Source organism: Aplidium turbinatum, chromosome 13, assembly GCF_918807975.1.
Source record: "Aplidium turbinatum chromosome 13, kaAplTurb1.1, whole genome shotgun sequence".
NCBI classification, from domain to species: Eukaryota; Metazoa; Chordata; class Ascidiacea; order Aplousobranchia; family Polyclinidae; genus Aplidium; species Aplidium turbinatum.
Genome location: NC_137484.1, coordinates 2120860 through 2192948, shown reverse-complemented (window position 1 = coordinate 2192948; position 72089 = coordinate 2120860). Strand labels below are relative to the sequence as shown.

General features: G+C 37.6%; 1 protein-coding gene and 1 long non-coding RNA gene across 2 annotated transcripts; one reads left to right on the top strand and one right to left on the bottom strand.

Annotated features, from left to right (window-relative positions):
• Positions 1-12685: 12685 nt before the first annotated feature.
• LOC145782182 (protein MAK16 homolog B-like) lies at positions 12686-39538 on the bottom strand. The gene is made up of 8 exons (XM_082593951.1): positions 39417-39538; positions 37581-37630; positions 24953-25071; positions 14782-14998; positions 13857-13911; positions 13595-13762; positions 13288-13347; positions 12686-13157 (listed from the first exon to the last, which is right to left on the bottom strand). The coding sequence occupies exons 1-8, from the start codon at positions 39429-39431 to the stop codon at positions 13026-13028; spliced, it is 816 nt and encodes a 271-aa protein (XP_082450077.1). The 5' UTR covers positions 39432-39538; the 3' UTR covers positions 12686-13025.
• A 3620-nt stretch (positions 39539-43158) lies between these two features.
• Positions 43159-47679, top strand: LOC145782184 (uncharacterized). The gene is made up of 3 exons (XR_014290819.1): positions 43159-44677; positions 44871-45064; positions 45798-47679. It is a non-coding gene; the product is annotated as an uncharacterized LOC145782184 (long non-coding RNA).
• Positions 47680-72089: the final 24410 nt, after the last annotated feature.

Sequence of the window (72089 nt, the reverse complement as noted above, 5' to 3'; positions counted from 1 at the left end):
ATTAAGTAGCCTATATATTGTAGAACAAATACATAATATGGCAGCTCATTATCAAGATAAAATAGTTAAAAAAGCTTTGTTTTTTAAATTAATTTCCTGCGCATGTAAGAGCATAACAAGCATGATGATATAGCAGCGTGTTTTTGGTATTTCTAATAAGAGTTGAATCATCTTTGATAGCGTCAGTGAGGGATGGAGTGTTTTTAGTATCGCTAATGAGAGGTGGAGACTCTTTGGTAGCGCCGATGAAGGATGTAGTGTCTGAGTTGTTTCATGCATCTTTTCCAAACCAACCTAAATAATAATCTTACGAAAAGTCAAGCGATCCTCTGAACGAACATAATAGCTTATAATAATCAGGGGAGTAGTTAGATGCAAGCTGGTAGTAACTTAGTGATATATTCTTATCTGGCAAATATTAAATTATGCAATACGGTATAGTAGCTTATTCATGGAAGAGTAAAGATAGTAATCATCATCCTTATCCGGTCGGGTGTAATATATAAGATATACGTATAGTAAGATATGTTAATGTATAATATAGTAATATATGATATGTAGGATAAATTTACAAAAGTGGCATTTGGAAAGGCATGCTATACCAGGATATGGTGCAACAATCAATAATACAGTCAGATAATTAAAGAGTTACAGCATAGGTTGTTAGAGGTTAATTTTCAAAACGCAAGTGCTTTTTCAGGTTACTGCAAAATATTGAAAAGGTTTCAATTTCAGTGATGGTTTTCGGGAGATGGTTCCACACTTTAACTCCACTAAACTGAATGGATTGTTGAGTCAAGCTTTTGGAGAAGTAGGGGAGGAAAAAGTGATTGTTGCTTCTGGTTGATATTGAGTGCAAATTGTTATTAAGTTGAAATAGAGAATTAAAGCATTGGGGTAAGTGATTGTGTTTGAGTTTGAACATAAATTTTGCAGTTTCTATTGTGTATAGTTCGTCAATTGTGAAGAAATTATGGGATTCAGAGTGATTTGATTCATGTTTTGCAATCATTTTTATAAATTTGTCGCAAATCTTTTGAAGCTTTTTTAAAACAGTTACATGACCAATTGACCATGCTTCCATACACTTATGCAATACCGGAGATTGCTTTCAATTAAGGAATGGTAAAGGCAAATCAAATTGTTGGTGTTTAGGTAGGGCTTAACCTTGCAGATAACTCCAAAGTTTTTGCGAAGTTTTTGCAGTAAAGATAGCATGTGGGGTTTCCATGACAAGTCTTCGCTCAGCAAAATGCCCAGAAAACTAATAGTGTTGACACGTTCAATGGGTTGATTGCATATAGATAGTGTGTAAGAGAGGTTTGAAAGTTTATTTGTATTATTGAATAACATGTATTTTGTTTTTTTTACATTTAGTGATAACTTATTTGCTGCTAACCAATTTGTTACTCCTGTCATTTCCTCATTCGCCATTTCGAAAAGTTTATCATAATTTTTACTGCAAAAGAATAAATTGGTATCGTCAGCAAACATTATAGATTCAGAGTGTACTAAACATCTCGAAAAATCATTAACATAGATTAAAAATAATAGTGGTCCAAGGATCGATCCTTGTGGTACTCCATAACATATTTCTCTTTTAGCAGACATTGAGTGAGATACTTCTACAACTTGAAATCTGTTTTGTAAGTAACTTCTGAACCAGTCATGGGCTATACCCCTAATACCAAAATAGTAAAGTTTGTTTAGCAGAATGTGGTGATCGATAGTATCAAATGCTTTGGACAGGTCCAAAAATATACCTAGTGTTGTTTCTTTTCTTTCAATTGCATTTGAAATTTTATCAACAAGATGTAATGCTGCATGACTTGTTGAGTGATTTTGTCTGAAACCAAACTGCTGACCATAGAAGAAGTTATTGCCTTCTAGAAAATTGTATATTCTATTGTACATTATTTTCTCAAGTACTTTTGAAATTGATGGTAATAAACTGATAGGTCGATAATTACTGCAGTCTTCTGCTTTCCCTTTTTTAAATACAGGTATTACTTTAGATGTTTTGAATGATGATATGAATTTGCCATTGGTTAAGGATAGGTTAAATATATGTGCAAGTGCAGTAAGTATATTGTCTGGGGAAGCTTTTATAATTTTTGTTGGTATTTCATCAATGCCACAACTTAGTTTGGATTGAAAGGAAGAGAGAATTTGCTTAATTTCAAGAGTGGTGGTGGGCTGTAAAAAAATTGATTTACTAATAGGATTGGAAAGGTATTCTGAAAATTGTGAAGTTTTGTTTGGGATTTTATCAACTAGCTTTGAGGCAATTGAAGAAAAATATTCATTAAAGTAGTCAGCTTTATCTTTGTTGTGAGTTAAGATTTTATCTCCAGCAGCCAGACGGGACCATTTGTTGCACTTGCTTCTCCCTAATAGCTGATTTAAAACACTCCAGGTGCTTTTAAGATCATTTTTGTGTTTTAACAGAGCAATTTTGAAATGATTTTTCTTTTTGAGTTTCAGTGATCTAACATAAAAGTTTCTCAGAGCATTGTACCGGGATTTATTTATTTCAGATGATTTTCTAATGTACTTTTTATATGCAAGTTGTTTTTTTCTATGAAGTTCACAGAGTTCAGCATCATACCAACATTGGGTTTTCGTGTGTTTTACTGATTTGACAGGAAAACTATTTTTAAATAATTCGGAGTAATTGTTAAAAAACCTATTGTAAGCTGCATCAGTGTTAGTTTCTTCCATTATATTTTTAGTGTTAAACTCTGATAGTCTTTTAACAAAATTACAGATGTTTGTGTTACTAAAGCACCTTTTCTCTTTGAGGTGGGAAAATTCTTGAATTAAACCTAATTGAGAGCATTGTATTACAGGCAGATGGTCAGCAATGCAGTCAACTATTATACCAGCATTTGTTTTGGCATTATAGACATTTGTCCATATGTGATCAATAGCTGTGGAACTGGATGAAGTAATTCTAGTTGGTTTAGTTATCAATGGATGGAAGCTGTATTCAAACATTGCATCAACATAGTTACTAGTGTGACAGTTGTTATGGTCTAATAGATTGTAATTAAAATCGCCCATAATAAAACATTGTGCATTTGATTTTGATATTGTTTTTATAGTTAGAAGGAGTGTCTGTAGAAAATCAGAGTTTACAGCACAAAGTGATTGAGGGGATCTATAAATAGTACCACAAGTTAACTTTTTTTTGTTCACGAATAAATCAACAAAAAGAGATTCAAACTTTTTTTCTTTCATAATAGTTAAGTCATTTCTTACAGAGAACATAAGATTATCTTTAATGTACAGTGCTACTCCTCCGCCCTTCTGTTTGCATCTGCTGTTTGCAAGAAAAACATACCCTGCTAGGGAGGTAAATTCACCAATCTGATTTATTTTTAGCCATGTTTCATTGATGGATATAATATGTGGTTTAATTTTCATGGAGGTTAAAAGTGCTTGAAGTTTAGAGAAATTGTTTGGGTTGGATAGAGATCTAATGTTTAGATGCATAGTTATCAGGGATTCATTTATTTGCATATTTGCTAATAATGAGCTTGCTTCAGTTGAACTGATATACACATCATTGACTTCAAAATATAGATCTGATTCATCATTACTGGCAATTTCATTTGCATTTTTAGATGAAAAAAGCTTGTTAAGTACTGAAGGTTCATTGCTGAGGGGTTGAGGGGCTGTGTGTATGAACAGTTCTGAGAAATTAGTATCATCACAGTTTAAAAAGGGTAAAGAGTTTTGCAGACAATTTCTGCATAAGTAAGAATGATCAAGTTTTTTACATGTACCAGTGGGTATTCTTATATTACTGGTAGTGCATTTAAAGTGATAAGAAAAGCCACACATGCTGCAAAATGGGATTTCTGGTTGCTGCGAACAACCTTATTACATATGTTACATTTAGGTTTAAGCATAACAAATAAGGAATAAGGACTTACCTGTATAGCTGTGAAAAAACATACCAAACTAAATGCAGAAAATGTAGCCTACTGGTTTAGTGCTGAAAGCACTATAATTGTGTTATTGTTATTTTGGGAATAAATGGATCAAAAGGACAATAATAAAATATACTAATGTCAGTTGAAAGAAAACATATTTTTCTAATTGTCAGACTTGTAGTCCATGTACTAATTTGCGACCGTTTATCTTCAGGGACCTTTAGACATTTTATTTGTTAACTTAAACAGCTCCAAATTTTTTCTGTCAAATTATTTTTAGTTGCAAAATCTTTGCAAATTTTGAAGTGGACACCATTGCAGCGATGGTAGCAAATTCATACATGGACCCCAATATAAAGTTAATTTTAGTAGTTTATTTATTAATATGTCATTATCTGAGAAAGAACAAGTTTCTATTTACAATTTAAGCTGATAAAAAGTAGGTTATTATATGGATGTAGCTAAAATCAAGTAGTTTATCTATTTACTTAACTCTTCAATGTCCTTTGTTGAGTGAACTTGGTGCTTTTTTTCCTTGACATAAGCGAAAATGTTGCCATTGAAGGTGTAGACATTACTTTTTCCGAGTTTCTCTTTTGCCTGATTAAGTAATAAAAGCCTTTTTTTAGTTAGAGATTCAGTGATTGCCATTCCTGTACCTTTCAATTTTGTTTTCGACTTAAATATCATGTCACGAATAGACCGCCTGGTAAATTTTACAACCATAGGTTGTTTTTTAGACCTTTGGGACAGTGGATGGCAAATACTGATGTCCCAAGCAGTTACCTCAGTACCAGTACTCATTTTCCTATTAAATATATTTAAAACATAATCAACAAATGAGGCATGGCTGCTTGATCTATCAGGCATGTCTGAGCAGCCATGAATGATCAAGCAGTCACGCCGAGAATACTGTTCCTGCTTGTCCAGCTGTTCTTCAAAGTTTTGTATAGCAGAAGATATGCCACTAATCTTCTTGGCAAGGTCATCTATTCGTTTGTCTAATCGTTCAACAGCATTTTTTTTAGGACCTGAAACAAAAGGGACAGGATTAGTATCAGTTTTAGATTCAGAATTTATGTCACCACACTGACCTTTGAGAACCTTTTGTTCTTCCTTGATTTGAGCCAAGCTGTTCAACACATCTGTCATCATAACTCTCAAGTCTTCTTTACCTCCCATTGCAGTACCGTAATTAATAGTAGACTAGTTAAATAAAGATTTAATGGTAGTTTTAACACAGACGTCCTAGGCACTCATTTACCTGAAACTTCAATTCACATCAAAACAAAGAAGAGAAATTGTCTTCAGCCTGAAGATGATGTGAGATTGGCACTGAGAGCAAAACAGTTCCAAATTTTGACAAACTTGTTGAAATAATAGAAAGTTAATAGTGCAAGCCCTTTGGGGTAAAAATGAGCATCTTTAGGCTAAACGTGTTACACGTTGGTTTTTTGCATTTTTTTGTAGTTGATGAATATAACTTCAATTTTAGTGGGTGCCGCAACTTTTTGGGCCACGTGATCATCCCCAAATCGGGGATTCCCCCAAAATCAATTTTGAGCTCTTTTCACGGCATTTCTATGCAATTAGATACGTTTTTTTTTATTTGGACTGACTGCCGCTACAAAATACACAAGATAAAAATCATTCAAAATTATGTTATTAATGACGTCATAGCATTAATTGTTTGCTTGTTTTTTCTTATTGTAGTCGCTTGTTTGTTGTTGGTGTTACTTTTTTGGTTACAATAAGTTACCAATGCTAAAATAATTCCCTCTTCAAATATGACGTCAGCATCGCATCATGAATGACGTCACAATTTTGTTTTGTGATTTTTTTTTATATGTTTTTCGTACAGGTTAGTATGGTGGGTAGGCAATAACCAGTATTTTATACAGGTTGATTTGTGATAGGCCTATCATGAATGTAACTACCAAACAACTACTCATCATCGGCGTATGAGCAGATCTTTCCAGGCTAGATTGGAGGGCAGGAAATCATCAGCCACTCGACAGTCTCGTCGTCCTGGACCCTCAGACCATGCGCACCGTGTGGAGGCCGGTGGGTTAGGCAGTGGTGGATGACATGATCTGCGGTCTGTTCAGTGGCACCACACTCGCATTCTGGTGAAGGAGCCAGGCTCCACTTGTGCATGTCCGGACAAAAACGGCCGACGCCAGTTCGCAGGTGGTTAAGCCTGACCCACGCAAGCCTTGCGAGGGACATCCCTGGTGGATGGGGATCGGCGTCGGGTAGGAAGTCACGGAGCGTGAAGTCACGGAGCGTGACTTTGTTCAGCTCCCATCTTATGGAGATGCCTCAACGTGGTGTAGCGTAGAGGTGGACCCAGGCTGAAAACTAGGCTCATTCCTAGCCACTCCTGGGGCTAATAGACACACGTAAAAGTCCCCAACGGCAATCTCTCTTTGGCAGAAGAGGGCAGTGTCTGACGGGCAGGCATCCGGTAAGTCGGGCCTCAATGAACAGACCACCCGGCAGCCGTTGCAACCGGTTTCCCTGAATCTGCGCGTTCCGATCTTATTGGACCGCAGTGGACATGGAGCTGGCCAAGAGTGTGTGCGTAGCCCTCGCGTAGTCACGACCACCTTAAACAACCACACAAGCGAATGGCCTTCGTCTCAATTTGGACCAGGACCGAACAAAGCCCAATGGCGACGACGTTCCACATGTGGTTCGTCCAGTGTTCCACACTTAAACCAAGTTCTTCTGTGTTCTTAAGTGGTTGTTGTGTGGCAGGCACAAAGGGGCGCCTTGATTTCAGCCGCTGCTTTGAAGGTGGTGGTTGCTTGAATGTTGCATGGAGGGAATGGTCGGGGTCCAGAGCGCGGCGAGCGAGAGAAATCGTGGCTCCTTTACGGTGCAGCTCAGCGGGTTGGATGCCTGCTAGGATGGGTAGGTAGTCTGTGGGAGTGGGACGCAGGCATCCAGTCACAGTATGCAATGCATCGTTGATGGCGGTATCAACGTGGTTGGTGTGAGAACTACGGCACTAGTCTGGTGCGCAGTACTCAGAGGTGGAATGAACAAGGGCTAGGGTAGCTATACGAAGAGTTTTGGCATCAGCTCCCCAGCCGGAACCCGCCAATCGCCTCAAAAGTGCGACGCGTGTAGATAGTTTTTTGCGCAGTGAATCCAAGTGTCGGCGGTACGTGAGTGACCTATCCAGAGTTATCCCGAAATAAGTAGGTTCGGCACAGTAGGGCAGGCGCTCCCCAACAATGTTGATGTTTATCTCACGCTGTGCCTCCCGGTTGTTAATGTGGAAGGCCGCCGACACTGTCTTTGCCTTGCTGAGCTGTAGCTTCCATTTCTGGAGGTATGCTGATAGTGTTTGCATGTCTTGGCTGAGATACCTCTCCAATGACTGCCAATTTCCCGCTGAGTTCAGGAGTGCCAGGTCGTCTGCGTAAGCATATTTCCTTGAGATGGTGGGGGGCAAGTCATAGGTGTATATGTTGAACAGAAGAGGAGCGAAGACTGAGCCCTGTGGGACGCCGTTTTTAAGTCGGCGAAGTCTGCTTTGACGAACGCTACTGGTTGTGAAGGTAAAACTGCGGTTTTGCACAAGTTCCATCATCATGTGGACCATGTGTCTGTCAGGAAGCAGACGAAGTAACTTGCAGGTAAGGCCGCTATGCCATTCGGTATCATAGGCAGCCGTGAGATCAACAAACACGGCGCCAGCCTTCTTCTTAGCTGAAAAACTGTCCTCAATGTCTTGGGTCGTAAGTGTGACCTGATCTACGGTTGATCGTCCGTGTCGGAAGCCAGCTTGCTCACGGGGGAGCTGCGGATCTAGTATTGGTTCGACACGGGCGTAGATGAGTCTCTCGAGGATGTTGAAAGGTATGCAGAGCAGTGAGTTTGGGGGGTAGCTCTTCGGATTCTCTGGGGGCTTCGGCTTAGGAACTGCAACCACAAGGGCTCTTCTCCAGATTCTGGGAATTCTCAGGTGGCGCAAACAGCAGGAAAGGAAGTCTTTTAACCAGGACTTTAAAGAGGCAGCAGCATGGAGTATTAACTCCGGGCATAGGTGGTCAGGACCCGGGGCTTTAGCTGGTTTTATGTGCTGGAGGGCGGCGGAAAATTCCTCAGGGGTGAACTCACCCGAGATGTTGTTCCCGTCTGGGGTTTACCCTCCAGAGGTCCTTTATTTCCTGTAAGACGGATCTGTCTGATTCATGGTCTCTCGATTTGTATTAGGGATGGTAGAAGTAGGGGATTGCTCACTCAAAAGCAAGATGGACAACTGGAGGGTCATAATGTTTTGACAAAATTTGATGCAACTACAGCTTGAGGTCTACTGCCATATGTCGCATACTCAGGTGCAGTTTATATGACCTGCCCACGTTTGTACAAAGTGTGTATCGCCAAAATAAACGTAAGAAATATGTGATATCATGTTCGTTTAATAGTATTCAAGTCATGATAATGCAGCGGTATACTTCACGCAACAGTGGTAACGGTAAGTAGCCTCAAACTGCTGTAGTGAGGTTTTGCAAATTTTTTAGCACCCAAAATTTTAACCAAATATAACAATTCATTTGATGAGAATAAATTTAGCTAAAAGCAAAGAAAACGTTGTGCAGTTCTGTTAATTTTTGAACTTCTTAGTAACCCTCCAGCTGTCCTTTTCGTAGGAAAAATCATTAAAGTGAGTCGTCCCGGTATTCTACTGTCCCTAGATTTGTATTTACCATTCTCCACGAGTTGTGAGGCGATGGAATTTGCTGAAACTGGACATTGTTGCCGAGAGGCACGTGATCTACCAGTTAGGTTGTTCAATTTACACCATGCTATGCGGCTGGAGTGCGTGAATTTGATTGGTTCAACAGCTTCTGTACAGCAATCCTTCCTCTTTGAGTCCAGCCTTGCCAACAGGGTTGTGGCTGAGCGGTTGGTATCGTTGCCCTGGGGGGCGTGGAGGAAGTCGGAGTAGAGGCTTTCGCACTCCTTATCCCAGCACGGCATGTCGTTCTTTTGTCGGCCGCCGGGATGGATTGTTTTTCCGCTGATGTTATTGCATCACAAAAGTCCTGGTAGGCTTCTTCCACGTTGTTGTTGTGTGGAGATGGGATATACTGTGTGGCTTCGTTGCTGAGGAGGCTATAGTACTCTCAGTTAGCCATTCTGAAGTTCCATTGCTTAACAGGCTTGCTCGAGACAGGCATTGTGAGCGTTGGAGCCGTGATGAGCGAGGGTCAATGTTGGAACTGGGGGAACCTGTCTAGCACACGTCTGTCCGGTTAGCAACTATTGGGGTCATCACTTGCAAAATTGGAAAATGTACTGCAAGTATCTGAAAAGCATTTGCCCTAGGTTTTTTGCATTAAATCATCACCTTTATGCTCGTTGGACATCAGTTCACATTCGTGATATTGAAGCATTTGAGCAAACTGATTCCACTTTGAAGACACATTTTGCTGAAGGGAAGTTTGTGGTTTCAAAATCCGGTAAGAGGTTTTCTGCAATGGCACTTGACCGGAATCATGAGCAGTGCAATGCCGTTGTTAAAGGTAATGGAGCCTGGAGGTAATATACGGTAGATTTGTTTCAAAACGAAGAAGCTTTAAAACGATGAATGATTTCTCAACCAATGATTGTGGAAATGGTGACAAAATTTCATGATGAAATTGTCTTTAGTGACAAAACTCCAATGGCTACATCACGAAGAAAGTAAAGGTTATCACGAGAGGTTTCGTGAAGAATTGATTTGTTTGGTACAAACGTTTGAAGAGCTTGGCAACCCTTTCACCGACTCGTCTGGAAAACTTGTGACAATGTGGTCAAGGCAAGCCTCCAATGATGAAGGTGTGCAACAGCTTCTAAACCTTCATAACTTTGGGAAAACAAAATTTGAATCGTTTGGATCTTCCAGTTTTCTTGAAGATGAAAATTTTGGAGAACCAATTACTAAAGTATCGTTAGACTTGTTCGGCAAAACGCGAATACCAAAGAAGAACACACAATCCATAGTCAAATATAAATCATCCCTTCTTCATGGAGTGTTTGTTTCAAGCTATGTTTGTGGCAAAGATGCTTGCTGTCCTGTTCTTCAAAGCTGTTCTTCAAGCACGAAGTATCATTGTACCCTATAGCATTATCTACGAACGGTTCTTTGAGATCTACAACAAAATCCTCACAGTTTTAGAACGTTTTGGATGTCCACAATGTACTGTACCAAGTTGCAACGTCTATGTTATAAATAGACGGTTCAGCACTCATGCAAATAATAAAACCCAGAGGTAATGTGAAAACATTTGAAGAATACATTTTTTAAATCGTTATCCCTTGCGTTACTGGCAAGGCAGCAAAGTACAATAGTGTTGACATTGTCTACGATGTATATCTGAAAAATAACATCAAATCTTCTGCAAAAAACAAGCAACGATCTGGATGTTACGTGGTTGTCACAAGTTATACTCGTCTTCCTCTCAAATGGTCTAAGTTTTTGAAAAATGACAGCAACAAAAATGCGTTATATCAACTGGTTCAACAAGCTGTGATAACTTCAGTCGATCCAAACTTGTCTACGATTGTTGTTACCTACATCGTTAGATACAGCTCTTAGCAATCAAACATTGGACATGTCTGAGATTTCTTTGTGTGATCACGAAAGAGGAAGAAAACCGCTAATTTTTTCATCTTGAATTGACAGTGTTAAGATTCAGACATTGCATAATCTGGTGTCGTGTAGGCCTATTCATTTGATTTGTAGATCATAATTACATATTATTTTAAATTTTGAAGTGGCATGTCTAAAAGGGAAATTCACCCCTGGTAGTTGCTTTTCTGGTTATACTTTCGATGACGTCATTATTGCATCATACTGTACTGGTATTATTGTTATTGCTTGCAATTTCAAAATTTTAAGCATTTGCAAAACTTATAATGATAGTAGTTGATCGCTTTTTTCGGAATAAACGTACATTTGGTTCCTGAATTTCAAGTTGTCTAGTCTTAATAATGTAATGATGACGCCATAAAAGATGCAATCATGACGAAACTACTTTTGGGAATTGTGAAATGGTTCTAGTAACCGGTACTCCAACTAAAACCAACAGCAAATGACCAAAATCGGGTAAAAAAAATGATGACGTCATAATGACGTCATCAGTCAAATTATTTTGTGTTTGTTTTGTCTCATTTATTTGTGTGTGCTTTTTAAGTAAAAATATGCAAAAATCAAATATGTAATTGCACAAAAATGCCATAAAAAGAGCTGAAACGTGATTTCTGGGGAAATCCCCGATTTGGGGGTGATCACGTGACCCAAAAAGTTGCGGCACCCACTAAAATCAAAGTTGGGTTGACCAACTGCAAAAAAACAACGTGTAACCTAAGATTAGCCTAAAGATTTCCCTAAGGGCCTGAACTATAAGGCTCACATTAATTAAATTCGACCTTTTGTTGTTATGTTTCGTGTTATAGCCTATATGAGTGTGGCTCATTTTTTCATGCTTACAAAACGTAGTTTTGAAAAAAGGGTCGGCAAATCTTCGCTATTAATTTAACCTTAATATTTGGGTCGCCACAAATAAAGGTTAAGAAGCACTGCTCTACAAGTAGGCTATGCGAGACTACCAGGAATAACCAATTCTCGACCGCTAATTAACCAAGTTTCATGGAGAAAGCACGCGTTGGATGGAAAAGTTATAGGCCTACCCGGAGTTATAACTTACGTGGGTCACAACAGGGCAGCCCACACTCATCCTATAGGCTATGAGTCCCAGTCTCACATACTTATTTTAATTGAGTAGAGGAAATAAAAGTTTTTTTTGATGCTGTGTCAATTCATATGGCATTTGTGGTAAAAGAACAATCATCTTCATGTGGTCCCCATGTTGCCTGTTGATGTGGTCGAGCAGCTTACTCATAAGAACCAATTTCTTGTCCTCCTCCAGGATATCCACTGCAGTTCTGCAGACAAGCCAGTAGCCTAAATCCACATTACTCACTAACTGGGTTTACCCAAAGCTGGAAGTATAACCTTGTCACGTTGTTTCACGAAAGCTTAAACTCGAAAACTCAACTTTGATGATTATGGCCAAATGCAAACAATAGCAGATGTAAACAAAAAAATGTTATTGGGTCACAGAATAACCTACGCAAACAGGGCAAACAAATTTTCAATTTTTTTTGGAACAAGACTTAAATTCAGATTTTTGCTGCCTTGAACCTAACATTTGAGTCGTCTATTCGCTTTTAGAATTGTTTTACTTTGTTAGAACTTGGGTGCCACCCATATTTTTTTTTCTAGTCTGGTAGGCTACCCAACCATGTAGCTTTTGTGGCAGTATGTTTTCCAATTAGTGCCAGCCAAAAACATTAAAGTAAAATGAGTGAACCCATAAGCTCCCTCTTGCCGAGAACACTTCTTATATTTTACCAAACTCTAGAATAGGAATATCTGACCTAGTCGGTTTCAATAGACTTGACTAGCAGCGTTTGAAAGTCTAGCGCATCCGAACACTTGGTGTTGCCATTGCCTGGCAGTCATTTCCGCGCGTTGGGTATAAGGCTGGTGCAATTCTATACCTAGTGTATCATAACTGCAAGTTCAAAAGTCTCGTTTCTGAATCTTGTTCTCTGGAATGTAGCAGACACAATGCGTTTATGTTGTTACGCACCACAAGTGAGATGCATATCTAACAACATAGACAGAATTAAACAACTCCAGTTGCAGCATTTATACTTTATGTCTAGAACTAACAAAACTCTGGTGAAAGACAACCCGCCAGATGTATTTAGGACCACAGCTGCAACCCGATAGAAACTTGTCTTGGTTTCCTTCTCAACAGAATTGCACGGCATAAAGTTCATTCCACTTGGTTTTGTTGTTTTAACAACAAAGCGTGATGAAAGTGGTCATCGCTGTAGCAAGTATTTTACACCCAAGCTCCCAAACCACACTTACGAGCAAGTTACACGCTGATGATTGCCGATAGGTTTCTGTGAGAATAGCGGTACATTGGGTACAAAAATATTTCCTCAGAAAAAGTGAAATTGCCTGGCAGCACTGCGCTGAACTAAAGACGTACGAGGTTTTGAGAAAAAAAAGTTTTAGTTCTTCATTTTCCTCTTAGCTTCAGTCTCAAATTCATATTCGATTTCAACTTTAGGTCTTCTTCGTTTGATAGGCACGACCTTCTCCTCTTCTTCATCGGAGCTTTCTTCAGCTTGGTCGTGAATATCCTAAAAATGACAACGTTGTAAACTTAGTACCGAGGTCATACCAAAGAGGATCACTCATCACGAAATGTCAACAACAGGTTGCCAAGCAGCTGATACTTTCTTTCAAAGCGTTGACGTCATGGACACTCACCTCAATGTCACTGGCATCCGACTCCTCGATGTCGCTCGCATCCACGAATTCTCGCTCCTCCTGTTCACAAATAAGTAAAAACCTTAAACGTCACTTATGACGTCAGCATCATGTCGGCTCGACAACTTTTAACTCAACCACATCTTATAGATGGACAATAGACATACAATCATACGACTGCGGCATTCAACATCGCGCATGGAAGGTAACCACATTGCTTGGTTCCCTCCAACGACCACATGGCGCTTGTGGGTGCGATCAAGCAGGCAGGATGCATCATTTGCAAGAGGTAACCTCAAAAACAAACCTCTGACTCTTCTTCGGATTCCTCGTCAGACTCTTCATCTTGACCCATAGCTCTGTCAAATGCAGCCACGGGGAAATTGTAGATGTCTCCATAAGTTCCTTTCTTTAACCGCTCTAACAATTCCTTCTCTATCGCAGTGTCCAACTGAGCGGCGATCAACGCCTTTTGCTGCAAGATACAAATATTGGTTTGAAGCAACAAAATATGTGGAATGTGGATACTCGGGACAGCAATCGCTACTATCTTGGGAACTTTAACAAACCTCTCGTCTAGCTTCCCGTCGCTCAACCTTACGACTGAGTGGAACCAACTCCTTCCTGAAAAACAATGACATTTCATCATTTCAATATTTATCTCGAACCCCGTCTGGGCATCCAGCCAATTAGAGAGGAGAATGAGAGGCGGATTAGAGGATGTGAAAAGAATGAGAGTAGGATGAGAGAAAGATGTGAAGTGGATGAGAGCAAAAACATCAGCGTTCGATGGTGCGACTAAGGTCAGTGGCAGATTAAAACAACATTCGCTCTTCTGTTGAAGAAACATTTTATTCATTGAATGTTGGTTAGGCGACCGACATTTTAATCACTTCCACCAACTCCGATGTCTGGATTATCATCTGTAGAGATTCCAGAAAGAATGAAAGCAGAAAGTAGCCAGCGACTTGGAGCTACGAGAATCACTAAACTTACCTCTGATAAAGGGCAGAAACCAGGCGTGTTTACTCTATTACTAATTAAGTACAGTATTTATACTCTAATAAGTGACTGTTTACTTAAGAAAAGATTGGCATCACCTGGATGAGAACAGCAAAAGACAGAATAGTGTGGAAACATACGCGGAGTCCATCTGCCAGCAGTGGCATGACTGGTTGATAATGATTACAATAAATAAAATATGTTTGGTGAAAATGGGCGCGTTTGCTTTAATAGCATTGGAATTAATCCCGAGGTCTAGAACTGACAGGAAGTCGCAAAACCCCGACCCTGGTTGTGAGGATCATGATTCACAAACCTCTTGATGTGGTCATGATTTAAGGAAACCTTTTTTGAGTATTAAAGAACTCGGGCCAGTCGAACCTGGTGGCTGTGACCAGGAAAGCATCCGTAGAGGAAATTATCACCAAGCGCAAGTTAAATCTTATCAGGTTGATGCAAAAGAAAAACATTCTCCTTGTACAAGGCACTCACTGCTTTTTCAAGGTCAATCTTCGAATTCGGATCAGGTATTGATATATTTTGGTAAATCTCTGCTTGCATTTGTGGCGAAGAAAATATGGCCAATATATTAAATTTTCATCGATTTGTTCCAGTGCTTTTTCATAGCTTCGTGACAACTTGACTCTTTCCCAGAGCTTACCCGGGAAGGCAGCTCTCTCTATCGTCTTCATGTACAAATAGCACACCCCTAAAAAAACGTTAAATACCAGTCAACTTGCCAACATAACCTATCAACAGGCGCGGATCTAGGAGTTTTTTTCGGGGGGGGGGGGGGGGGGGGGGGCAGAAAATTTGAAAATCAATTAAAAAGAAAAAAAAAGATAACACAGTTACGAACAATGATACTACGACACACGATACAGACTTGGACAGCTAAAATTTTTGTAGTCTTTCAAAATCAGATTAGAATTATAATAAGAGTAATTTAAGCTTTTACAAATTAGACTAGGATTAGAATTAGAGTTACCCAAGTTCACATATTCAAGATCTGAAATGTAATAAAGCTGCAGGAAAGGATAACATTTATCCAGAAATGCTAAACGCACTCAATGACGTAAGTGTCAAACGCATACACAATTTATGTAATGAAATTTGTATGACTGGATTTATACCTGAAGAAATGAATGAAACTGTTTTTGTCAGACTACCAAAGAAATCCAAAGTAAAGAACTGCAGTGACTTTAGAACATTAGGTTTGATCAGTCATGTACTAAAAATTTTGTTGAAAATAATTTTGTTAAGAAATCGTAAATCTATTGAGAATGAGGTTAGCATGACTCAAAGTGGATTTATGACTGGTAAAGGAACACGAGAGGGTATACTTAATTTCAGAGCAATTTGTGAGAGTTACAATGCAGTAAATAAAGATGTATATGCTGCATGTTTCATTGATTATGAGAAAGCATTTGATAGAGTTAACCATGAGAAACTGATTCATTGCTTGTCCAATATTGGTATGAATGGCAAAGACTTACGTTTTATTATCAATTTATACTGGAATCAAAAAGCATTTATTCGCTAAAGGAATTGATATCAAGCGTGGAGTACGCCAAGGATGTGTATTGTGTACTCTCTCCATAGACACCTTAAATAGAAGGACTAGTATCTGCTGGGTCATTCCATATCAACTCAGCCACTCATGTATATGGCACCTCTCAGATTTTGCTGAAAAGTTGTCATACTATACCTTAGGCTACCAAACGAAAGAATCCTAAGTTTTAGATCAATATCTCAAATGGTTTTCACATGGCGGCCATTTGAATTTCGGGCGCTACCCTCGTTTTTGACTTGGGGGGGTAGCAAATAGCAATTTCAGCCATTTTCAGAGCCCCATAACTTTTATTGTAATTGTGGTAGAAGACTAAAAATTGCTGTGCTAGTTCATCATAAACTATACTACACAATTCAATAGTAACAAACAACATCTCTTGATGCATAAGTGTTAGGTGGGTCATCAAAATCCTGTTTTTTTGCCCCGTATAAGTGATTTTTTCAATTTTCAAATGCTTCTACCACCCAAACCAATCAAAATATTTCTCTAAAACCTAATTATTTGTAATATTTGGAAACTTTTCTTCTGCCAACTTGAATTTGGGAGTTGTGGTGCCATTAACAGAGATCTTATGGGGGTCTGAAAACCCTATCAGGCAGAAATGGCCCTTTTTTACCCCTATGTTTAGAGCCCCAAATGACCGCGTGGGCATTTTATGGTCATGCTGAAATTTATACCAGACAAACACATACATTTATTCTTTCATTTCATGAAATAAAATGTTTGAGTATCAAACTCCTTCACTATAAATTTTATGTTTTTAAAATGTAACATTTTGGTCATTTTTGGCAAATAATCTCAAGTCCTTAATGTAGGTTAGAGAAAATTCAACAATGATTTATCATGAAAACAGTGAAAATAAGTAGTTACTATGCTTAGTGATCATAAACATTGGAATGCTGACACTGTTGACCATTAATTTATGTTCAAAATGATGCTTTCACCTCTTCTCACCCATGAAAAAGTACCCACCTGCAATCAATAAGCTATTATATAGAGATAAAATTGTAGGAAAATGATCTATCCGTTTTCAAAAAATAAATTGTTTTCAGTTTGCACTATAATTCTGCATTATGTAAAATGCTTAGCTCAAATCAGTATTCCAATTGTGCGGTTGTTGGAACACCACTCTCACCAAGCAGTGAACAATGCTTAGGGTCCTGTAGATGGGTCCATTTAGGAGTATTTTATTGGGTAGATTTCCAATTTGGCAAAATTTTCTATTCACCTGATTTTGTTTTTAAGATATTTATGATTTTTGATTTGTCATACTTGATCCAATGTTACAGGCTACAGCACAAAATAAAAGGGGATGCATGATCCATCTTTGTGACTCACTCTTGTTACCTCATCTAAAACAGTTTATCCCGAATCTGCACAAAGTGATCTATTTTAGCGATGGTGCAGCTTCACAATATAAAAATTATAAGAACTTCACCAACCTGTGCTATCACATTCACAAACATGACTTTGGTATCTCTGCTGAATGGCACTTTTTTGCCACTTCGCATGGGAAAAGCCCATGTGACGGAATTGGAGGCACTGTCAAGCGTTTTACAGCATGTGCAAGTCTTCCGGCCCCCAATGCAAACCATATTTTGACACCATTACAGATGCTTGAATGGGCAACAACAAACATCAAAAACATTCAGTTCTTCTTCATTAGTGCAGACGGTGTTAAAAAAAATAAAGAAGAGTATATTGTCTTCGTGTGCAGAACAAATCTGTGATGCAAAACATTTGGATGAAGAACGCTTGCTTTCAGATCAATCAAAAATCTCAAGTCTGTTCCAACCAGGAATATACATTGCCTGTATCTATAATTAGTTAATTGGAAATATTATTGAACGTTCAGATAAACATGGTGGATGTTTTCGTAAAATTCATGAAGCGTGTAAACAACATTTTGATGTGGCTGCCAGACCAAAGACAAATGCCTTGTTTGGTGCCATTCCAACATATAATTTGTTGTGTATGTGTACCAGAAACCTACGGACACAGTGCTCGAAAATACAAACTTAACCAAAAAGATTATGAAAATGTTGTGACACCACTTCCACAGTTTCTTGGACAATAGATGATATTCAAACTCAACTGAGCTGATTTGAGCTAGGCCTATGCATTTTACATAATGCAGAATTATAGTGCAAACTGAAAACAGTTTAATTTTTGAACACGACTTAATCATTTTCCTACAATTTTATCTCCACATCATAGCTTAATAGGGTGTGCCACTTTGTAACTTTTTTTTCATAACCAAGGTCTCAACCCATTTTGGGGTTCCTTTTAGGACCAAAAACTATCCCAAAAATAGATCAGAAAGAAAGAGAAGAGATCTATGTTTGTTTGCTTCTTCCTCGGTAATTATATTGAGTTGAACAAACTGCAGAGAATACATCATATCCCTATGACATGATAGCCCCTGTGATCAAAAGCATTGGTGCAGTGAGCCATGCACGATGGATGGCCAAATTACTGTGTGAGTTAAAGCTTGCTCTGTATTCTCTTCAGTTTGTTCAACTCAATACAATTACCGAGAAAGAAGCAAACGAACATAGATCTCTTTCCTTGTTTTTGATATTATTTTATGTTCCTGCATGGATAACAGCACCTGATCCATTTGATGCTCCATATAACGATATCCATCTGCTTAAAACTCTTCTTCAATTTAAGAAAAAGAATAATCTTCCAGAATCATTTTCAAAGTTCATTGCAGCAATGATAAACCGCCTTATGCAACATCTGTGGTATCTTAGTGAACCATTTGTATTTTTGGTATTGTTTTCTGCATTATCGTCTGTGCAAGAAGAAAAATGTCATAAAGCATTGCTAAATTATAAACCGGCTTCTGAATCATCGTTGAAAAACTTGGGAAAATTAGTCACACCTGCAGAAATGACAATGTCAACCAACATGAATAACTTGTTTGGACCAGATTCTTGGCTTCCCAAAAATTTTTTGGGATAGTTTTAGGTCCTAAAAGGAACCCCAAAATGGGTTGAGACCTTGGTTATAAAAAAAAAGTTACAAAGTGGCACACCCTATAGCTTATTGATTGCAGGTGGGTACTTTTTCATGGGTGAGAAGAGGTGAAAGCATCATTTTGAACATAAATTAATGGTCAACAGTGTCAGCATTCCAATGTTTATGATCACTAAGCATAGAACCTACTTATTTTCACTGTTTTCATGATAAATCATTGTTGAATTTTCTCTAACCTACATTAAGGACTTGAGATTATTTGCCAAAAATGACCAAAATGTTACATTTTAAAAACATAAAATTTATAGTGAAGGAGTTTGATACTCAAACATTTTATTTCATGAAATGAAAGAATAAATGTATGTGTTTGTCTGGTATAAATTTCAGCATGACCATAAAATGCCCACGCGGTCATTTGGGGCTCTAAACATAGGGGTAAAAAAGGGCCATTTCTGCCTGATAGGGTTTTTAGACCCCCATAAGATCTCTGTTAATGGCACCACAACTCCCAAATTCAAGTTGGCAGAAGAAAAGTTTCCAAATATTATAAATAATTAGGTTTTAGAGAAATATTTTGATTGGTTTGGGTGGTAGAAGCATTTGAAAATTGAAAAAATCACTTATACGGGGCAAAAAAACAGGATTTTGATGACCCACCTAACACTTATGCATCAAGAGATGTTGTTTGTTACTATTGAATTGTGTAGTATAGTTTATGATGAACTAGCACAGCAATTTTTAGTCTTCTACCACAATTACAATAAAAGTTATGGGGCTCTGAAAATGGCTGAAATTGCTATTCGCTACTCCCCCAAGTCAAAAACGAGGGTAGCGCCTGAAATTCAAATGGCCGCCCTAGGAAAACCGTTTGAGATATTGATCTAAAACTTAGGATTCTTTCGTTTGGTAGCCTAAGGCATAGTATGACAACTTTTCAGCAAAATCTGAGAGGTACCATATACAAGATATCTTCATATTGGCTGTTTTGATATGGAATGACCCTGCTATGCTCGGTATTTGGAACTTGGGTCCCAAATCCTAACTTGGGTCCATCTAAAATGTGGTACAAATTATTCATAAAACTTTGCTTTTGATGTCTTTTACAGGGTTTTGGGGGGCAAGGATTCCATTTTTCACACTTGTTTTGTTCTAAAATATCAATAAAAGGTCTTTTAAAGCTTACTAGTCGCAAAAATATTATAATTTTGGCAAAAATGGGTGTTTTTTTTACTTAAGTCACTGGAACAAGAATTAAATTAAATTTTACACACCTTTTCACTATCTTATATGATGAACACCTGCAAAATTTGAGTGAAATTTATTGAGAAACACGAGAGTTATAAAGCATTTAGTTTGGGGGGGTCTGCCGAGGGGGCACACTTTTTTTACTTTTGGCCATGTTTGAGGTCCTATTACTGCTTAAGTAAATTAGGTAAGAACCTAATTTTTTTACAGGTGATAGTACTTCTGCCAAATGTTGAAAAAATAACATTGTTCACATTGTCACTCTAAAAGGTCAAAGACATCCAAATGTGGCCGTTTCCAGCTCTCGGTTAAAATTTTCCAAATTTAACCTTGCCAAGACCCTATTTTTGATTGGTTTTGGCTGACATTTAGTAGAAATGTTGTTTACAGGATTCTCTATGAACTGAAAAAATTTCAGTACAAAATATTAAAGGGGTTGGGAGGTATTTAATGTGAAACATGGGTGGAAATGACAAAAAGCAAAAAAGAGGTCCTTTTAATATCCCGGTTACCCATGACCCCAGTAAAAACTTACACTGAAATGTCATAGATCATAGCATGCAGGCCCTCGACTGCGAGCCCAACACGCTAACCACTCGGCCACTGCTGTCTTCAAGAAATAACTCAATTGGAAAAAAAATTAATATGAAAATTAACGCTAAAAAGACTAAATCAATGATAATCTCAAAATCACTAGACCAGTGGTTCCCAACCTTTTTGACCTTGCGGCACCCTATCAAAGAGATAAATAGTTTGCAGCACCCTGGCAAAACTGGATCAATTTTATGAGGTTTCTGTATTTCAAATAACTGTATGAAATGACACAGAATGAGTTGTACAGTAGCCTATAGTGTGCATAAATAAATGTATTTATTTAAAAGTCAGTGTGAAATTTGGGCTTGACTTCTTGCACAAAGCCCCTTAATATCTGGGGGCACATTCGATAAAGCCACCCGCATTTCTTCCTCGACTATAAGCAGTCGTTCTCGTTTTTTTAGTTTTTATGTTCGTTAATACGGAAAATCCACTTTCACGTAGGTATGACGTGGAAAACTGCAGCAAGCAAAATTAGCTTTCTTTCCAAAGCAAGGATATTCATTTTGAATTTTTATCCAGAACTCGTCGAGAGGCATCTGCTTATGCATCAGCTTAAAATTTTCATTGTTACGAATGTCAATTAATTCTTCTTCTTCTTTAAGATTCAAAACAATATGAGAGTCCAATAAAAATGGATTTCTTGATTTCTTCGCAAAATAAAATCATGAAACCTGGCAATAATGATGAGTTTCAAACCTTTTTATGGGAAGAACAGCAACGAGTCAAAATATCCTTCACGCTGTTTTTCCTGGGCGAGAAAACAAAGCCATACCACAGATTATGGGCCGCAGTATTGCAATATCTCAATTATCTCGCGGCACCCTTGAGCATGGAAATTGGCACCCCAGGGTGCCGCGGCACCCCGGTTGGGAACCACTGCACTAGACACTCCAGTACGGTACTCCAAATTATAATTCTAATTGACAATGAAAATATACAAAAAGTTAAATATTTTTCTTATCTTGGACATTTAATAACTGAAGATGGGAGGTGTGAACATGAAATTCTAAGACGGATAGAAATTGGAAATTGCAAGAACTATATTTGGAAAAATGAAAAATGTTTTAATCAATCGAAGTTTAAATTTATCAATTCGTCAAAAAATATTAAAATGCTATGTCTGGTCAACCCTTCTACACAACTCTGAAACTTGGACAGTGTCACAAAAAAATGGAAAAACGGATCGATACCTTCGAGCTCTGGACATACAGGCAAATGTTAAAAATTTTATGGAAACAAAGGATCACTAACGATGAAGTATTATCCAAATTTAATTCAAGCAAAATTCTCTTACAAACAGTCAAAAGAAGAAAATTCAGTTCAGTTCAGTTGTTTTTTTATTTCTGACCATCATATCAAAACAATACACATCAACATAGCAAAGGTCAAGAAAAAGGTAGAAGCGACAAAACGCGAACGTTAAAACGTGCTTGTGATCGAAGTAAGTTATTGAGTTGAAAAAAAATTTGGCACGGTCGCAACACCTTCAGAAAAATTTAAGATATAAAGGGAAAATAAAAAATGTTACAAAACAAATAAACATATATAGGCTATAACTTTATTAGCCTACATAACTTTAGCTGATATATTGAAGATTTGTATGGACAGTTGCTATGAAGATCGGCCATGGTGCGTTATCAAGAGTGCTGATGGTCGTAAGGCTATCAATCGGTAAGGCTATCAAGAGTGCTGATGGTCGTAGCAAAGAGCAAAATTAAAGTATTTTGGACACACAATAAGGCAAAACTCGTTACAAAGATCTTTAATAGAAGGGAAGATAAACGTTAAAAGAAGCAAAGGCAGACCAAGAATGATTTGGACATCAAACATCACTGAATGGACAAAATTAGGTTATGAAAATGCAGTACGAACAGCTCATGGTCGAGAACAATGCGCCATTGTATCCAACCCTCAATACGAGGAAGGAACGTAATGATGATGATGGCACATATACTTTTTTAGTTGGATAAAAACGCCAATGTGGCAACTCGGGATCAAAGTGTCATTCCACCATCACAGCGCCAAAACTACTTACGTCATAATATACATTGTAATGTCAGAGAATTGATGAATTAATCGAATTTTTCACGACTTTGCTGCTCAAGAAATGAAATGACACTTTGATCTTGATCGTTTTATTGCATTTTCTTTGTATAACGTCGATAAGAGTGCAGTATCCTTCCATTTTCCAAAAAATACTGTTGGACAAACTAAAGTTTTCAGCAAAACTGGAGATTGGATAAGAATTACAACTGGAGCAAACAAGTTTTTACCGAATTAGATTAGAATTACCGACATTTCGCTCTAATTTATCAAATTAGACAATTAAAATTATCCAGTTGTCCAAGCCAGTACGATATGATACAAAATAGCCATTAAAACAGCCATTTTCATCAATTGTTAATGTTTAAAAATAGATTTAGCTTGAACAAAAATTGCTAAGCATGCAAAGTAAACTTGAAATCTGGTTTAAAAGACCAATTGGATATTTGTATGTTTACAGGCATAATATAGCCTAGATGGCAATTGATTGAAATTATAATGAAGACTAAAAACTATAAAACAGCCATTCAAGGTTTCAGATTGTTTTAACTGACGTCATTTGGTTCAGCGTTGGTTTCAGCTGAATCAGCTCCAACAAATGTTGCTATTAAAATGTATTTGAAGTTGTATGAAAGAAAATAAGGGAGTCTGATCAATGAATAATTTCAACCATAATAATAACAAAAAATTATTCCCCCCCCCCCGGGATAAGTTAAGTCCACTGTGGGACTAATATCAGCTGTTTAGAAGCATATCAAACCATTTGATGCAGAAACATACAATTTCAACAATTGCTCAAAAAATTGCCCCCCCCCCCCCCATAAATCCGCGCCTGCCTATCAACATACTGTATCATGACAGGAAAGGCGAATATTTTACTAGACATATTGAACAAGTAGATGATACATCAACGAAGAACATTCTACGGCACGCGTAATCCTGAAATTGGTGCACGACTTCGACGCAATCAACCCACATGACGCCACTCGTACCGGTATGTCATCAACCCGAATGACACCATCGGTATGCCACCAACCCGAATGCACTGATGTACCGACTTCTTACCTGAGGAGAGTGACTGTTCGATGTTTTGTCATGATGCTTGATGTTGATTTGGTGACATCTAGAGATGTTCAAAAACGCTCTTTTAATCTTCGATGTTTTACTAATAGTTTCCAGTTTTTCACCAGACCATCTTCTCCACCACAAGATCTCTGCCTTCCCAAACGGGCACCCCCGCCGACTGAAATCAAGACACCCATTCGTGCCAGCCGCTCGGCTTCTGATCAACGAAGCTGATGAACAAGACATCTCTGCGGCTACTTGGGCGGACCATAAATGGAATTCTGAATGGAGGTCAAGCACCACCAGACTCCATTCATTTATCCCCGACGCAGACACACGCCCCATCGGCCTGACACTACAGAGACAGGCATGGGTGCGCCTCAATCGTCTCCGTATGGGCGTCGGGCTTTTCCGCTCAACCATGCACCAATTGGGAATGGCTTCTTCCTCCTCCTGTGAATGTGGTGCAGAGGAACAGACCGCAGACCACATCATCAATGACTGTACCATCTTCAAGCCACCTAACGGAGTGGAAGGTCTGCGCGTCATGGATGATGAAACTAAAGACTGGCTGCTCTCTAGCAGCCTTCCAGTGTAGTACGGGAACATCGTGAATCTGGGGTGGTAAAAGGATAGACCTTCGGCCCCAGAAGCTCAGACGACGACGACCAGACCTCATTTTGTCCAAATAAAGTGAAGACCTCGCCCAGAAACAGCTCTTTTTTTCGGGAACTACCAGCTATTTGCAAATCTTTCATTTTTTGATTTCATATTTTCTGATGAAGCGGAACCATCAAGCACGCATGTCTCTACAATCATACATGTCCAATTGTCCATGCACGTTTGCTGAATTTAGTGGAGAAAAGTCCTTTTGTACCTGTTGTAGTCCAGTATCCTGCTGCTGTTGATAAGGTATCAAAGTGCAAGGTTAATCGCGGGAAGAGAGATTAGGAACCACAACCCGCGCCATTCAGGTAACGAGGCAATACACACCGTGTCATTAGGATAAGAAGTCATTAGATCACGGTGCGTGATAGCACAGTGCACACTGATGATACGGTTCAAAAGCCGAGGTTACAGAAACAACAATTGATTTTTGATAGTCTGTTGGCGGTAAAAAATAGTGTCTGCTAAGAACTGGACAAACAATAAATGTACCTTTATCTTCTCGGACGGTAGCATACTGACTGTTGATAAGCGGGCAGGCTCTCTTTGTGCACAAGCCGGTCACATTATATTCGTTCCGGCAGAACCTTTGTGTCTCAGAGATCCGTGCTCTGCAAAATTAACAATGCATAAAGTGACGTCAACTTGTTGCCGGGAAGGAACGACCTCTGTCTCCGGCGGGAGTATGCTAGCCATGTGTAGCTGCTGAGGTGTACCCCAAGCAAATGTACCACTGTGAAAGAGATTAATCACATAAAGTCTCAGGGAAAAAGCCTCAACAAGTAAAAACAGTTCTTAATTGAGCATTTCATATGTAATATGTCGGAATGGCCCGTTTCGGTGAGTCCGATCCCTTAACAGGGGATTTTTTCAATTTTTTTTTTAATTATCGGGTACCGTAGCCTAATTATCACTGCCGTTTTAGGGTTAGGGGTTAGAGGTTACGAACTCACCAAATTGGACTCACCGAATAGTCGGTACACGACAACTGGGCGAGACAAAGTGGGCGATGCCACCTTGGGCGAGACCAGGTGGGCGACGAGTCAAGTGGGCGACGAGCCAAGTGGGCGACAGTCAAACTGGGCGACAGCCAAAGTGGGCGACGTGTCAAGTGGACGACGGCCAAAGTGGGCGACGGCAGCGAAAGTTTAGCCCGTCGGAACGGTGGTGACATATATAATTTATGTAGTTACTTTGTGGCGTCACGGTTTATCGTGAAGCTTAAGAAAATAAAGTCATATTTTCTGTTTTAGATCATAAAATATGACTTTTTATTTTTACTTTAAAATGCAATGATTGAACCCTAGTAAGTTCCTAAATGCAGTTCAAACAGCTCCTGTAGACATTGAAACTTGATAATTTGTGGAAGAGAGGCGATGGGAGTTTCACGATGTAAATTTGCATTGTGACATCATCTTGACACATTATTTTGCAACACACAAACCAGTCTCTGAATATTATAAACACTTGCGTTAGGTCACTAGGTCAGCCAGTGCTGAGATCTTAACTACTAAGTAGCTGGTTACGTGCATTAGACATTTGAATTTTGGCAGTGATTTTCAAGCGAAACCGAAGTTTTTTGTTAGTTGTTGGAGTGTGTTATTGTTCAAAATAGGCCTACATGTAAAAACTTACATACGAATCATCAACTACGGAGATTAGCATAAATTTGATGCTCTAAAAATAAAGTCATATTTTTCAATTTTTAGGTCATAAAAAAATTGCCCTAGTGAATAGTAATGACTTATTAACGTAACAATGACTGTTGACTTAACAAAGCAGACCAACAAACAATTTTTTAAAAGTTGTTTAGATTTTTCATTGCATTATTTTATATTGATTCAACGTCTTTGTTTGCGTCTTTACAACGTCTTTACAACGTCTTTACAACGTTTAAACATAAGATTATGGTCTGGGATTACAGACATTTGTCTTTGTTTTGATCGCATGTGTCTGTCCCACAATCATTCGATTGGTGACCTATATATATGTAGGCCACGACATTCTGGAGAAGCGTGCTCACAAATTGAAATGACCTGAATACTTCGTATAAAACATGCAAGGCAAGTCGTAGTTGTCATCACAATCGATTAGACATTTCAATTTTTGTAGTGATTTTCAAGCGAAACCGAAGTTTTATGTTAGTTGTTCGAGTGTGTTACTGTTCAAAATAGGCCTACATGTAAAAACTTACATACGATTTATTAACTACGGAGATTAGCATAAATTTGATGCTCTAAAGATAAAGTCATATTTTTCAATTTTTAGGTCATAAAAAATGGCCCTAGTAAGAACTGTCAGTCAGTCACAATGTGTTCTGTAAACTGCTGATGCGGCTACGCAGCGTCTAGACTAGAACATTCGGATTAAAAAATATCAGTTGACAGTTCGTACCGAAGTATTTTTGTGACTTGTTTGTTAAAGTAACCGGTAGCTCAGTATCGTTCGAAACTCGAAAGACGCTTTCGATTGTGATGACAACTACGACTTGCCTTGCATGTTTTATATGAAGTATTTCAATTTGTGAGCACCTTCTTCAGAATGTCGTGGCCTACATATATATAGGTCACCAATCGAATGATTGTGGGACAGACGCATGCGATCAAAACAAAGACAAATGTCTGTAATCCCAGACCATAATCTTATGTTTAAACGTTGTAAAGACGTTGTAAAGACGTTGTAAAGACGCAAACAAAGACGTTGAATCAATATAAAATAATGCAATGAAAAATCTAAACAACTTTTAAAAAATTGTTTGTTGGTCTGCTTTGTTAAGTCAACAGTCATTGTTACGTTAATAAGTCATTACTATTCACTAGGGCAATTTTTTTATGACCTAAAAATTGAAAAATATGACTTTATTTTTAGAGCATCAAATTTATGCTAATCTCCGTAGTTAATGAATCGTGTGTAAGTTTTTACATGTAGGCCTATTTTGAACAATAACACACTCGAACTAACAAAAAACTTCGGTTTCGCTTGAAAATCACTGCCAAAATTCAAATGTCTAATGCACGTAACCAGCTACTTAGTAGTTAAGATCTCAGCACTGGCTGACCTAGTGACCTAACGCAAGTGTTTATAATATTCAGAGACTGGTTTGTGTGTTGCAAAATAATGTGTCAAGATGATGTCACAATGCAAATTAACATCAAACAGCAAGCGCTATTACAGCATGCTTCGTGAAACTCCCATCCCCTCTCTTCCACAAATTATCAAATTTCAATGTCTACAGGAGCTGTTTGAACTGCATTTAGGAACTTACTAGGGTTCAATCATTGCATTTTAAAGTAAAAATAAAAAGTCATCTTTTATGATCTAAAACAGAAAATATGACTTTATTCTCTTAAGCTTCATGATAAACCGTGACGCCACAAAGCAACTACATAAATTATATATGTCACCACCGTTCCGACGGGCTAAACTTTCGCTGCCGTCGCCCACTTTGGCCGTCGTCCACTTGGCACGTCGCCCACTTTGGCCGTCGCCCAGTTTGGCAGTCGCCCACCTTGGCCGTCGCCCACTTGACTCGTCGCCCACCTGGTCTCGCCCAAGGTGGCATCGCCCATTTTGTCTCGCCCAGTTGTTGTGTACCGCCGAATAGTAGCAGACCCGTAATATGTGTATGTATACTTGTTAAGCATGAATCATTACCACGGTCCACACATTAGTGGCAAATCTGGCAATTGCTTCCTTAAAACGTAATAAATTAACCTGTAGACCAACTACTTTTTTATGAGTTGTATGAAAGTGTCTCTCCAGCCAAAGTTACCAGCATGACCACCACTGCCTACTGTGATATCAATGATTATAAGATAAGTTAGGTTAATTGCCTTCCTAAGCTATAAAGCAATTGTTGCTAGATATTGCTGTAGCCTATACCCATGATTCCCGCAAGATATCAGCTAATTTACATGTACCTCACTGAAATACTGGGTCTGCTACTATTCGGCGAGTCCGATTCGGAGAGTCCGATTCGACTAGTCCGATTCGGCGAGAACCCTTTTCGGCGAGTGCCCTTTTCGGCGAGTGCCCTATTCGGCAAGGTTTTGAAATTTTTGAAAGGAAATTATCGGGTACCGTAGCCTAATTATAATTGCCGTTTTTACATCGTTTTAACGTCGCTAAACGTTGAAATCGTGCAGAAAGGAATAAAAAGAAAATGTTTGAACTATTAAATTAAAATTCGTCATGTCAGTTCGGTTGTTTTTATTTCCAGACCATCATATGAAAAACAATACACGTCAACATAGCAAAGGTAGAAGCGACAAAACGCGAACGTTAAAACGTGCTTGAATTCGTCATGTCAGTTCAGTTGTTTTTCTTTCTGATCATGATATCGAAAACAATACACGTCAACATAGCAAAGGTGTAGAAAAAGGTAGAAGCGACAAAACGCGAACGTTAAAACGTGCTTGTGACCGAAGTAAGTTATTGAGTTGAAAGAAATTTGGCAAGGTCGCAACACTTTCAGAAAAATTTAAGATATGAAGGAAAAATAAAACAAAGAAAATGTTACAAAAAAAAAAAAAAAAAAGATCATGTTTATGTCTATAAGTTAGTACTTTTAAATAGTTAAAATGATTAGTTTGGACCAACAAATGTGTGGCCTACAGCTTGGATTGAAAGGAAATTATCGGGTACCGTAGCCTAGTTATCCCGACCAGCAAAAAATTGTTCCAAGAACACAGTTCATTTTACATTGTAGTAACAGAATGAAAAGGCTAAACAAATGTGTGGCCTATCGTGTTAACGTCGCTAAACGTTGAAATCGTGTAGAAAAGGGAGCTTTTGCTGACTAGGATACTTTGAAACTGAGAAACATTCACAGAAGCCCTACGATTTGTTCCAAGAACCCATTTAGCATAACATTTCATTTGTACATTGATTCAACGTCTGAATACATTATCTTAAAAATGCAACGTATCGTAGGGCTTCTGTGAATGTTTCTCAGTTTCAACGTATCCTAGTCAGCAAAAGCACCCTTTTCTACACGATTTCAACGTTTATCGACGTTAAAACGATAGGCCACACATTTGGTTAGCCTTTTCATTCTGTTACTACAATGTAAAAATGAACTGTTAGGCTAACTGGGTTCTTGGAACAAATTTTTGCTCGTCGGTATAACTAGGCTACGGTAGCCTACCCGATAATTTCCTTTCAATCTAAGCTGTAGGAGTGTAGGTCACACATTTGTTGATCCAAACTAATCATTTTAACCATAGGCGCCTAAGCCGTGGGGGCCAGGCCCCCACGCATATTTCCGTGTGGGAGCAACTTTTTATGCGGCATTGATACATAAAACAATAAATGAACTAGCGATCGGCAGCAGGAAAACATTTTTAAATACAAACCGCAACAGCTTCGCAGTAAATAATCACTAGAACGAGTAGCGATGCTACAATCCCACCCCAGACAAAAAAATCTGTCATTTTTACGTTGATTTAACGTCTGCAGACGTTGAATCAATGTAAAAATGACTGATTTTGCTGCCTGTGACATAGCAAAAATCTACCATTTTGCGTCGATTCAATGTCATCAGATGTTGAATGCACCCAAAAACAACATAATTTGCTACGTTGACGCAGCGTGCGTTTAACTTAATGCGCTTGCAAACAGCCTCCTGTCGCTTTCGAAAGTCGAAACCTCTGCAGAGAATTGTCGCGGCAGTGAATCGGTTGCTGTGAAAATGAACTTGAAGTCTCGGCCCGAGGTTACCACTAACCAACGTAACAAGGGCTGGGACAAACCGCACTGCCCACAGTAAGACAAGCGGCATAATCAACACAACAACGGACTCGTGCAAACTGCATGGCGCACACACGTCCGTTGCCATAGAAACCCGATCAAAGGCGGGGAATATGCGCATCTTTTGTTTCATCTGCAGCACGAAAACGGGCGTATCACAGCGAATTGAAACTTGATCAGCCATAAGTTGCGATATTGTAGTGAAAAGGGAGCAATGTCAAGTCGAAAACTTACCGTAATCAAACGTCTCTCTGTAACTATTTTTCAAGGGCTGTTTACGGATGTCAGCAACTTTTAAATTTATTAATTTAGGTGACGTGCTGTTGAATTGATGTAAACATGAATGATTTTGCTTTCAACAGGTATATTTTCAAGCATATGACCAAGTTATGATGATGATGACCAAGTTAGTATTTTCATTCCATTTACAGTATACCTTTTAGTAAACCTTTTCGTCTCTTGTTTCATGCTAATAAATCTAGTTCGTTGCTAAACTTTATGTTGTGCTTAGCTTAAAGAGTCGCAGTCCATCAACCGCTAGCCAACGCAGACGCATAGCATGTGTTTTGGTCGAGCTTTGTTTATAATAATTAAGGGTAGGTCGAACGTAGCGATAACTCCGAGTGTGGCAATAAAAGCAATCCTAGTGTGACGACATAATTACGTCATCCATCTGCGTGACATTTCGCTGAATTTACGTTGCTGCTGATGAAACACGCTTTCGGCCCCACGGCCAAAAAAATAGTTGGGCGCCTATGATTTTAACTATTCAAAAGTACTAACTTACAGACGTAAACATTATTTTTTTTGTAACATTTTCTTTGCTTTATTTTTCCTTCATATCTTAAATTTTTTTGAAGGTGATGCAACCTTGCCAAATTTCTTTCAACTCAATAACTTACTTCGGTCACAAGCACGTTTTAACGTTCGCGTTTTGTCGCTTCTACCTTTTTCTACACCTTTGCTATGTTGACGTGAATTGTCGCTTCTACCTTTGCTATGTTGACGTGTATTGTTTTTTATATGATGGTCAGAAATAAAAACAACTGAACTGACATGACGAATTTTAATTTAATTAATAGTTCAAACATTTTATTTTTATTCCTTTCTGCACGATTTCAACGTTTAGCGACATTAAAACGATGTAAAAACGGCAATTGCAATTAGGCTACGGTACCCGATAATTTCCTTTTAAAAATTTCAAAAACTCGCCGAATAGGGCACTCGCCGAAAAGGGCTCTCGCCGAAAAGGGCTCTCGCCGAATCGGACTAGTCGAATCGGACTCGCCGAATCGGACTCGCCGAAACGGGCCATTCCGGAAATACTAACTGTCTCATTTGCATGGGTATGGGAAGGTAAGCACAAAATATGTCTACATAAATCATTTCTATAAATTCTCTAACTAAACAGAAGCTGTCACTTGATTTTAAAGAAATCACCGAATCGGTTTTCTCCAAAATAGACTGTTTATTTGGTTTTGTTTGTCGTATCCAGGCTTACACCCGGTGGTTGAAGATTTAGATTAAGTGGACGGGAAGGCAAGGAAGCCAATCGTCGTGTCCACCTTCAGGCATGCTTTTAAGTGACCTGCCACAGACACAGACGCATGCTCTTGAGCAGTGTCGAACCGGCACCCTTTCAATTGCCGTTCCAGTGTTCTCACCACCCGGTTATGCAGCCGGCTACAAAAGGCTGTCTCCGAATGGGAATTTATCGAATCGGATGCTCCTTAACGTTTCATATCCCAAAAAACTACATTACCACTTATAGTGTTGGGCGATATATCGAATTTTCGATACGATATCTTTTCAATATCGATATTTATTTCAATATCGTTCGATATTTTAACCATTACAGCCCTAACTCGTAACTGCAAACCCCTACAAAAACGTTGCCGAAGCCAAACGGCAAAAGTTGAAATTGCCTCGGCAATTGCTGTGAACGTTTATTACGAAAAAAATTGTACCAAAACATGTGAAACGAGAAGCGAAAAATATACTAGAGTAGTCTATCACGACCGCAGTGTTTAATTTGTTGTGATGTACCGGTAATAATACCAAAAGTAGCGATAAAGCGAACAACGCGATATGCACGCTGTTACTGTAATTCACGTTGAATAACTCACGGAGAGGAAAAGTAAGTTAAAATTGGGTTGATTTAACGTTCGAGTCACACAAATCGATTTAATTTTCCCGGCGGGTTATATTGCGTAACAACAATGCCCAACAACAAATTTGCGTTTGTTTTACATTAATTCGACATCTAACGACGTTGAATTATCATAAACACTGGCGCCGACTTACGGGGTGGCCACGGTAACGGGTTACGGGGTGGCCACTCGGGGTGGCAGCCACGATATTCATTTAGGGCCTAAATGAATATCTATTTTCAAATTTCATTAAAAAAATGCAATTTTTGAAACTTATTGAGTTTTATTTAAAAAGTGCACTTAGTAAAGTCACAGCAGTTTTAACGTTCTGCAAATTTGCATGTTAACATGATTCTATTCGAGGAAAGCTACACTCCCTGCCAATTCCCATAAATAAAAGCAACCTTTTTCAATTACTTAAGATTTTGCATTTTTTGTTTGAGAATTATTAAAATAAAGTTCAACCAGCCTCATGTTTAAAAATTTTATTTTTAAACATGAGGATTATTTTGACATTTTTATTTTGACATTTTTAAACATGACGATTTTGCATTTTGGATTATTTTCCGACTTCAATTGGAGTGTACTGTCATCTACTTCATGCTTTAATTTCTGCTTTGTTATCTACTTCATGCAGTAATATTGCGTGGCAAACTGTGAGGAGGGAATGTATTGGTCTGACATAGGAGTTGCTTGTTACATCATAAAAAAATTACGAAACGTCGTACTGTAAAAGTCGGGTCTGCTACTATTCGGTGAGTCCAATTCGGTGAGTCCGATTCGGTGAGTCTGATTCGGTGAGTTCCTAACCTCTAACCCCTAACCCTAAACCCCTAACCCTAAAATGGCAATGATAATTATACTACGGTACCCAATAATTTAAAAAAAAAATTGAAAAAATCCCCCGTTAAGGGATCGGACTCACCGAATCGGACTCACCGAATCAGACTCACCGAATCGGACTCACCGAAACGGGCCATTCCGGTAAAAGTCTGAGGCGGGAATTTATTGGTCTGACAAAGGAGTTGCTTGTTACACCATAGAAAAAATTACGAAAAGTCGTCCAGTTAAAGTTTTCGCCGACATTCCAGTTTTATTCAGCTTAAAGATGCCATCGAAACGCGTTCAAATTGCAGCCCTCCATTGAGTCATTTTTTGTTGCGTCTAGTCAGGATTTCAGCCAGCATGAAAGTGACCAAAGCCTGAACGAAACGAAAGTGTGCCACTGCTAAAAAGCGTTAGCACGATCACGATCAGGGAGGTGGAAGAACCGAGCACGATAATCGTTATTGAAGGGAGAAGCTATCAAAAATCGTGGGAGAGTGAATTCCCGTGGCTAGAATACGATAGATGCAAAGATAGAGCATTCTGTCCGATTTGCAACTATGTCGCAACTGCTTGATCTATTTGCAAGCAATGAAACAATTTCATTAATGCTTCCAAACATGGTCTGCATTGTGAAAATATACCTTGCCTTTGAAAATATACTGAAAATATATCGTTGCCTTAATGCCTTCCACCACCTGCGAGGCGGAGCGATCGTTTAGTGCACTCAGGCGCATAAAAAGCTACTTGCGATCTACCATGACGCAACAGCGATTGAACCACGTCCTAATTTTAAATGTTCATCAAGCTGAAGCTTCACGGTTACAACTTGACCAGTTGATTAACAGTTGGATTGACAGAGCTGCTGTTCGCAAAAATACTTTTGCCAAATGTTAAGTGTCAGAGCAGCAACGTAACAATACAATTCACGACATACCTCCTGTGCTTTGTTTTAAAATTGCTTTGTAAATTATCGAGCTACAAATCAGGTGTGAAAGACAGTTGCATCTACGAAACACGCTTAGTAAAGATCAAACAAAAACATGCAGTTTGAAAGTTTTTAGGTTGCCATATTGTGCTATCCGCCACCCCGTGCAAAAATAAAAGTCGGCGCCTATGATCATAAAATAACGTTAATTGCTCAACCAAGTACCGGTAACAAATTAATAGCTCCCTGCGTGAAGATTGCCTCCATTTACGTATGCACTAGCATAATTTCGGCACAATTGGGATACTGCCAACACCACAAAGTCTGTTTGATGAAGAACTAGCTGTCAGAATCGGAATCATCAGATGCTGTATCGGAGGATGAAGTCGTTGTGTCATTACTGGAATCAGACACATCAAGAGGCTCATCGCTTGGCTGTAAATCTACACTGTCTTCGCCGTTCGCAATGAAGCGTCCACGTTTTGCCGCTTTCGTGCTTTGATACCCATCCGCACGCCTCTTTCGCAGAGCTCCATCAGGGTGTTGACTAAGGATCAAATCTATGGCTGTGGCATAACGACTGGGAGGAATGTCTAACCCTAACCTTACAAGCGCTTGTTTGGCCTCGGCATTTTTATTGCCAACGCTAATGCGTCATTCATGCATCTGCGTCGGCAATCACCTCGGCAATTGACGGCAGAGGCATTCCATTATAATTCAACAAATTTTAGAAAGAAATGTAACCACTAAGTTTCAAAAGGTGTTGGTTTTGATATATTTTGTTGTGTTCAAAATTTGAACTTGGGCAAAAAAAAAAATTTTGAAAATCGGACAAGTGGTTTTTGAGATATTGCGTTTTGAAATTTTGTTGCTGTCACTAGGTGGCGCTGTTGATGTTCCCAATGCTTTTTGATTTTAGGACTATATTTGGGGTAGAAAGTTGGTTGAAGTGTCTATTCCATCATTTTTCATAATGCAGAATTCAAAAATGGTCTCAATTTTAGTCTAAAGGCATTAGCTAAGGAGTTTAAAAAATTTGGGGGACCAAATGTCAACCCTCAAATTGTCATGTGGGTAACAAGTTATCCCAAAAAAAAATTCTGTTCTTGAAAGTTTCTTGCATATACTTCATGATAGTATAATATTTTTTTATGAGACTTTTGTCCTTTTTGCACAATGCAACCTTATATCAAAGCATAGGCGCCGACTTTTCAAAAAACCTTGGGGGGCGAGAAAGGTGATGACGTCATAACTGTAACGCTATTTTACTCAATTAAAATAGTCTTTGATTAAGCTTAGTGTCTTGTTTATATTGACAAATAGGTCACAAACCGAATTCATTAGAACCGCTGCTTGAAACGATTAGTTTTATGCATGCAGACGCAGTACGCCTAGTCGTAAACATTTTGATGTTGTTAGCTCGTAATTGGAACAATTGGAAAACAAGACGATTCGTTTCCGTTTCGTGCGAGTGAGTAACAACGATCAAGACAGTGAAGTTATCGAAATAAAATAAATCTCAAGCAGAGTGAAAACCCGCTATCAGTTATATTAACCTCGTTTCGCTAATTACTTACTTTCAAAGCGTTGACAACGGCGAAATGTTTTCTCTTCTGTTTTTTATCGAAAGTCTTTGTAGTCTTTTATTGAATACAGTAGGCTATATACTCGAGTAAAGGTCGAGATGTTTGCAAGTGCTTTTCACTTCAAAAATGCAAGTTCAACTAACACGTGGACATGCTGTTGTCTCCAGCTCGGCAGTTTTCAAAATGAACGCACTAAAAATCATTGTCGACGTAGATTACGGAGTGTGAAATCGCGTCGGCCTAAGTAAAACTTTTGAATACGTTTATTTGCAGTGATTCAAACTTAATTTTCAAATTCAATGATTTCTTGTCAATTCTAAACTTTATGCACTTGTTGAGCAATATGCAAAGCTCACGAGACAAAACAGAAAGAGCTGTTTTAAGAGATCATTTTTTTATTTTTGCGTGTAGGATATAATCGTTCTTATACGTAACATTCCATAATCGTTAAAGTCGATGTCAAACCTGAGCGGCCGCATAAAACAATGATGCCAGGTTAGCTAGGTGATAATAGCGGTAAGAGACGTCGTTAATGCAGGCAATATCTGCGACCAAGACCATTAAACACCTTTTCTTTTATCGGTTTTCGATTTAATTCTCACACATTGCGAAAAAAACAATGCGTTCTGTTGAATCATAATTGTCTCACAGCGGGAAGACCTCGTTGAAAATAGCGCGTCTAATTTAGCTGGTTTACTGTCCAGCAGCGTAAGTTACTTTGCCATCTACTTTGAAATTTCCATACCATATGAGAAAGCCATGCCATTAGCTGTTGTTTTGCGGGCAAGAGCAACGTAGGCTTTTCTTGCTTTCGGCATTCTTTAAGTCCGTTTACATTATCTAAATCTCTTTCGCAAACTTTTTATATTTAAAACACCACTTGGAATCACCATTTTTGTTGCCCCTCCACCATAAATTTACGGAGGGCGCCGCCCCCGGCCCCCCCGGAAGTCGGCGCGTATGTATCAAAGATCTATTAATGCAATATTTGAATGATGCTTGCTTATGACGACACAATAACAAATTACAGATTTCCTCAAAAAACTTTTTTTCATAGTGAAAATTGCCCGGAAAAACAAAATTTGACTGCAATTTTGAAACAAGGGCTGGTTTTCCTGAGCAATTTTCACTATGAAAAACGTTTTTTGGGAAAATCTGTAATTTGTTATTGTGACATCATAAGCACGCATCATTCAAATATTGCATTAATAGATCATATAACTTCTCATGCAAGTCTTTGATAAAAGGTTGCATTGTGCAAAAAGGACAAAAGTCTCATAAATAAACAGTACCTATATTATCATGAAGTATACGCAAGAAACTTTAAAGAACAAAAAAAAATTTTGGGATATCTTGTTACCCACATGACAATTTGGGGGTTGGCATTTGGTTCCCCAATTTTTTTTAAATGCCACACAACTCCTTAGCTAATTCTTGTAGACTAAAAGTGACATCAATTTTGAATTCTGCCTTATGAAAAATGGTGGAATAGACACTTCAACCGACTTTCTACCTCAAATATAACCCTAAAATCAAAAAACATTGGGAACATCAACAGCGCCACCTAGTGACAGCCACAAAACTTCAGAACGCGATATCTCGAAAACCGCTTAAGTCCGATTTTGAAAATTTTTTTTTGCCGAGATGCATTTTTCGCATACTATGACATATGCTTTAGTCATCAAAATTGAAGACTTAGTGGTTATTTGGATTTGTTCAATTATAATGGAATGCCTCGGCAGTAATTTCGAAGACTGAGAAACTCTTTTCTTAATTAGAACTAAAATATCGAAAAGTATCGAAATATCGAGTATTTTTTCAAATATCGTATCGTTTTGTTTTTTTCAATATCGCCCAACACTAAACACTTGTCTTATACTCACTTCAGTTTATAAGCACAGTTCTTTTTGTCTCCAATGATATCCCACATCACCTATAATAATATAATATCCAGATGAGTACAAATTATTTGTCACAACTGAATAATCAATCATATCTGTACACAAATAACCTACGGTTTAAAGCATGGGATTTCAAAAATATCAAAAAAATAAAAATTTACAAGAAGTTTATACGCTAAGTCGGAAACACGACTAAACTGTTTTAGCAAAAAGTTTATTTTAACATACAAATAATATTAATGGTGTTGCAAGCAGCCAAGCACAGTAGTGTTTTTCACCTTACATAGAAAATTACATAACAAACACAGTGGTAAAAACAAATAGAATACTGCCAAAGAAAACCATAAAACGATAAACAAAAACCAAGAAGTATACCTTAGGAGCATAATATATTATATACTACCTAAGGCAGTGATTCTTAAACTGGGGGGCGCGCCCCCCTTGGGGGGCGTGTGAGGCTCACAAGGGGGGCACAAGAAATTGAAAAATTCTGCGTGAATTATGACTAAACATGTCTTCACAACTACGCTAGACAGTCGATTGTTGAAGATGAAACTTTATTTTACAGTAGTACCAGTGTTTGTAGAGCGTGTTGTTGTCTTATCTCGCATTCTTTGTGATGTTTTAGATGTTGCTAAATATTTCTGCTACGCCATAACTCTCGTAACACAACGGTTTTCTGACACAGCAGCCTCGAGCTCTATTTGTAATAATAATGGCAATGACTGACTGAGAAGTGATAGCGGCTAAAAGGGCAGCAGTATCCCCGACTCTATAACAGTAGGCTACCATGGGTAAACTTTTTTAAAATTTTAGCATTGATTTAATTAGGTTTATTTTTAATTAATCAATTCTATTGACATAAAATGAGTGGAAAAAAAAGAAAGTATGACAAAGATTATCTGAATTTTGACTTAATAGATGGTTGTAATAAGTTGTACCTAAGTTGTACCACAATGCGTCATACGTTTTCAAAATCTGAGCAACGACGGTTTGAGACCAACTCATTCGCTCGCAGCGTCATCTTGAAAAAAAAAACACTTTGACCTCCAAAGTAAACTTTTAGCTTTTTTCCATTGCAAGAAAGACTCTTTTAAAAAAATTAAGCTTTTGCCAATCATCGTCGGAAGTTGTAGAAGCGTCTTTCGGAATTGCTCACATATTAGCTCGGGAGAAGAAATGCCACAGACAATTTACAAGAGGAATTTTTGGAGCTAAAATGAACTTTTACTGAAAGGGATGACTTTGAAGCAATGCCACTAACTGAGTTCTGGGTGAAATATGTAGACATTTACAAGAGTGTGGGTGCTGTGGCTAATGGCTATACGCACACTTCTTCCATTTCCATCCACTTGTGCGGAAATGTTTTTTCAGCTCCCGTAAACACAAAGACAAAATCTAGACACAAACTTGACTGTGAAGCCAATCTGAGATGTGCATTATCTGCTACTTAATCATTGAATTAAACAATTGGTAACCAAAAAACAGTTACATCCTTTGCATTAATCCAACATACCTGGAAACAATTGCTGTTCTGCGTATTTTGATTTTGAAACAAGGTGGGGCACGAATTTTGTTAAAATTGTAAAAGGGAGGCGTGTCTCAAAAAGTTTAAGAACCATTGACCTAAGGTATATATATACATAATATTGTACAAAGCACAGCACTGCAAGACATATTGCAACTACACGCCGGCAAAACAAAAAAGTGCACAAAAAAACAAATACATATAATACACATCGCTCCCATTAGTAGCAAATTACCTACACACACCTCGGTGCTTACATCAAAGTATTGTTATAATGTAAAATATCTTACATCATCGTGCTGCATTTTCTTGATGATACCCAGCAGTGAAACAGAAGTCAATGTCTTAAATTTAAAACTATTTACAGTAAATCTGCTGACCAAAGAGACCTTCCTTATATTATACAGTGGTTGAAGCTAAAAAAATACAGCAAAAACTGTGGAGTGATAATGGCATTTCAACAACGATAGACTAGATTTAGCTAATGGACACATTTATTACAGGCAAAAAAGAGAAAAATAGTGATAAGGACTGGTCAATTTTTGTAGTATGAAGGTAAACCACCACAAAAGCATAGTGATCTATATTCTATATACACAAGCCTTGACACTTGACAGCATGCAAACTGGAGGCCTGACTGAAGGCCAATGTAATTTCAATTTTAAAAGCTAAGCTAAATTTACTTTATTAGCTTTATTATTTATTATAGTTAAGCTTTATTATGTACTATAGTTAGCTTACACATCTGTAGCGCACCCAGCATGGGGCTAAGGGGCTCAAGCCCCCCCCAAACCCACCACCAAAAATGAAGCTTTTGTATGTTCCCCCATTTACTCCATTTAGCCTATACCTTTTGCTCACAGGTCAGATATGAATAAGACAAAACAATACAACAGGGCTGAGCATTATAACAATATATTTTACATATTTACAAATAGTTTTAACAGTCGAACGTTTTCGACTTAACTTAAACCCTCATCAAGAATCTGAAAATATTTATAAAAATGCCATAAATTTCAACTTTTTGAAGGTAAAATTACATTAGGAAAAGGCAACTACCGGTACATAAATAGCTACAAAAAATTTGCACCACAGGGAACGTGATACATCAAGTAAATATTAAGGAGAATAGACGAGCCTCCAGCAAATAATTGTTTACATTTAAATTTGGGTTGTAGCGTTTGATGTACCCTCGTGGTCAAATGTCTGGTGGACATATCGATGTACAATAGGCTACGTCAATGCCAAATCACATGGACATGTAAAACTGTATGATAGGCTATGACATTTAAGCAGAGAGACAAAGGCGTCTGGGACTTTAGTTGAAAATACGAACTAATTTGAATGTTTTGTAAGTGGGAAAAACATCTACATTAAATTTACTGTTTACAATATTAGTGTTATGTTTCAAACTGTTTCTGTTCTAGTTGTGGTTTTTGCGCTTACATGTGTTTGCAAACGAAAAGCTACTGGTACTTCTATTTTGTCATACATGACAAATTAAAAATTGACTACAAAAATGCACTTAGGGTCAAAATTTAGTTAAAAAAAAAAGAAGGCTTCCGGCTAGTATCGAACTCAGTCCCTCTAGAATAGGAGCCGGCGAAGTATCGCACGCGCCACGTATGGAGTTGAATAAAATGGTCGGATTTAGAACTTATATACGCGCTTCTCGTCTTTTGCTTTGAAAGAGAAAAAGAAAAAAAGTGACTGTATAAATGACGTATGACGGTCAAATAGTGTTTCAGATTCAAAAACCGTCGCCGGTTAAATAGCCGCTGCCTATTAATTAAAGGGATGGACAACAATGGGCATTGGCCTATTGTTGCAATTCACTAGGACAAGATTTCTGAATTAGCCCCTAAGTTTTTTTTCTGAGTGCGCTACTGCTACACATACCGGTATGTTTCTACAAACATCGATGATTTTTACAATCACCCTTTCAGTAGTAAACATTCAGCAGTCAGTCAACACTCTCAGCAGTCAGCAGTCCGAGAGCAAGAAGCATTGGTTTTCACTGACAGGGCTGCCACTGAAAATTTTTATTGCTTTGCAAGAAGAGTTGCCATCATAGACATCTTATTATTGATTGAATCTTTATCCTCGGACTGGGAAAGCTTCTTGCAGAGCTTAATCCTGGCAGTTTCGCATACTTGTAGAGGCTTTGAATCACTGACGCAGGCCCGGTCACCGAGATTGACAGAGTGAAGTTTTCGATTGTTGAAGTCTTGTTGCCAGGGAACTATTCCATCCATTAGATACCGCTGAATGGAGAGCAGTCAACGTGCGTTGCTCAAGCGCACACCCCAAGAGTCGAACCAGCGCTGCTTGATCTTGAAGCTTCTTCGTTCCAGAACTGACGCGCTAAACAATTGAGCTATCGGGGCGGACATGTATAATTCAATTCAATTCAATTTATTTTTTTTTTGTCCGAATACAAAAAAAAATGATATTGTGAAAAAGAAATAGCCTACAGTAACAAAACCAACAAAAGGAATAGGTGGCAAAACCATAATGGTTTAAGACGTGCATAAAAGGATCTAATATTGCGGTATATGCATCGATAAATATAGTTAAGCACGGCCACCAAACCTGATACTGATACATTAAAACAAGTAGATGAATAAGTTAAGAATCAGTCGCCTCCTCGTTCCTGAAACAAATGGAGCGCCAATTCTTAAAGCAATGAGAACACGACTGAACCCAACAACATCACAAAAACAAACTAATACACACACACATATTGTAATTACATAAGGGACTATCAAAACAAGGACTATTTACAGGTTTTATACAGAAATAAAGTGTTCGCAGCAACGAAATTAAGTAACTTATAGAATGCAGAACAAATACACAATATGGCAGCTCATTATTAAGATAAAATAGTTAAAAAAGCTTTGTTTTTTAAATTAATTTCCAGCACATGTAAGAGCATAAGAAGTATGATGATATAGCAGCGTGTTTTTCGTATTGCCAATAAGAGTTGAATCATCTTTTATAGCGTCAGTGAAGGATGGAGTGTTTTCGTATCGCTAATGAGAGGTGGAGATTCTTTGGTAGTGCCGATGAAGGATGTAGTGTCTGAGCTGTTTCAAGCATCTTTTCCAAACCAATCTAAACAATAATCTTACGAAAAGTCAAGCGATCCTCTGAACAAACATAATTAGCTTATAATAATCAGGGGGTAGTTAGATGCAAGCCTGTAGTAACTTAGTGATATATTCTTATCTGGCAATATAAAATTATACAATACAGTAGGAGTAGCTTATTCATGGAAGAATAAAGATAGTAATCATCATCCTTAACTATTCGGGTGTAATATATGACAAGATATAGCCTACGTATATTAAGATATGTTAATGTATAATATAGTAATATATGTAGGATAAATTTACAAAAGTGGCATTTGGAAAGGCATGCTATGCCAGGATTTGGTGTAACAATCAATAATACAGTCAAAAAATTAAAGAGTTACAGCATAGGTTGTTAGAGGTTGATTTTCAGAACGCAAGTGCTTTTTCAGGTTACTGCAAAATATTGAAAAGGTTTCAATTTCAGTGACGGTTTTCGGGAGATTGTTCCACACTTTAACTCCACTAAACTGGATGGAATGTTGAGTCAGTCTTTTGGAGAAGGAGGGGAGGAAAAAGTTATTGTTGCTTCTGGTTGATATTGAGTGCAAATTGTTATTAAGTTGAAATAGAGAATTAAAGCATTGGGGTAAGTGATTGTGTTTGAGTTTGAACATAAATTTTGCAGTTTCTATTGTGTATAGTTCGTCAATTGTGAAAAAATTATGGGATTGAGAGTGATTTGATTCATGTTTTGCAATCATTTTTATAAATTTGTTGCAAATCTTTTGAAGTTTATTTAAAACAGTTACATGACCATGCTTCCATACACTTATGCAATACCGGAGATCAGTGGCGGCTCGTCTATAGAAACTGCAGAACTGCAGCACCCCCTGCACATTTCAGAATTTATTTTTTTTATTAATTTTACGTTTTTTTTATTTTCTCTATAGATCCTACCGACTAAATGTTTCATAATTTCTGATTTTTAAAAATTATTGTGATTTTTCAAGTTTTATATTTGGAAGCTCTGAACTGCAAGCTCTGCAGTTGCGATCTTATAAAAGAAGAACAAACAGGAATGGTGACGTCATATTTGGCTGAGGTTGCTTTAAAACTGCACAATTCCGAACTGCAAATTTTGCAGTTGCCTGTCAGGCTAGCCTTTGTTGCAAGTATACTTGATCGTTTTCAAACACAATGTTAGGTGGCTGCGACTGATGCTATTACATTGTTAGACTAATGTGCTTTGCTTTCTGCACTAAAAGATAAAGCTTAGACTAGGTTATCATTATCGTTCTTACTTAATTAAATTTAAGCTAGGTTCATTGTTTATTTGTGATAATAAGTTAAGGTGAAAAATCTAGGGGTGTAACTGTAAGAACAACGCAACTTTTTAATTGGCTAGATTTTTTTATTTGCATTTTGCTGAGCAGGGTCTGCCATATTTACATTAATTCCACATCGCATTGTTATTTTCAGGCTGTGTGTTGATGGTTTATAAGTGCTAGTCTACTTGTGCAGCAAGTTGTAGACTGGTAGAAGGATAGGTTATGACATGGGAGGCTGCAACGTGGTGCTGTCAATGTGAACTTTCATATACGAACAGTTAATAAAGTTCACAAACATTTGAAACCCTTAAATTCTGCCTTGATGAAATACAGTCTACATCAACCACTGATCATACCATTTCAGAAGCAACAGGTATTTTGCATTAACTTACCAACAAAAAATTGCTCTGTTGGTTGCAGCTGTTTCATCAATCAACCAAATGCAATCTCGAGATATTGATGTGTTGAAAGTACATGAATATATAAGCAACTTCAAAAGTGCAATTTCTGTGATAAGAAACTTAAAAGTACTGTGAGAATTCTTCAAAAACACTTATGGCTGAAGCGAAGGAGGTGTGTGACTGCATATGCGTTGACATAATGGCTAGATATTCCTTCACCAAACAATTAGTAGCTGCAAAATTGTTCAACAAGAGAAGCTTCAATAGCTTTAAGAATAAACTGCCCATACATGAGGTGGCAGTAACTATTGAAGCATATCCCATCATCATCATAGAAAAAGAAAAGTTTGAAACTGAACTTGCAGTATTCTGCAGTAGGTCGGACATGCATGAATATTCCGCGTTATTTGAATTGTTGACATTTATTCAGAAAAGTAATTTAAATGATGCTCTCAGTGAAATTTCCAAACTGGTAAAATTCCCCCTGACCATTCTTATGACCACAGCAGAGCCTGAACGCTGCTTTTCAACATTAAAAAGAATCAAAACTTTTCTGAGGAGTACCATCAATCAAGAAAGGCTCTAATCACTAAATGCTCTTGCCGTCATTTCAATGGAGAACAATTTTTTCATCTCCCAGACATTAACGACAAAGTCATTTACCTTTTTGCTCAAAAGAAAACAAGAAGGAAGAATGGATTTTGTCTATAAATAAGCTTGGTTCCAGTTGATATGGAACAGTTTATTTGTAAGTAACTTATGTTTTGTAGTTTATCCCACTGTTTACCTAAGTTGTATCCACCCTAGTTATAGTGCATGTGCAGCAATGCAGCATCCATTGTAGGAACTTTGTGTCTTTTGTTTATTTGTTATTCATAGTGATGAAATAACCCATCATAATAAAATTTGTCAGACAACCCACAAGAAATCTTGTATTTCAGCAAAAAAAAAAACTTTGCTGGATCATCCATGGCCCTGACTGAGTAACTCACTACTTAGCGGAGAGTTCAACTCGTCAATGATGCAAAACACCAATTTGGGAAAAGAAATGTCTGGACAATCAATGGCAACAGTTTTGTATTTATTTATTCACAGACACACATAATCAAATCTTCAGAAGACATCCTAAAGTTAAGTATGTACTGATTAATTAATCTTTTAATGTTTCGGGTTAGGCCTATTAATAGCCTATCTAATTTGTTAAAACTGGTAACTATTTACAAAACAGTGCTTATGTGTATATTATATATATGATACTGCAAATAATTTTAACCAATGTATATTGTATAGGCTAGATTGTCACTCTCATGTTGGACACTTCCTTGTTACTTGTTAATTAGGAGAAAAAGTCTGCTTTGAATTCATCGTATTTTTTGCCCCAACAATGATAGTTGTAGCAAGATCCCTATATCAATTGGGCAATTGTGTTCAAACTGGAAAATGGTGTTTTCGTGTTTAAATTTCACAACAATTTACTACCAGATTGCTTCTCCAACTGTTTTAAATACAGTATGTCAAAGAGGTTCACAGCCTGTGTACAAGAAACCATGATAATGATGCTCTAAACATTCCATACTTCTCAAAAACGCTTGTAACTCAGCATTCAATAGAATTCACAGGTGCAAAAACATGGAACGAATTTCCTTCTTCAATTAGAAAGAGTGATACAAAGTCACTTTTTGTCCACAAACTAAAGCAATGTTCATTTAAGCAAACAAAACGGATCGGATACACAATAGAAAGACAACGTAGAAAGGCTGTTTTTGCATTCTTATGAAGATTCCAGTTGAAATCCGAAATACTGTACAAAAGATTAGGCCTACCTAACAATAATGTTGACTGCTTGTGCTGTACTTTTATGTTTGTAGATATTAACAGCAAATACAACACTCCATAACTAACACAACACCAAAGGAGATGAGAGCTTCATCAACACCATCAGAACATCATCATGTACCAGCTCATCCATTCCATCACCCACCAGGACAAGAAACAATAACTTAAACTGGATCTCAAACCTCAATCGTCGTAGGTTACTGTGTGATGTGCAGTTTGACCATAGAAAGAGCTCAACATCTGCTCTCCTGGGCCACATCGAAACAGGCTTTTGCCTGAGGATGGGTTTCTTTTATGTCCGGTTTTCTTTCTCCATCTTATTATTATTATGATTACTGCTGAGTGCTCATCCACATCAAAATTGGAACTGACAAATTCAATCCACAACACTTTTCATTAGGATGTCATTCATTACTACATTTGTGCTTGTTTATGTTTTATTGTTTACTGTTTGTTTTTTTTTGGTTTTGTGGCCGTGCTAACTAGACATAGCCTGCTACATGATTTTCTATTCAGGCACGTTTTAAACCTTTCAAGGTTTTGCCACCTTTTCCCATTCATTAACGTGCTGGTAGGCCTATATCGACTATTGTATTTGTACTATATCGACTATTAGTATTTGTATTATATTTGTATTTATATCGACTATTGTAGTTGTACAGTAGTTAGTAGTATCTTTTTGGTCTCGGATGTGTTAATGACAAATAATAAAATGATTTACTGATATTCATGTTATGAGCAAAATGTTCTCATCTATTACTTCAGATTTCCTATTTTGCACCAACCTTTAAGAAAAAGCAATTTTTTTATTTCAAAGTTCTAAAAGTCCACATTTTCAACTGCTCAAAATTTTCATTTTTTGTCCTGAAAACACCAGGAATGGCATTTTAGAGCATATAAAAGTGCAAAATTTTCTGGGGGGGCATGCCCCCAGACCCCCCTAGGAGGCTCGCGCCTTCGGCGCTCGTCTGTTCCTGTTACATTATGATGTCATACTTCCCATCTAAATTTGCAGCACCCCCATCACCAAAGGCCACGAGCCGCCACTGCCGGAGATTGCTTTCGATTAAAGAACGGTAAAGGCAAATCAGATTGTTGGTGTTCAAGTAGGACTTAACCTTGCAGATCACTCCAAAGTTTTTGCGAAGTTTTTGCAGTAAGGATAGCATATGGGGTTTCCATGACAAGTCTTCACTCAGCAGAATGCCCAGAAAACTGATAATGTTGACACGTTCAATGGGTTGATTGCATATAGACAGTGTGTAAGAGAGGTTTGAAACTTTATTGGTATTATTGAATAACATATATTTTGTTTTTTTTACATTTAGTGATAGCTTATTTGCTGCTAACCAGTTAATTTGTTACTCCTGTCATTTCCTCATTCGCCATTTCGAAAAGTTTGTCATAATTTTTACTGCAAAAGAATAAATTGGTATCGTCAGCAAACATTATAGATTCAGAGTGTACTAAACATCTCGAAAAATCATTAACATAGATTAAAATAATAGTGGTCCAAGGATCGATCCTTGTGGTACTCCATAACATATTTCTCGTTTAGCAGACATTGAGTGAGATACTTCTACAACTTGAAATCTGTTTTGTAAGTAACTTCTGAACCAGTCATGGGCTATACCCCTAATACCAAAATAATAAAGTTTGTTTAGCAGAATGTGGTGATCGATAGTATCAAATGCTTTGGACAGGTCCAAAAATATACCTAGTGTTGCTTCTTTTCTTTCAATTGCATTTGAAATTTTATCAACGAGATGTAATACTGCATGACTTGTTGAGTGATTTTGTCTGAAACCAAACTGCTGACCATAGAAGAAGTCATTGCTTTCTAGAAAATTGTATATTCTATTGTAGCCTACATTATTTTCTCAAGTACTTTTGAAATTGATGGTAATAAACTGATAGGTCGATAATTACTGCAGTCTTCTTGTTTTCCTTTTTTAAGTACAGGTATTACTTTAGATGTTTTGAATGATGATATGAATTTGCCATTGGTTAAGGATAGGTTAAATATATGTGCAAGTGCTGTAAGTATATTGTCTGGGGAAGCTTTTATAATTTTTGTTGGTATTTCATCAATGCCACAACTTAATTTGGATTGAAGGGAAAAGAGAATTTGCTTAATTTCAAGAGTGGTGGTGGGCTGTAAAAAAATTGATTTACTAATAGGATTGGAAAGGTATTCTGAAAATTGTGAAGTTTTGTTTGGGATTTTATCAACTAGCTTTGAGGCAATTGAAGAAAAATATTCATTAAAGTAGTCAGCTTTATCTTTGTTGTGAGTTAAGATTTTATCTCCAGCAGCCAGACGGGACCATTTATTGCACTTGCTTCTCCCTAATAGCTGATTTAAAACACTCCAGGTGGTTTTAAGATCATTTTTGTGTTTCAACAGAGCAATTTTGAAATGATTTTGCTTTTTGAGTTTCAGTGATCTAACATAAAAGTTTCTCAGAGCATTGTACCGGGATTTATTTATTTCAGAGGATTTTCTAATGTACTTTTTATATGCAAGTTGTTTTTTTCTATGAAGTTCACAGAGTTCAGCATCATACCAACCATGGGTTTTCGTGTGTTTTACTGATTTGACAGGAAAACTATTTTTAAATAATTCGGAGTAATTGTTAAAAAACCTATTGTAAGCTGCATCAGTGTTAGTTTCTTCCATTATATTTTTAGTGTTAAACTCTGATAGTCTTTTAACAAAATTACAGATGTTTGTGTTACTAAAGCACCTTTTCTCTTTGAAGTGGGAAAATTCTTGAATTAAACCTAATTGAGAGCATTGTAGCCTACTACAGGCAGATGGTCAGCAATGCAGTCAACTATTATACCAGCATTTGTTTTGGCATTATAGACATTTGTCCATATGTGATCAATAGCTGTGGAACTGGATGAAGTAATTCTAGTTGGTTTAGTTATCAATGGATGGAAGCTGAATTCAAACATTGCATCAACATAGTTACTAGTGTGACAGTTGTTATGGTCTAATAGATTGTAATTAAAATCGCCCATAATAAAACATTGTGCATTTGATTTTGATATTGTTTTTATAGTTAGAAGAAGTGTCTGCAGAAAATCAGAGTTGACAGCACAAAGTGATTGAGGGGATCTATAAATAGTACCACAAGTTAACTTTTTTTTGTTCACGAATAAATCAACAAAAAGAGATTCAAACTTTTTTTCTTTCATGATAGTCAAGTCATTTCTTACAGAGAACATAAGATTATCTTTAATGTAAAGTGCTACTTCTCCGCCCTTCTGTTTGCATCTGCTGTTTGCAAGACAAACATACCCTGCTAGGGAGGTAAATTCACCAATCTGATTTATTTTTAGCCATGTTTCATTGATGGATATAATATGTGGTTTAATTTTCATGGAGGTTACAAGTGCTTAAAGTTTAGAGAAATTTTTTGGGTTGGATAGAGATCTAATGTTTAGATGCATAGTTATCAGAGATTCATTTATTTGCATATTTGCTAATAATGAGCTTGCTTCAGTTGAACTGATATACACATCATTGACTTCAAAATATAGATCTGGTTCATCATTACTGGCAATTTCATTTGCATTTTTAGATGAAAAAAGCTTGTTAAGTACTGAAGGTTCATTGTTGAGGGGTTGAGGAGCTGTGTGTATGAACAGTTCTGAGAAATTAGTATCATCACAGTTTAAAAAGGGTAAAGAGTTTTGCAGACAATTTCTGCATAAGTAAGAATGATCAAGTTTTTTACATGTACCAGTGGGTATTCTTATATTACTGGTAGTGCATTTAAAGTGATAAGAAAAGCCACACATGCTGCAAAATGTGGATTTCTGGTTGCTGCGAACAACCTTATTACATATGTTACATTTGGGTTTAAGCATAACAAATAAGGAATAAGGACTTACCTGTATAGCTGTGAAAAAACAAACCAAACTAAATGCAGAAAATGTAGCCTACTGGTTTAGTGCTGAAAGCAGTATTATTGTTATTTTGAGAATAAATTGATCAAAAGGACAATAATAAAATATACTAATGTCAGTTGAAAGAAAACATATTTGTCTAATTGTTAGACTTGTAGTCCATGTAGGCTACTAATTTGCAACCGTTTATCTTCAGGAAAGTTAAACAGCTAACATGTTTGAAGAAAGTTGAACAAGCAAACAGCTGCATCATGGATAGTGGGGGAAAAATGTTATTTCAGGAAGAGGATATAAAGAGTAGATGGGAAGAGTATGTAACAGAATTATATGATGATGATAGAACATGTATGCCTGAAATTACCAATAACGAAGGAGAAGAAATATTGATATCTGAAGTTGAGAAAGCCATTCAAGATCTGAACTGTAATAAAGCTGCAGGAAAGGATAACATTTATCCAGAAATGCTAAAAGCACTCAATGGCATAAGTTTAAAACGCATACACAAATTATGTAATGAAATATATATGACTGGATTTATACCTAAAGAAATGAATGAAACTGTTTTTGTCAGACTACCAAAGAAATCCAAAGCAAAGAACTGCAGTGACTTTAGAACATTAAGTTTGATCAGTCATGTACTGAAAATTTTGTTGAGAATAATTTTATTAAGAAATCGAAAATCTATTGAGAATGAGGTTAGCATGACTCAAAGTGGATTTATAACTGGTAAAGGAACACGAGAGGGTATACTTAACTTCAGAACAATTTGTGAGAGTTACAATGCAGTAAATAAAGATGTATATGCATGTTTTATTGATTATGAGAAAGCATTTGATAGAGTTAACCATGAGAAACTGATTCATTGCTTGTCCAATATTGGTATGAATGGCAAAGACTTACGTTTTATTATTAATTTGTACTGGAATCAAAAAGCATTTATTCGCATGGAAAAAGATTTATCTAAAGGAATTGATATCAAGCGTGGAGTACGCCAAGGATGTGTACTTTCTCCATGTCTTTTTAATTTATATACAGAAATGATTTTTTGATCAATTGATGATATGAAAGGAGTAAAAGTTGGTGGCTTGAATATAACAAATTTACGCTATGCTGATGATACTGTTCTGTTGGCTGAATCACAAGAAGATCTTCAAGAAATATTGGACAATGTTAACTCAATTGGTAAAGAATTTAATATGAAAATTAACACTAAAAAGACCAAATCAATGATAATCTCAAAATCACCAGACACCACAGTACTCCAAATTATAATTGACAATAAAATTATACAAAAAGTAAAATCTTTTTCATATCTTGGTCATTTAATAACTGAAGATGGGAGGTGTGACCATGAAATTCTTAGACGGATAGAAATTGCAAGAACTACATTTGGAAAAATGAAAAATATTTTAACCAATCAACGTTTAAATTTATCAACTCGTCTCAGGATCTTAAAATGCTATATCTGGTCGACCCTATTATACAATTCTGAAACTTGGACAATATCACAAAAAATGGAGAAACGGATCGATGCCTTCGAGCTCTGGACATACAGGCAAATGTTAAAAATTTCATGGAAACAAAAAATCACTAACGATGAAGTACTCTCCAAATTCAATTCAAGCAAAATGCTCTTACAAACAGTCAAAAGAAGAAAATTGAAGTATTTCGGACACACAATAAGGCAAAATTCATTACAAAGATCATTAATAGAAGGGAAGATAAACGGTAAAAGAAGTAAAGGCAGACCAAGAATGATTTGGACAACAAACATCACAAAATGGACAAAATTAAGTTATGAATGTGCAGTACGCACAGCTCATGGTCGAGAACAATGGCGCATTGTATCCAACCCTCCAGACGAGGAAGGAACAAAATGATGATGATCTTCAGGAACCTTTAAAAATTTTATTTGTTAACTTAAACAGCTCCAAATTTTTTCTGTCAAATTATTTTCAGTTGCAAAATCTTTGCAAAAGTGGACACCATTACGGCGATGGTCGCAAAATCATACATGGCCCCAATATAAAGTTAACTTTACTAGTTTATTTATCAATATGTCATTATCTGGGAAAGAACAAGTTTCTATTTATATACAATTTAAACGGATAAAAAGTAGGTTATTATGTGGATGTAGCTAATAAAATCAAGTTTTTCTATTTACTTAACTCTTCAATATCCTTTGTTGAGTGAACTTGGTGCTTTTTTTCCTTGACATAGGCGAAAATGTTTCCATTAAATGTGTAGACATTACTTTTTCCAAGCTTCTCTTTTGCCTGATTAACCAATAAAAGCCATTTTTTAGTAAGAGATTCAGTGATTGCCATTCCTGTACCTTTCAATTTTGTTTTCGACTTAAATATCATGTCACGAATAGACCGCCTGGTAAATTTTACAATCATTGGTTGTTTTTTAGACCTTTGGGACAGTGGATGGCAAATACTGATGTCCCAAGCAGTTACCTCAGTACCAGTATTCATTCTCCCATTAAATATATTTAAAACATAATTAACAAATGAGGCATGGCTGCTTGATCTATCAGGCATGTCTGAGCAGCCATGAATGATCAAGCAATCACGCCGAGAATACTGTTCCTGCTTGTCGAGCTGTTCTTCAAAGTTTTGTATGGCAGAAGATATTCCACTAATCTTGTTAGCAAGGTCATCTATCCGTTTGTCTAGTCGTTCAACAGCATTCTTTTTAGGACCTGAAACAACAGGGACAGGATTAAAATCAGTTTTAGTTTCATAGTGCAGGCCCTTAGGGGAATCTTTAGGCTAAACGTGTTACACGTTGTTTTTTTGCATATTTTTGCAGTTGATCAACCCAACTTTGATTTTAGTGGGTGCCGCAACTTTTTGGGTCACGTGATCACCCCTAAATCGGGGATTTCCCCAGAAATCACGTTTCAGCTCTTTTTACGTCATTTTTGTGCAATTACATATTTGGTTTTTGTATATTTTAACTTAAAAAGCACATACAAATAAGTGAGACAAAATTAACACAAAATAATTTGATTGATGACGTCATTGTGACGTTATCACATATATTTTTTTGCTTTTTTAACCTATTTTGGTCGTTTGCTGTTGGTTTTAGTTGGAGTACCGGTTACTAAAACCATTTCACAATTCCTAAAAGTAGTTTCGTCATGATTGCATATTTTATGACGTCATCATTACATTATTAAAACTAGACAACTTCAAATTCAGGAACCAAAGGTAAGTTTATTCCGAAAAGAGCGATCAAATACTCTCATTATAAGTTTTGCAAATGCTTAAAATTTTACAATTGCAAGCAATAACAATAATTCCAGTACAGTATAACGCAATAACGACGTCATCAAGGGAATAACCAGAAGAGCAGCTACCAGGGGTGAATTTCCCTTTTGGTCATGCCACTTTAAAATAATATGTAGGCCTAATTATGATCTACAACTCAAATTAATACACGACCCCAGATGATGCAATGTCAGAGTCTTAACACTGTTAATTCAAGATGAAAAAACTAGCGGTTTTCAATGTTAAATTTCTACCATACGTAATTTGATGTTAAAAAAATTCGTGTACGACAAGTTTTTTTAAGTTACAAGATAGAGTTTAGAAAGTCAAAAGCATTTTTTGAATGATCAGTGTGGATTGGAGATGAAACGTCAATGTGGATTGAAGATGAAACATCAGAGAGGATTGGATATTTTGTGGTCGAATTGCATGTTTCGTACTCGCATGAACAAAGACTTGTGCATTTTATGGATTTTTTCTTACAGGAACATCGAGAGCCACAAGTAGACTGACAAAACGGAACAAGCTGATTTGCATCATTCTGTTTCCAACCCCAAGGTAAAGGAGAAGGTAGTTGCTGAACATTTACGAGGTTTGATTTCCGTATTTCAGCTTGATGTATCGCTCTGCGTGTATGTTGCATCAGAGCAGCTGACGTTGGTGGCAGCTTTTCAATAGTGCAACCATTGGTAAACATCATATAACGGCATTCGTCTACATCCGTGATAGTAGGACCATTGCCATAAAGAGCTATGACATACTTTTGTATGTCATTTATAGAACTAGGTGAGCTTGAGAAATTCAGAGAGTTAAATAAGCCACACATTGCAGTAAGATTAAGCATCCAACAATCCCAAGCCTACATCCAACAATCCCATCAACAATCCCAAAACAGTATCACAGATTGTGATAGCATAAAACAAAGGTAAAGAAGCGCAAATCATCGGAGATTGAGGTAAAGATGAAACAATATCATGGATTGGAATGAAGCAAGTTTTTTCTCCAACTCCAAATTCAACCCATAGTTTACAGATTTCTAACTTGTCAAAACACGAAATTGCAATAATTACCACATCAGTATCTACTGTTTTAACTATGGCATCGGATTTTCCATGTTTCACATGGAAACACATACGGGTGTCTGCCTCTTCGTGATCACATGGGGAAACCTCAGACATGTCCAATGTTTGATTGTTAAGAGCTGTATCTAACGATGTTACAACAATCGTAAACAAGTTTTTTGTTTGTGTGTTTATGTTTATCCTGCATTGCGGGAAAGCGGACTTGAGCGCTATGCATCAGTGTACGCCTTCCGACGTACACCTGACCCACGCTGCAGCCGACAACAATGTCTGTTTCCGGTTGTCTACTCTACTTATGACTTAAATTTGGTACTACCCATTACTCGAAATCGATCACAAGGTAGAGGCAATTATCGTTAAGTTTCTTGCCCAGAGAAACAACAGCAAGTGTGGGTGGCTGGAGTCGAACATGCAGGCTCTCGACTGCGAGCCTAACGCGCTAACCACTCGGCCACGGCTGCCGTTTGGATCGACTGAAGTTATCACAGCTTGTTGAACCAGTTGATATAACGCAGTTTTGTTCCTGTCATTTCCCAAAAACTCAGACCAGTTGAGAGGCAGACGAGTATTACTTGTGACAGCCACGTAACATCCAGACCCTGTTTCTTGCAGAAGATAAGCCTGAAATAGCTACTGCCATCACAGAACATGCCAGCAGTGTGATGTCAGCTGATTATGAAGTAGTGAAAGAATCTGCCTCGAAAACCGATCACTACGTCCTTGATGGAGGGTTCTTGTTGCATCGAGTGCCATTGAAACTGGAGACAGTTATGGGTCTTAAAAACAGAGAGAGACTGTTCACCAGGCATTTGGTAATAAAATTAATTTGCGTTCTTCTGGTGACTATTTACTAGGTTACCTCGTGATGTTCAAGATGATAACTAGCTTTTGTATTTCCGACGTTTCGTCAGTCAGCACGACTGACTTTATCAAGGTAGCTAAAACAGGTTAACACAACCTGTTCAGCAACGATGGCACAACACAAAAACATACTGATAAAATGAATAGAGTAGGGGAAGGTGGGGTTAGTTGAGTCAGTGGGTTGGTTGAGTCACCATTGTTTTCTGACTAACCAAGCATGACTTCGTGAAGATTAATTGCTTGAAATAATAAGCATTATAGGTAACTGCGTCCATCTTGTTTTAGCAGCTGTGTAAGTTATACAGGTTATAGGCTACAGTCGGCAAAATGCTATTTTTTGGACTAAAAAGTAAATATTTTCAGCTCAAAGTTGATTAGGATGCTGAAGCTATGATAGGCGTAAGCGAAGATAGCGTCGAAGTTTCATATAGTTTATAGCTATCTTATGCACAGTGCATTTGTGTAAAACTGATAAAGCTTTACGTATAGATAATACTTTCAATAATTGTCACGAGGAAGGATTGGGGTTGAGATCAGTGCGATCAGACTGAGATCAGTGCGTCTTCTCTACCATTGTTATTGCTAATCCCATTGTTTTCTGTCTGGTCTGATGTCTTTTCAATGTTTCTTGACAGTGGCCCAATAGATAGATAAATTTACGCTGTTGGAAAGTAGCCTACTGGTTTTAGGCATTCACCGCATTTAGTTTAACCTCTAGGTATCTTGTGGCGTGTTTTAATTCTGATTCTTGCTGCTTTACTCTATTCATTTTATCAGTATGTTTTTGTGTTGTGCCATCGTTGCTGAACAGGTTGTGTTAACCTGTTTTAGCTACCTTGATAAAGTCAGTCGTGCTGACTGACGAAACGTCGGAAATACAAAAGCTAGTTATCATCTTGAACATCACGAGGTAACCTAGTAAATAGTCACCAGAAGAACGCAAATTAGTTATGGGTCTATTGCACAGTCGTATGCAGATTTTACCATTCGTCATTATCGCTTAGCAACGGTGGTCTTTGATGGATATGGTGGTCCGTCTATCAAAGACAATACCCATCAAAGACGCGGCATGAACGTCCACCCGGTTGTTCACTTTACTGTAGACACCAAGTTCATTGGAAAGAAGGAGCAGTTCTTGCCTCGAGCTTCCAACAAGGAAGGATTAATTTCTGCTCAACTGAGGAATAGAAGCTGCAATGTGATGAACGCTCCAGGTGATGCAGATGTTGACATCGTCAAGACGGCAGATGGACAGCCCTCATCGACATAGTACGACTTTAATTGGTGAAGACACGGACCTTTTAATACTGATACTACGCTATGCTGACACTGACCCAGACATTAAAGACCTCTACTTCCGCTCCGAAAAGGCTTACTCAACCAAGATACACGACATCAACAAACTTAAAGCAATCATCGGACCAGACATAATTATGCTTACAGCTCCTCTTCATTCAAATGCATTCACCGGTTGTGATTCAACGTCAAGGATATTTGGTATCGGGAAGAAGACGCTTTCAAGAAACTAGTGAAAAGTCAACCAATAATCAAAGAATGTGCAAATTGCTTTATTCTCCCAAATCAGACATACCACATCATTAAGGATCTTGGAAACAAAGCTACGACCGTTATGTTTGGCAACGATGGCAGTAGTAACCTAGAAACACAGCGATACAATACATTGGTCAAGAAAATTAAAACAGCCAAATCCTTTGTTCACCCTGAACGTTTGCCACCTACATCATCCTTTACCAAATTCCACTGCCTCAGAGTTTACTACCAGATTATGGTCAGGATGGGTAGGCTACTGACGATGGTATGGATGCTCTAGACCAGGGGTCCGCAAATACTTTTTGGTGCGACCCAAAAAGCAATCGTTCGAAGTCTTCGCGACCCAAACGTTTCGGAAGCATATAATTTTGCGCAAAACACTTTGCAAATTAATATTAATTCCAATAGTATACGGTCGTCCTCACTTATTAAGGCCACATCGGGACCGGACGATTTTGGCTGCGGGAGGCAATTTTCTACCACTCCTATACCTTCAGTAATTCCGGAATGGACCAAATTGGGCTTAATAAGCGGGTGAACCTATTAACCGTGCGCTTCGTTGTCGTACAAGCCTCTGGGGCCGAGGGTCTACTCTATCCTTTTACCAGCCCAGATTCACGATGTTCCCGGACTACACTGGAATGCTATTAGAGAGCAGCCAGTATTTAGTTTCATCACCCATGACACGCAGACCTTCCACTCCGTTAGGTGGCTTGAAGATGGTACAGTTATTGATGATGTGGTCTGCAGTCTGTTCCTCGGCACCACATTCACAGGAGGAGGAAGAGGCTAATTCCCCAATGGCGCATGGTTGACCGGAAAAGCCCGACGCACGTACGAAGACGGTTGAGGCGCACCCATGCTTGTCTTTGTAGTGTCAGGCGGATGGGGCATGTGTCGGCGTTGGGGATGAACGAATGAAGTCCGGTGGTACTTGACTTCCTTTCAGAATTCCATTTATAGTCCGCCCAAGTAGCCGCAGAGATGAAGTGCATCTGCTGCGTTGATCAGAAGTTGAGCGGCTGGCACGAATGGTTGTCTTGACTTCAGTCGACTGGGGCAGTAGCGTAGCCAAGAATTTCGAAAGGGGGGGGGGGTTTGAGGACCCAGCGGCGGGGGGTCTGGGGGGCCTCCCCCAGAAAATTTTGAAAAATTACTTTGAATTTGGTGCATTCTGAGAGCATTTTCAACAAAAATGTGGGTATGAATATTCCTGTAAAATGGTGCTGTCCGGTGGCATAGCAAAAGGATAAGATCATGTTTTCCGGAAATAAAGCTAAGTCTCTATGTTTTCTTGTTGCTAATTCCTGGCTGAGATGTTTGAATGTTTGGTATTGGCAAAACTCGCTCTTTTAATGCAGTTTTGTATAAAATTAGGCATTTTTTTTCTAGATTGAAAGCATCATTCTCAATATCGTGACGTCACACGCGTGCCAAAGGGGGGGGTTGTAACTCCCAACCCCCCCCCCCCCCTTTGGCTACGCCACTGGACTGGGGTGCTAGTTTGGGGAAGCAGAGATCTTGTGGTGGAGAAGATGGTTAGGCTTTAGTGCCGTCGGCTAAGAAACAGAGTGGCTTCTTCGTGACGAAGCTCAGAAAGTTGGATGCCAGCGAGAATGGCAAAATTATCCAATGATGTGGGACGCATGCATCCGGTAACTGTGCGCAGGGTGCTGTTTATGGCAGTGTGCACTGCAGCACCAAACAGGTGCACACTGCACAGTACTCTGCTGAAAAGTAGACAAGGGCTAAGTCTGCTATACGCAAAGTGTCAGCCTTCGCCCCCCAGCTGTGGCCTGCCAGGCGCTTGAGTAGTGCAGCGTGAGATGTCATTTTCTTGCGCAGTGACACCAAATGGTGGCGGTATGTGTACGATCTGTCTAGTGTCACCCCAAGATATTCTGGTTCGGGGCAGAAGGTCAGAGGTTTTCCATTGTTCTGAACATGTAGCTCACGATCAACTTCCCGACTGTAGGCTATAGGTGGAAAGCTGCCGCCAAAGTTTTGTTTTCGCTAAGTTTCAGTCGCCAGTTCTGGAGATGGCCTAAGCTGAGAGAGTTTTCATACCCTGGCTCAAGCTGTCTTCCAGGCTATATATATAACCGTGGGCTTAACTACTGTACCGGTACTACAATCGAAAGTATAAATTTTCTTGTAGCCTACCAAATTGTACGAAACTCAGCACATCAAAGACTATATGATTGTATTTATTTTTGTCATACAAGTTATATTTATGGTAATTTTAAACCGTTTTGCGACCCACTGTGAATGGTTTCGCGACCCAAATTTGGGTCGCGACCCAGTATTTGCGGACCCCTGCTCTAGACTGGGGATGGAAAGTAGACAATAATCAGATGGTTCCAATTATGACGGACATGAAAGCTGCCCCGGACGCAAAATATTTTTTCCTACGAGATTTTTGTCTCATTTACATATTTTGGTAAAAGTTTGTATTAAAACCGTGTGGAATGCAACAGTTTCTCGTTGGCACGGTTGGTTCAGTGGTATCATCCTCCGCCTAGTAATCGTGAGAACGAAGGTTCGACGCCCGTCGAAGTCAAACTTTTTTTTTTCTTTAAATTAATTTTTGCGGTGCACAAGAGCTTTTCAAAAAAGTAGGGTTAGGGAAAGCTTATATTTTATTATCATTGCAGAATTTTATTGGCAAATAGTTATTTTGTAATCTGAATCAACCAATCTCTCAAACACTTTCGGAAAATCTTACTTTTAAAGTGACTAAAATAAATGAGACAAAAATCTCGTAGGAAAAAAAATTTCGCGCCCCGGACAACCTACTGAAAATGATCACTGCCATTGCGAATTGTGTTCACCTCACTGTAGTTGCCGGAGATATGTGCTACTATACGATACCATGCTGGATGTGGACCATGTCAAACTGGTTCGTGTGTCCATACAGCAATCACATAATTACAGACGATGACATCGAGAGTGACAGCGATGAGCATTAGTAGCCTAATACTTGATCCATTTGCTTTCTTTACGCTGATTATGTCAAGAGTCTACATGACCACATCGTATGAGCTCTTTATGCCTGCTCAGTTAACCCAAATATATATAGAAATCGCTGTGATAGAAATTTACTGGGTTTTTTAATAAACAATACATTGTTATTGTACATTTTTAATTGTTTTGGCAGCCATCTTGGATTGCCATATTGAATTTATAGGCTATCAGATAATTTAACAATTCTGAGAATGGTCTCATTGACTTCACAAGGTATAAAAACCTAGACATAGACACCAAAACTACACGTTTTGGTCATATGATAACCTTGTTATGGTCAACTTACTGTTATTTTAATGGTTTGGCGGCCATCTTGGTTTGCCATATTGAATTTATAGGCTATCAGATAATTCAACAATTCTGAGAATAGTCTCATTGACTTCACAGGGTATAAAAACTTAGATATAGACACCAAAACTACATGTTTTGGTCATATGATGACCTAGTTATGGTCAATTTACTATGTTATTTTAATGGTTTAGCGGCAATCTTGAATTGCCATATTGAATTTATAGGCTATCAGATAATTTAACAATTCTGAGAATGGTCTCATTGACTTCACAGGGTATAAAAACCTAGATATAGACACCAAAACTACACGTTTTGGTCATATGATAACCTAGTTATGGTCAATTTACTGTTATTTTAATGGTTTGGCGGCCATCTTGGTTTGCCATATTGAATTTATAGGCTATCAGATAATTCAAAAATTCTGAGAATAGTCTCATTGACTTCACAGGGTATAAAAACCTAGATATAGACACCAAAACTACATGTTTTGGTCATAGGATGACCGAGTTATGGTCAATTTACTGTTATTTTAATGGTTTGGCGGCCATCTTGGATGGCCATATTGAATTTATAGGCTATCAGATAATTCAAAAATTCTGAGAATAGTCTCATTGACTTCACAGGGTATAAAAACCTAGATATAGACACCAAACTACATGTTTTGGTCATATGATGACTGAATTATGGTCAATTTACTGTTTTGTTCAATGGTTTGGCGGCCATCTTGGAAGCTATCTTGAAAATAACCACTTTCCGGAAGTTGGATTCCTTAAGATTTTGAATATGTTAGTACTGACACTCATTACTAATCAAATCAGTTGAAAACCCATTGGTAACTTATTGTAACCAAAAAAGTAACACCAACAACAAACAAGCAACTATAATAAGAAAAAAACAAGCAAAAAATTAATACATGACGTCACAATGACGTCATTAATAACATAATTTTGTGTCCTTTTTATCTCGTGTATTTTGTAGAGGCAGTCAGTCCAAATGTAAAAAAATAACGTATCTAATTGCATAAAAATGCCGTGAAAAGAGCTCAAAATTGACTTAGGGGGAATCCCCGATTTGGGGGGTGATCACGTGACCCAAAAAGTTGCGGCACCCACTAAAATTGAAGTCAGATTCACCAACTACAAAAAAATGCAAAAAAAACAACGTGTAACACGTTTAGTCTAAAGATGCTCATTTTTGCCCCTAAGGGCCTGCACTATCAGAGTTTATGTCACCATACTGACCTTTGAGAACCTTTTGTTCTTCTTTGATTTGAGCCAAGTCGTTTAACACATCTTTCATCATGACTCTCAGATCGTCTTTACCTCCCATTGCAGTAGCGTAATTAATAGTAGACTTGTTGAATAAAGATTTGATGGTAGTTTTAACACAGACTTCCTAGGCACTTATTTACCTGAAACTTGTATTCAAATAGAATAACTAGACTGCGCTTCTCGTATTTCGATTGAAGAAGTTCAAAAAAGGCGTCGGCCATTGTTAGTGTCTCAAACTCGCGTGAAAGCTGCGCTGTTAACGATAACATTTCTGAGCTGGTTGCGCTTCTGCAGAAAACTAACTTGTTAACTATAATTTAGAACTTTGGTGTAATAGAGGTTTTATTCATCTATGAAATGAATAAAAGCATGTGTTAAATTGCACAGAATTATACATACAGTCTATAATAGAGCTTCGGTAGAGAGTTTGTCTTGTTGAACCATAGGCATACGAAGCCGAGCAACGTGATCAAGTTTAGCATCTTCAAGTTTATTACATTTACATAAACATAAAACTACGCAACAAATTAAGTATCGAACGTTTTCGACATCACAAGATGTCCTCTTCAGGAATAACATACATACAAATTAACTACATCTGAAAAAAATACAATGGTTAACTAAATCTATAAACAGAAAAAGACAAAAAACTGCACAGTACTTCTGACTAGCTCAAACTAAACGATATAGGCTCCACGAGAATCAAAGGTAACTGCATCAAAAGGTGTTAAACAGGTCACATGATATAGTAAAAAGGCAAGGTGCGAAAAAAATAATTTTAAAATACAGAGAGCAAGAAAGACGAGCCGCAAGCATACAATTGTCTGTTTAAAAGTGGATTGTGACGTTTTATGTACAGGGCTTCCAAGATCTTAGTTTGATACTCAGACCTGCCTCTAGACATGATCTCAAACTGCTTGATAGAAAAGTTATTTTGGCATTCTGTACATGAAAAAATGTGATCTTTAATTGCGCTTTTCTGTATAGAATTCAAATTCAGGTGTTCCCCAGCTCTAGTCGATAAATGTCTTGTTCAGTGTTGGGCGCGATAACTCATTTTTCAGTTAAGCGATAACGATAATCGATAAACGAAAAATGCCTAAAGCGATAACGATAAACGATAAATCAAAAAAAAGTTAAGCGATAACGATAAACGATAAATTATCGCCGATAATGTCCGATAACAATAATTTTTTTTTTTCTTGATTAGCGCTGCCCCATCCCATGCAGCACGAACTGTTTTCATCAACATGACGAAAAATCGAACATCATATACTGTAAAGGGACAAAACTTTTTGTAAGTTTTGCATGAATAGAATCGCAACAGCGGCAGTAAGTATCAATCTTCAACCTCTTGATCCAGAATCAAACCACTGAGGTAACTGCCGTGCTTATAATTATACCTTCAGATACCAGTTGGATGCTTTTATCAATTGAGTCACACTGCCGCTTACGTGCAGTAGGCAAAGCAATTAAATCAAATGAAAATACCATAAAAAATTCCAAACTTTGTATTTTGCTTTCTATGGGCTGTTTACAGCAAAGTCATCAATAATTGAAAAAATTCCAAAAAACGCAAAATCGTCGTCGTCAGCGTATGCTCAAATTCTATGAATGGAGACAAAGGACCAGATGAACTTCAATTCGCTTTTAATTCCAATTCATACACAACATGAATTTGTTGTATATCCGGATTTCGAGCATTTAGCTCTCAGACGAAACGCAAAATGCTTGAAAATTTATCAGTAATCTTAAGCGTTATTGGTAGTAAAAATATGCATACTGTAAAATCTATCAAGCTTGTCAATATAGTCGTGTTTGTTCAAGAACAATAATAGGCCTATAATTATCGTAATTTACTGATAATTTCAGATAAATTTTTCTGTTTTCTTTGTGAACACCATCAAGCAATGGCAGAACGCTGAGTTGTTGAAATAAGAGTTACAATATATAGACACTGTATTATTAGTGGGAATAAAAATATTTGATTGAGCGTTGGCTATGTTGCATTGGTAAATCATCGTCGTATTCAGGCTTACGCCCGGTGGTTGAAGATTTAGATTAAGTGGACGGGAAGGCAAGGAAGCCAATCTTCATGTCCACCTTTAGGCATGCCTTTAACTGTCCTGCCCTTTCGATTGCCGTTCCAGCGCTCTCACCACTCGGCTATGCAGCATAGGTAAATGAGAAAGGTTATACTGTAGTTAGCATAATTTTACCACGCAACTGTATGCTCATGAGCGGTGTCGAACCGGCGCCCTTTCGATTGCCGTTCCAGCGCTCTCACCACTCGTCTATGCAGCATAGGTAAATGAGAAAGGTTATGGTTATACTGTATTTAGCATAATTTTACCACGCAACTCGAACTCGATGCGCCTATTGTCATGCAAAAACTACTACAAGATGCAAAAAGTGTGATGTCGGTCTGCATGTCAAATGCTTAAAGCAATATCATATTCTGCAATGACTTGTTTCAGTGATGGTGGCGCGAAAGACCATGTTTCCGATGTAAAAGCGGTCTCGTATTGCGACACTTTCATATACCACTTGCCAAATTTTTTTGCTTCGCTTCAAAGAAATCTGTACCGCCTGTGCGCTTACATTTTAATTGTAAAATTCACTCGCGATTGCCGATTGCAGCAAAACAACAAGAGACTTGTTGCATGCATTTCATTGCATTGCAATTTGCAACTCTAAAAATTATTGTGTTGTCAGGGCCGTCGCTGCAGGGGGCGTGTCCCTCCCATGACAACGACCTGTGCACACACACTTCAGGCACTGAAGAAGAACTGGTTTTAATTTTAGTTTCATGAACTAGGTGGCTAGTAAAAATATTACTTTTCATTGTCTTTCCACTTGTGTGTTGATCCGAAATAAAATTTATCGGCGATTAATTATCGGCGATAATCAAATATTGCCTTTGGCGATAACGATAAACGATAACTGAAAAAATAATTAAGCGATAACGATAAGCGATAAAAATTTATCGCCGATAATTATCGCCGATAATGCCCATCACTGGTCTTGTTGACATACCGATGTATGTCAGGCTTGCATCACGCAAACAACTGAATTTATAAACGACATTAGAACATAAAGCAAAGGGCGTAGGCGACTTCAGCTGAAAATATCTGCCTACTTTGAACGTTCTATAAACAGGGTAAATGTCACAATCAAATTTCTTTTTGACAATTTTAGCTAGATTTTTTGAAAATCTTACCGAATCTTTTCCCAAGAATGGTTAATCAAAAAAGTTGCTAAAATCGTCTTCTTCGGGTTTATCTTTCGGTTTCGTATCCAAAAAAGTTTTTAATATTTTATCAAAAAAGTATGACGGGTATCCATTTAAATGTAGCATATTTTTCAACTTTTTAGTTTCATTGTGGAACAACAAGTCCGTCGAGCAAACCAAACCGGCACGAGAAAAAAGACACAAGATTAATCCAGATTTCCACTTATTTGGGCAAAAAGCATTGTAATTTAAAAGTAGGCCAGTGTTGGTGGGTTTTCTCCAGATTTGTATGTCAAACGAGTCATGATTTATTTTTACTTCAACGTCTAAAAAGGCAATAGTGTCATCAGATTTTTCAACAGTAAATTTGATGTTTTGATGTTGAGCATTTAAAAGGTTTAAAAACTGCGAACAAGACTGATCGTTGTCAAAAATTGCAAAAATATCGTCAACAACATAACGTACATACATTTTAGGGTAAAAATCACGGAACACTTCAAACATTTTCGTTTCTAAGTGCGCTAAAAAGAAGTTGGCCAAAGTCGGACCAAGTGGAGAACCCATGGTGACGCCATCAATCTGCTTAAACAAGCGATTATTAAACATAAACATACCTTCAGTGGCCAGATTTAACAATTTTATGAAATCCTTTTTCTCAATGAGTGGTCGATGCGGTTGGTTGTCATTAAAAATGTGATCAGCAATAATATTGATGGTTTCTCGAAGCGGCACGTTAGTAAATAGCGATGTCACATCGAAACTCACCATAACACTATTCGGAGGACATTTAAAATCCTTCAGTTTTTCCATAAATTGTTTCGTCGAATTTAGCATGTAAGTGTTGGGAATGTACGGCTTTATGATATTGTCCAGAAATTTTGCCAGTTGATATTCCGGAGTGCCAATCATGGAAACGACCGGTCTCGCGGGATTGCCTGGCTTTAAATGTCCTCCGAATAGTGTTATGGTGAGTTTCGATGTGACATCGCTATTTACTAACGTGCCGCTTCGAGAAACCATCAATATTATTGCTGATCACATTTTTAATGACAACCAACCGCATCGACCACTCATTGAGAAAAAGGATTTCATAAAATTGTTAAATCTGGCCACTGAAGGTATGTTTATGTTTAATAATCGCTTGTTTAAGCAGATTGATGGCGTCACCATGGGTTCTCCACTTGGTCCGACTTTGGCCAACTTCTTTTTAGCGCACTTAGAAACGAAAATGTTTGAAGTGTTCCGTGATTTTTACCCTAAAATGTATGTACGTTATGTTGTTGACGATATTTTTGCAATTTTTGACAACGATCAGTCTTGTTCGCAGTTTTTAAACCTTTTAAATGCTCAACATCAAAACATCAAATTTACTGTTGAAAAATCTGATGACACTATTGCCTTTTTAGACGTTGAAGTAAAAATAAATCATGACTCGTTTGACACACAAATCTGGAGAAAACCCACCAACACTGGCCTACTTTTAAATTACAATGCTTTTTGCCCAAATAAGTGGAAATCTGGATTAATCTTGTGTCTTTTTTCTCGTGCCCGTTTGGTTTGCTCGACGGACTTGTTGTTCCACAATGAAACTAAAAAGTTGAAAAATATGCTACATTTAAATGGATACCCGTCATACTTTTTTGATAAAATATTAAAAACTTTTTTGGATACGAAACCGAAAGATAAACCCGAAGAAGACGATTTTAGCAACTTTTTTGATTAACCATTCTTGGGAAAAGATTCGGTAAGATTTTCAAAAAATCTAGCTAAAATTGTCAAAAAGAAATTTGATTGTGACATTTACCCTGTTTATAGAACGTTCAAAGTAGGCAGATATTTTCAGCTGAAGTCGCCTACGCCCTTTGCTTTATGTTCTAATGTCGTTTATAAATTCAGTTGTTTGCGTGATGCAAGCCTGACATACATCGGTATGCAGGGCCGGATTAAGGCGGGGGCTGACGGGGCTGCAGCCCCAGGCCCACCAAAAAAATAGGCCCACCGATAACAACCTACTAAAAGCAACTGACAAGCTTATTATCAGGATCGAAAGAATAAAATACGAAAAACATAGAACGAATGCTAACTGTGTAAACCAGGGGCACACCTCTCCAGGAGGCGTCAGATAATATCCAAAGGCGCGCGAGACCTAGCCTGCTCTACAACGTAAAATCGTTATTTTGTAGTGTCACACGAAGCTACTCAATTGCTGTTGCACGGTGTTCTTAAACGTTCAGAAAATACTGAGTAACTTGTCTTCTAAAATCAAGCTCTGGTCACTAAGAATCCAGCGTTGTTGAGAAGATAATTTGGACCCGATAGCCTACTTTAAATATCTCTTTTTGTTAAAGCAAGATCCGCAACTCAAAATAGTACAAGGGCAGCAACAAAGAAAAATTATCTTATGCAGGTGGCATACAAACAAACGGTACAAACGGAAATAATTTTTGGCCCGGTACCAATGACATTCTCAGGGCCTTAAAACAATTAAAGAAAAATATTACTAACCATTGAGAAAAGACTTATATTCAAAAAAACGTTAGATCAACGTCACTTACAAAATAAATACGACATCTCACTCACAAAATAATGTAGACCTACTTATATGGATGGAAAAGCTTGAAACCGTTATTTTAATTGAGTTATGGTCGTGCATAATGAAACGGTTTCATAAAACCAGTCGGGCGCTGCAGGATAGCAAAATTACTTTGAATAAGGCAACAAATTTGCTTCAGGGTCTACATGACTTTGTTCATACATTAAGATCCCAATTCAAGAATTCAAGAAAAGGGTTGTCATCATTAGATTAAAAAAATTTTAAGAAAGAAGAGAAGAAAAGTATGCTTGGATAGCGAAGGTGGATCTAAAGACACATCACTTGATCTATCAAGCAGATTCAAAGTAGACTCATATTTACCAAACATTGATCAAATTATTTTGTGTATGAAATCTCGAATTGCAGCATACGATCGTCTTCAAATAAGATTTTTGTTTCTGGCGGAATTAAACACCATGTCTAACTGTAAAGTTGAAGAGAGTGCTAAAACATTGCTTCACTATTATCCAGATGATCTAGATCGCTGCCTAAAGAAATGATTCATCTTTATGCACTGCTAAAACAACACCATTTTAGCAGCGAATGCAGCAAAAAACTCAAATGTTTGGATTCATCAATAAAAATGAGTTGATGTATGCATTTCCTGACGTATCTGTTGTACTAAGAATATATCTTTGTCTGATGATTTCTAATTGTTCAGGCGAGCGCTTATTTTCAGTGTTTAAAAGAGTAAAGAATCAACTGCGTTCATCCATGGGCCAGAAAAGGTTGCATTCCTTAGCTCTACTCTGCATTGAAAACAAAATTTTGGAAAAAATAGTCACCGATAATGTTACAGCTTTGCTTTGTCTAAATCCAGAAAACGTGTCATTTGAATGTGTTTAATAAGTAGCCTAAATACTGTACTTCGGGTATAATTTTTGCTATTTTATTTTAATTGTGATTGGTACAATGAAGGGAATGAAATATAGGCCTCAGAGTACCACATAGCCCCAGGTCCATCAAAACCTTAATCCGGCCATGTCGGTATGTCAACAAGACATTTATCGACTAGAGCTGGGGAACACCTGAATTTGAATTCTATACAGAAAAGCGCAATTAAAGATCACATTTTTTCATGTACAGAATGCCAAAATAACTTTTCTATCAAGCAGTTTGAGATCATGTCTAGAGGCAGGTCTGAGTATCAAACTAAGATCTTGGAAGCCCTGTACATAAAACGTCACAATCCACTTTTAAACAGACAATTGTATGCTTGCGGCTCGTCTTTCTTGCTCTCTGTATTTTAAAATTATTTTTTTCGCACCTTGCCTTTTTACCATATCATGTGACCTGTTTAACACCTTTTGATGCAGTTACCTTTGATTCTCGTGGAGCCTATATCGTTTAGTTTGAGCTAGTCAGAAGTACTGTGCAGTTTTTTGTCTTTTTCTGTTTATAGATTTAGTTAACCATTGTATTTTTTTTCAGATGTAGTTAATTTGTATGTATGTTATTCCTGAAGAGGACATCTTGTGATGTCGAAAACGTTCGATACTTAATTTGTTGCGTAGTTTTATGTTTATGTAAATGTAATAAACTTGAAGATGCTAAACTTGATCACGTTGCTCGGCTTCGTATGCCTATGGTTCAACAGTCTATAACAGTGGTTCCCAACCTTTTTGACCTTGCGGCACCCTATCAAAGAAATAAATAGTTTGCGGCACCCTGGCAAAACTAGGTCAATTTTATGAGATTTCAGTATTTCAAATAACTGTATGAAATAACACAGAATGAGTTGTACAGTATAGCGCGCGTAAATAAATGTATTTATTCAAAAGTTAATGTGAAATTTGGGCTTGACTTCTTGCACAAAGTCCCTTAATATCTCGAGGCACATTCGACAAATCCACCCACATTTCTACCTCGACTATAAGCAGTCGTTCTCGTTTTTAGTTTTTATGTTCGTTTGTACGGAAAATCCACTAATTTGGAGACCCAATTGTAATCGCAAAGCAATTCACAAAATATATTCATAAGTATAAAGAACAAATTAATTAAAACTTACCCTTTTCTCGATTAGCTATGTAGGCTATCGTGTTTGTATGCGCAGGTATGGTATTCCCCATGCAAAAGTTTCTATATTATAATGGTTCGCAAACAATCGTGCAATTTTATAATCGTGCTGGGTCACACAATCCTATAATCCATCACTGCAATTTGAGTTTGTGCGCCGTGAAACGCAAAATAAAATCAGGAAACCTGGTAATAATGATGCGTTTCAAGCGTTTTTATGGAAAGAACAGCAACGAGTCAAAATCTCTTTCACACTGTTTTTCCTAGGCGAGAAAACAAAGGCCTACCGTAGATTAGAGTTAAAATAAATAAATAAATTCCACACTTAACGGGTTAAAGTTAAAATATCTCGCGGCACCCTTGAGCATTGCAATTGGCACCCCAGGGTGCCGCGGCACCCCGGTTGGGAACCACTGGTCTATAATATAAAGCAAAAACACTGCGATGCGAGAGCACGTATAGGCTATGATACACTGAATTCATCATTTCCAGCAGTTTAGCAGAACTCTTATTCAATTTGGCGTTACAGCTGAGCTGATGATTAGCCTATTGTAAAATAGCAATAGCAACAAACAGTTTATTACATCAAACCTAGGCGAATGATACGCTAGATTATAGCGAGCTAAAACCTCAATTGCTAAGGTAACAGGGATCAGTTGTCAGTAGATGTTACAGAAAATATATTTCGCACTTATTCAGTGCATCGTCAGTTCTGATAAAGGGCAGTTAAAACCTACAAGTAATGTTTTAAACAACATTACAGTGACGCAATAATGTCAAAACATGAGCGTAAAAAATTGAAAAAGCATAAACGTAAATATTGAAAAAATGCTGAATGAAAACTAAACCAAGCCAGCAGTAAAGTAAATTACGTATCAAATATAAACTAGAATTGATGAAAGAGCGATGAGCAAAGCCTGCAAATGTAGCGTTGTGACAAATTACGGCAAAGGAAATAAAGTATATGCGGAACACAGCAGTCAAAGGCAGTGATAAACAAACTAAGTACAGCGAAAATAATTAAATGGAGGGTCTTGGAAAACACAAAATGTAGCGTTGTGGAAAAAAGAGTAGGCAAAGAAGGCAGGGAATAATCAGGCAGTAAAATATTGAAAAAATACCAAAAATGTAGTGGAGCGTCAAAAAGTTAAACTTGTGGCAGAATTAATTTTTGGATATTTATTTTGGCATGTATCCTATGTATTCATTTATCTTCACAAGCATCAAGATTATCAATATTGGGTTGTTCAACAAATGTGACATTGTAGCATTGGGAAAGTTGTGGTTCAGTACTTAGATCATGAAATACAGCAAAATGTTTTAATAACGCAGCCCTGTCATTATTAGAAGAAAAATCGAAAGTGTTCCAAGTTGCACGATGGCCTGACCAGCGAACCGAAAATTTATTAACTGTTTGTCCAACATATTGTTCATGGCAAAGTAAACATGTTGCTACATAAATCCCATAATTGCTGCAATTGAGTTCCTGTTTTAACTTAAAAAGTCTTTGCCTTGCGGAGTGCTCAATGTCGTTGTACGTGAAACCATTAACAAACGATGATGACCATGGTTACCACACAACGCACAGCGACCACAAGGGGCAGAATAACCTCTTTGTAGAACAGAAGATTGGATTTTTTTTGATAGATCTTTGTAGTTTGTAACATAATTTCCAATTGTTTTTGGCCTTGTGTATGTGACCATGACATCAGGTTTAAGTTCCTTTTCTTTTTCACTCATTTTTAATAAAGCTGGGAAAGCAGTAGCCCACACAGTCTTGCTGTTTTTCTTTTATGATTATAGCTATTTTCTAGATTATAGCGGCTTTAATGTATAGCTCAACAAAATCAAAACAAATTAAATATTCACCAATACTGATGTGATGTCGAAAGGAAGTGGTTTATTGGTGTTTGAAAAGCACTGTTTTGTTAAGCGTTTGACGAACCAATTTGCCTTGTATTTGCTTGCAGGTTTCCTTACCAATGTGGTAAAACCTAATTTTTAAATAACATTTGGACACAGTTTTGACTAGCGTAAAAATATGATTATTGGTAACAGTGCATTCAAACACATGATCCGTGAGATTAGTAAATATCTTGGAATGATTTATATTTCCAAGCACAGCTACCGCAATAGCTTCCACAATGCCTGGACGAAGAGGTAATCTCCCAGCTGTGGTAGTTAGTAACCGTTTAATGCATAATTCAGTTTCCTCACAAATATATACAACACTGAAAGAAGGTTTAAAAAGTCCACTTCTATCTTTAAACGATAAGAAGCTGGGTTGAACAGGTAAAGTGTGTGAACTCAGTTCAAATATCTAAAGACCAGAGGTTTAAGGTTTTTATTGAAATTTTATTAACCCCAGAATTTGAAACACCAATTATTGAACTAGCGTTTTTTTAGAATGAATAGATTTTTGAACTTGAAACGTAAGAATTATCGTAATTGTCATACTATACTATAAGCCTACCATATTATATGTAAAACTTGTTTGTGCGGAGGTATATAAATCACTTTCAAAATAAAAGAAAAAGCAAGCAATTACGTAATTTAAAATTAACAAATTCCAACAATAGGCTATGTTTGCGATTGTAGAACAGCAAAGGTGAAATCATCATTCATGGGATATCACATTGTTCCATCTCTGCGAGATTACTGGAGCCAAGATCCTGAATAAACATAATCGTAATCGCGTTGGTTTACAGGATACCTGTTTACACTGGCCGAAAAGAAAACGTGGAAGGTGGATTAGGAGAGAATGTGGTACTTCAACTATCCAAGTCATTAATTGGCACCAATGTTCGATTATTTTTTGATAATTTCTTTACGTCGCCTTCGTTAATTTTGAAGCTGAAAGAAGAATCTATTTTTGGATGTGGAACTGTTCGGGGTACCAGAAAAGGGATGCCTAAAGACCTTCGAACTGACAAATCAATGAAGCGTGGAGAGATCGATCGTCGCTATTTTAATGGAATCCATTTGGTCAAATGGCGTGATACCAAAGCAGTTTCAGTCTTGTCCACTATAGATTCGTGCATGCCAACAATTGGAAAAAAACGTAGAGTGAAAGGTGAAAAAGAAAAGGTTACCATACAATGCCCCGTCATGATACAATCATACAATGAGGGGATGAAAGGGACAGATCTAATGGATCAGATCAAAGTCATCTATGAACTCGACCGCAGATATCCAAAAAAGTTCTAC

Coding starts and splice junctions, on each gene's coding strand:
- LOC145782182 (XM_082593951.1), bottom strand. Junction 14,999..24,952: donor TACCGTCCGAGAAGATAAAG/GTACATTTATTG, acceptor ACGTTTTTTTAG/GGGTGTGCTATTTGTACATG. Junction 13,348..13,594: donor AATCCGAAGAAGAGTCAGAG/GTTTGTTTTTGA, acceptor ATTTGTGAACAG/GAGGAGCGAGAATTCGTGGA.